Below are 71,416 nucleotides of genomic sequence, written 5' to 3'. Positions count from 1 at the left end.
GCGGCTCAATAGGCTAATCCTACACCTGTGGCGCCGGCATACCGGGTTCTAGTCCCGGTCGGGGCACCAGATTCTGTCCCGGTTGCCCCTCTTCCAGGCCAGCTCTCTGCTGTGGCCTGGGAGTGCAGTGGAGGATGGCCCAGGTGCTTGGGCCCTGCACCCCATGGGAGACCAGGAGAAGCACCTGGCTCCTGGCTCCTGCCATCGGATCAGCGCGGTTTGCCGGCCACAGCGCGCCGGCCGCGGCGGCCATTGGAGGGTGAACCAACGGCAAAGGAAGACTTTTCTCTCTGTCTCTCTCTCACTGTCCACTCTGCCTGTCAAAAATAAATAAATAAATAAATAAAATAAATTTAAAAAAAAAGTTCATAGAGGGTCAGCACCACGGCTCAATAGGCTAATCCTACACCTGTGGCGCCGGCACACTGGGTTCTAGTCCCGGTGGGGCACCGGATTCTGTCCCGGTTGCCCCTCTTCCAGGCCAGCTCTCTGCTGTGGCCCGGGAGTGCAGTGGAGGATGGCCCAAGTCCTTGGGCCCTGCACCCCATGGGAGACCAGGAGAAGCACTTGGCTCCTGGCTTCGGATCAGCGTGGTGCGCCAGCCGCAGCAGCCATTGGAGGGTGAACCAACGGCAAAGGAAGACCTTTTTCTCTGTCTCTGTCTCTCACTGTCCACTCTGCCTGTCAAAAAAAAAGTTCATGGAAAGTGCATGCTCTGAAAACATCAAACATGGATTTCAAGTTTTCTTGCACCAAAAAAAAAGTTGATCTTTTCATTCTATTTTCCTACAAACTTTTAAAAGTACCCTCACATTAAATTATGAATCTTGGTCCATGTTTTCAGATAATGAAGATATTTTAAATGCATTTTCTTAAGAAACGTACATACTCTTTGAAGTAGACTTTATATGGAATCTTTGGATAAACCTCTAATAGGCTTGATTTACTCATTTTAATGGAATGTTCCTTGCCAGTATTTCAGTGATTCTTATTTCATATTCTCAATCTTACAATATGACCGTTAGTAAGCAGTGGTTGTAAGGGTTTCTGTTGTTTGAAATATCAGCTTAACACTGCAAATGTGACCATGTTCTGTGTCTTGCCAGAATAATTGACGCAATTAGGTCGTCTATCTATAAAAATCTCAGTTCATGCAGGGACAACATAAATCCAGCACTGAAACACTCAGCTTATAATGGGCATAATTTAAGCCCTGTAGGATCAGCAGAAGTTGATCATTGCTTCATAGTGTTCTCACTCACTCTGTTGCCGAGGAACAAATAAAAATGGGTGCCGGGCACACCATTTGGTGTATGAGCTTTTCTGCTCCATTGTGAAATTGAATATGATTCCCCATGACCCAACAAAAGCTGAGGCTTTCATCTAAATGAATAAAGCCATGGTTTCACGAAAATCCTTAAACAGAAGTAGACCAGTGTCAGTGGAATGAAGCCTTTGGGTGTGTTTTCCACTGTTGGGATCTGGCAGTTCTTAAAAATCTCACAAGTACTCCGTCCTTTGGAAAAATGTTCAATGAAGATAATTTGATCATTCACATGACAGACACTGAAAATTTCTTCTCATATGATTGAGTGTTGTTTTATAATTCTTTCTGTTCTTAGAAGCTTAAAGAAGCAAGACTGATTTAGTATTGACAAAGACGTTTTCTCTTATTTGTAGAAATTCTTATTTAGAGAAAAAGTTTAATAATTGAATGTTATTTGATATACAGTTACAGATATTGCTTCACTGAGTGAATACATGACAATGCCCTTCTTTCCTTTATTATCATTGTCATGATGCCTACATTTTGTGATACTAATATCCCTATTCTCAAGAAAAATAATATGTATGTGCATATATATAATATGTACATATGAAGTGAATATGGCAAAATGTTAAAAATTGTTAAATCGTATTAAAAAAGAAAAAATAGGAAGCTATTTAGTAATATAAAAGTAAAATACTGGGGCTGGTGCTGTGGCATAGTGAGCTAGGCCTCCACTTGCAGTATTGGCATCCTATGTGGGCACCAGTTCCAGTCCCAGCTGTTCTGCCTCTGGTCCAGCTCTCTGCTATGGCCTGAGAAAGCAGTGGAAGATGCCCCAAGCCCTTGGGCCCCTGCACCCGCATGGGAGACCGGGAAGAAGCTCCTGGCTCCTGGCTTTAGATGGGCTCAGCTCTGGCTGTTGCAGCCATTTGGGGTGTGAACCAGTAGATGGAAGACTTCTCTCTGCCTCTGCCTCTCTGTAACTCTGCCTTTCAAATAAATAAATCTTTAAAATAAATAAAATGCTGCCTGTTTGGTGACTGAGAAACGCTAGGCAGAGAGGTTTACAACAGCTCTAGTCACTTTACATACTGGAAGGTGAACTCAGTTCGTGGTTAGTAGTGTTGCCAAGCAAAGGAGTTGCTGTAGAACCCTCAAACTCAGTCAGCTCCCCCAACACACAGAAAGCCAATCACTGACATCGGGGTAGCGGAAGACAGGAGGAATTTAAGGCAATGTGCAGAGCAAGGACCGGGCAGTTATTGCTTAATTCCCAGGCTCCCCAAGGAGTTAGGGGTAAAGATTCTTATAAACTGAAATTGGGGCTTAGAGGAGCGTGATCAGCGTGTGTCCAACTTCCTAGTTGGTCAGTGGTGCTCATGACCTTCGTTTGATTGGTCAGTGGTGCCCTGCTCTCTAGGGAATTTATGGTAGCCAGGTGGGCTTCAGTTGGTCTGGGGGTTATGTGAAGGTGGCAGTTACATTCTGTCTGGACCTGGAATTCTCCTAAACAAACCCCTCCAGACTATCATGGTTCTTACCTATTGGTGAAGCAGGTGATTCCTTGAGTCTGTTAATTAGAACCATGGATCACTCCCTCAAGCCTGTACATTCCTTTTGATAAAGGACACCTTGGGCTAAGATAGACAAGAGGCTGGGTCCCGTTTTTACATTATAGTGGTTCAATTTCAGTAGTACCTCTAGCTTAATGTAGTCCTGCTAGCTTTTCTTGGCAAACAAGAAGGTGGACCCACCAGTGCTGCCCACAGTTCTTTGGGGGCGGGGGTGGATATTTAACAACATGCTTGTTGTTTTAGAAATACAGTAGCCGTTCCTTCTTTACATGGGCCTTTTGCTTTAAAGCCCTCTTACAGGTAAAATTAATGGCAGTCTTCCCCCATGCCAGTACCTCTTTTCCCAGTTAGATCTTATACCGTGTAGAGATGTCTTAAGGGCATCAGGCTGGATTGCATTATCCAGGGGAATGAAATGATGCATCTTTCATGCAAAGGATAATTTTGAACCCTGTGGTTCCCTAGGAAATGTGACTGTTTGAGAACCCAAACACAGTTCCTGTTTTGGAGGCAATGGGTACATTCAGTCTCCAACCCAGTACCAGGTTGTGTTTCAAAGCTTAACTTGGTTATTTGGAACTTGGGTGGCATTTTCCTATAGATTTAGCATATTTATAAATGGTGGGCAAATTCTTAGCCTTGCCTGCAGAAATCGGTTTAAATCACAGACTAGTTTGTTAAGCTGGTAGTGGTGATGGTCTAACACTGGGTCTTGGAGGTGGGAGTCATGTGAAATGGAAGAAGCGATACCCCCCACCCTCCATGTGCCTGTCTGCAGCTCTGTGGAACTCAGAGGCCTCTCTGTTGCCCAAGGCCGTCAAGTTCTTCATCTTACTTTCAATTTGAAAACTTAATCCCTTGGTTGATCTGATTTAATTTTTTAAACATTAATAAACAAATCATTGAAATTAATCCCCCTTAATGTGTTAGTGGATAATTAAAGTTGTTACTAGACTACCACATTTCTTTTCAAAAAAATAGTTATTTATTTAAAGATTTTATTTATTTATTTGAGAGGTAGAGTTACAGACAGTGAGGAGAAGAGACAGAGAGAAAGGTCTTCCTTCCGTTGGTTAACTCCCCAAATGGCTGCAACAGCTGGAGCTGCACCGATCCGAAGCCAGGAGCCAAGAGCTTCTTCAGGTCTCCTACATGGGTACTGGGGCCCAAGGACTTGGGCCATCTTCTAGTGCTTTCCCAGGCCATAGCAGAGAGCTGAATTGGAAGAGGAGCAACTGGCACTAGAACCGGCACCCATATGGGATGCTGGCACCACAGACAAAGGATTAACCCACTGTGCCATGGCGCCGGCCCTATTTATTTGAAAATCAGAGTTACACACAGAGAGGAGAGGCAGAGTGAGAGAAAAAGAGAGAGAGAGAGAGAGAGAGAGAGAGGTCTTCCATCCACTGGTTCACTCCACAGATGGCCACAACGGATAGAGTTGTGCTAATCTGAAGCCAGGAGCTTCCTCAGGGTCTCCCACACACATGCAGGGGCCCAAGGACTTGGACCATCTTCCAATGCTTCCCTAGGCCATAGCAGAGAGCTGGATCAGAAGTGGAGCAGCCAGGATTCAGACAGGCGCCCATATGGGATACCGGCACTACAGGCAGCAGCCTCACCTGCTATGCCACAGCGCTGGCCCCACAGACTACCACATTTCTTAGGCTACATGTTACTGAGTGCTAGGTCTGTTATGGGCTTTATTTGTATTATTTGACTCATGTTTCTTAACCATTTTGGAGGTATAATGTTTTTAAATATGTTTTTTATTTTTAATTGACTCATAGTAATTATGTTTATGGGGTAGAGCGTGACATTTCAGTACATGTATATAATGTGTAATAGAGCAAGATAATTGGCCTACCCATCACCTCAAACATTCATTATTTCCTTGTGTCAGGAATATTCAAGACTCCTCTTTACTAGATATTTGAAACATATAGTTAATTACTGTCATCCATAGTTGTCTTACTGTGCTCTAGAACATTAGAATTTATTTCTCCGGTCCAACTGTACTTCTGTAGAGGTAATATATTAACATTTTTAAAGACTTGGTTCTTTGTTGATAAACATAGATTCTCTCTCACATTCTTCTATTTGGTCAGCAAAACAAAATTCAAGGAAAAGTTCAATGAAGGCAGCTGAAGTCAGGCAGAGCCCAGAGAGAAGGGTGGCCCTGGTGTTTGAAATCAAGAAATCCTGTCTGCTTCTGTTTCTTCCTGTTGGGTCTAAAACAATGCCTCTCATCTCAGGAAGCGAGAGAGAGTGAATTCCTCTGGGAAGTCCTGAAAAATATTTATAATCCTTTCATTCATCTTCTCATTTGGGAATCGCAGCTAAAAGGGTCTTAGGTTTTTGCAAATGTGCTTGTCTTCTGGTGTTTGGATCTGTAGCACTTGGGACCTCGCAGTTTGGTGCTTAGTTATTCTGATTGCTGTCTTAGAAGGAAATTGGAAGTTATAGAAGACAATGGGGGGTTTTTTATGTCTCTTGAACCCAAAAGACTTTGTGAGAACTCTCTGGTGAGCAGACACAGTTCCCATACAGCAAAGTGCTGATGTCTGGAGAATATTTTAAAAATGAAAAATTACTTTGATGGGCTGAGAAAAGAAATCACAAAACTATAACTGTTTGGGAGATTTCTTTAAACCTTACTAAATCACTTAATTTCAGATTTCTTTTGCTGTGAAAGGAAGGGATTTCAGTTAATTATCTGTAAGTTCTTACCCCTAAAAGGCTGAATTTCCTCCATTCTTTCCTTTGATCTATCTCTTGAAATTAAAACTATTTTTGGATCCTGAATTGGGAATTTTTCATTTCTTTGTAGTTTTTCTCAGATCTTTTTTTGCAGGTTTCACTGCCTATGTTAGCAATTATTTGGATTTGCAAATTGGCTACTTTGAAGGACAGCAGACTGAAATCAATGCCATTCTGTTTTTCTTAGGTTCGGCTTTACATTTGTGAAAATGAAGTTTTGAGTAGGAGTAACGCTAGCTTCGTTCTTCCTCTTCTTCCGCAGACAGGATGAAGCAAATGTGTAATGGAGCACATTTCAGCAGGTAAATGGACAAGCAGTGACCACCGACCAGGGTTAGGATGCCATTCATGTTTCTCCTATGACCTTGACCTAATTGTTGAATACAGTTGAATATACTCCTCATGCCCCTTCTGCACAGGGTCATCAATAACCTTCTGTTGTGTCAGACATCCTGTTGTGCTCTACTTATTTTTCCATAACACAGTGACTTTGAGATTCGTCTTTCAGGAAGAATTTTGGGATTGCTGATGCCATTAGACTCTGAGCTGAGGTTGAATTTTGCAAGCCTTGCTCACCACACCAGTTTTTCTCTTAGTACAGAATAATCTAGCAAAGCGATGAACTCTGTTCTGGGTATACCATCTGTGAACTGAAAAGACTGTAAAAACGATGCTATGAATCTTGGCAGTCAAGTGAGTTTTATGATCCAGTCAGTAATCAGATTTCACAGAAGTCTTTCTTTGGGAATGCAGTTTTGAAAATATGTTTTAAAATTGAAAGAAATTTGTAAGATAAGGTTCTCTTTTTTGGTGAAGTCATCATGACTGAGATTTATTGAGAAGTAAGTAGTATAAGGGCTCAAGAAAACGTTCCAAAATAGTACAAATTTCAATCAACTCTAGGCAATAATGTTTCAGCATAGGATTTAAATGGTTAGTAGGTGGTAAAATAACTGAGCCCAGGAAAAAGTGGGCTTGTGACCATTCTAGACAATTCTGTGCCTGAGGTGTTCTCAGAAGACAACAAGTCATCCCTGGAGCATCAGGGGACTTTTCTCTTTCTTTCCTTCCCAAGATGACATTTCTTTTTTTTTTTATTTTATTTTTAAATTTATCTTTCATTTCATTTAAAAGTCGAGAGACATATGGGATGTGGGCTTCTCAGGCAGCATCTTAATGGCTGTGCCAAACTCCCACCCCAAGATGCCGTTTCTTGACTAATTACTACCTACCCTGGGCATCAGTGGCTGCTAGAAAATAGAAACCCCTTCCAGGTTGTCAGAAAACCCACATGTGTGCTTTATGGGACCAACTGCCCTCTTTTTAGAAAAGTTATTTTATTGGAAAGACAGAGAGACATGAAGAAAGAAAGTGAGAGCGAGAGCAAACTCTCCCATCCACTGGTTCACTTCCCAAATGCCCACAATAGCCAGTGCTGGGCCAGACCGAAGCCAGAAGCCCAGAACTCAAGCTGTGTCTTCCCCATGGAAGGCAGGGACCCAGCTACTGGAGCCATCACCTTTTGCCTCCCAAGGGTGCTCATTAGCAGGAAGCTGGAATGGAGAGTGGAGCTAAGGCTTGAACTTGGGCATTCTAATATGGGATGCAGGCACCCCAAGCAACAGCTTAACTGCTGAGCCAAATACTACCTTTTCCCTGCACCCAATATATCACTTATTATAATCAATATTTTAATAAATGTTTTAAGTTTCAAATTTTTTCTTATATTAATAATGTACGGGAGTAACATCAGCAAGACGGGAGGCCAGGAAGCTACCGGCTCTCATTCCTCCAGAAAAACATAACACAGAGCCTGGAGAGTGGATAAGATAGCTTTATAGGAGCTCTGGGAAAATGCCAAAGGTCTACTGCAAACAAGTAAATGCAATTAACAAAAAGCCCCGTATTTTAAAAGATTTATTTTTATTTAGTTGAAAGGCAGAGTGACACACAGAGAGAAGAGACAGATGACAGAAATCTTTCATCTTACTCCCCAAATGGCCAAATGGCAGCTGGGTGGGCTGAAGCCAGAAGCGTCTCCCACATGGGTGGCAGGAGTTCAAGAACCTGGGTCATCTTCTGCTGCTTTCCCAGGCACATTAGCAGGGAGCAGGACTGGAAGTGGAGCAGCTGGGACTCCTGAACCAATGCTTGGACATGGGATCCGGCATCACAGGCATCACCGGCCTGCAAGAGGTGTCTTCTGTCCCAGGGCTTGTTGATGCTGTAGATATAGCGCCTTTGCTTATCTCACTCCAGCAGTGAAACCCTGGTTCATGCCGATCACCATGCATTTACTTGTTTACTTCCAGGAGACACCTGTATCAGTATCCATGTGGTTAACCCATACCCCTTATGAAACAGCCTCATCAGCTAGAGCACAGGCTTACCTGGTTTCTCTTGTCTTTAGGTGTGCAGACTTCACACATTTCCACGATTACATGGGTCAACACTATTGAGCTGAAGTGCAGTCAATACTTAGTCATGACTGGAGTTTGGATTTAGGTTGTACATAAACATGCTAGCCCTGGCCAGTCTCCATTCCAGCTGTAGGCCTTAACAGCCTCTTTTCCTGGCCTGTCAGGTCAGCTGGGTCCGATGAAGGCCCTTGGAGAGACAAGGGGGAAAGTGTGAGCCATATGCAGACTTCTGGCCTCTGGAGCTCAAAGGCTATGGGAGTGTGCAGGCCCGTGGCGGGAGAACTCTGCCAGGTGACGGTCATGGTTTAGCACTGGGTATACAAACTAAACTGGCCCAATGGAAGTGAATCTCAGAGTTTGTTTGGTATGGTAGGAGCTTGGAATTGATACGCTCATGAGGAAATCAACTTGAAGGGAATACTGAAACGTTGCTGAGGGCAGACCTGAGTGGTCACCGTGTTGGGCCCTGATAACACAGTAAGTATTTAGATTACACCACACCTTCATTTATCTTTGGACTTTTCCAATTATAATGTCCAAAAAAAAAACCCATTAATTTTATTCTGAATAAACTATTTTTACAACACTTTAAGATTTATCCAAAAACTACAAAGATAGAACAGTTTCCATATACCCCACACCTGTTTTCCCCATTAGTAACATCTCACCTTAATCGTGTATGCTTTTCAGTTATTTAACCAACAGAAATATATTAGCACTAAAATATACTTTATGGCCGGCGCCATGGCTCAATAGGCTAATCCTCCACCTTGCGGCGCCGGCACACCGGGTTCTAGTCCCGGTTGGGGCGCCGGATTCTGTCCCGGTTGCCCCTCTTCCAGGCCAGCTCTCTGCTATGGCCAGGGAGTGCAGTGGAGGATGGCCCAGGTGCTTGGGCCCTGCACCCCATGGGAGACCAGGAAAAGCACCTGGCTCCTGGCTCCTGCCAGGATCAGCGCGGTGCGCCGGCTGCAGCGGCGGCCATTGGAGGGTGAACCAGCGGCAAAGGAAGACCTTTCTCTCTGTCTCTCTCTCTCACTGTCCACTCTGCCTGTCAAAAAAAAAAAAAAAAAAAAAAAAAAAAATATATATATATATACTTTATGCAGATTTCCTTAGTTTTTACTACTGTTTTATTTCTTGTGATCCCAGCCTTCTATGTCAAGTTGCCATGTGTCTTTAGGTGCCTCTTAACTGACAGCTTTTATTTATTTATTTATTTGAAAGGCAGAGTTACAGAGAGGTAGAGGCAGAGAGAAAGGGGAGGGGGTCATCTATCTGCTGGTTCACTCCCCAGATGGCTGCAACAGCTGAAACTGGGCTGATCCAAAGCGAGGAGTCAAGAGCTTCTTCTAGGTCTCCCACACAGATGCAGGGGCCCAAGGAGTTGGGCCATTTTTCACTGCTTTCCCAGGCTATAGCAGAGAGATGGATTGGAAGTGGAGCAGCCAGGACACAAACCATTTCCCGTGAGGCCACCACCTGCAGTGCCGGCATCCCATATGGGCACCGGTTCAAGTCCTGGATGCTCCACTTCTGATCCAGCTCTCTGCTGTGACCTGGGAAAACAGTGGAAGTTGGCCCAAGTCCTTGGGCCCATGTGCCCACGTGGGAGACCTGGAGAAATCTCCTGGTTTTCGGCTTCGGATTGGCTGTTGCCACCATCTGGGGAGTGAACCAGCAGATGGAAGACTCTCTCTCTCTTTCTCTCTCTCTGCCTCTGCTCTCTGTTACTCTGCCTTTCAAATAAATAAATCAATCTTTAAAAAACATACACAGTATCATGTCTCCATAGTTGAAGGACCTTTCAGAAATGTTTCACACTCTGTTCTATCACCTTATGCTTCATCTGTTCAGTCCTCTCTCCTCTGTCAAACTCTGGGCAACTGCTATTCTCTCTCTCTCTATTTTTTTTTAATATTTATTTATTTGAAAGGCAGAGTTACATACAGAAGGATAGGCAGAGAGAGAGAGAGAGAGAGAGAGGTCTTCCATCCTCTGGTCCACTCCCCAGCTGGCTATAACAGCTGGAGCTGGGGCAATCTGAAGCCAGGATCCGGGAGCTTCTTCCAGGTCTCTCACGTGGGTGTCGGGGCCCAAGGACTTGGACCATCTTCCACTGCTTTCCCAGGCCATAGCAGAGAGATGGATCGGAAGTGGAGCAGCCGGGACTTGAACTAGTGCCCATATGGGATGCTGGCACTGCAGGCAACGCCTTTACCCGCTGCGCCACAGCACCTGCCCCAACTGCTATTCTTTTACTTTTTTTTAATTTTGCCATTTCCCAAGTGTCATATAACTGCAATTATACAATAGGTAGCCTTTTCAGGCTAGTCTCTTTTACTCAACAATATGCATTTAAGATCCATTCATGCCTATCATGGCTAAGAGCTATTTCTTCCAGTTGCTGATGAGTATTCCATTGTATGGATGTCCTGCAGTTTGTTTATCCATTCACTCATTGAGGGACATGTTCACAAATTTAGAATTATGAATAAAGCTGCTACAGACGTTCCTGTGCAGGCTTTTGTGGGGCCGCTGTTTAAACTACTTGAATAGACGAGTGTAATTGCTAGGTCATATGGTAAGACTATGTTTAGCTTCGTGAGAAACCGCCCAACTGTTTTCCAAAATGTCAGTACCATTTCCCATTCCCAACAGCTGTGAAAGTCAGTTCCTGTTGTTCTCCAGCCTTGCTGGTAATTGGATTTGTCAGTTTGGGACTTTTAAAATCCATTTTAATAGGTGTGCAGTGGTTGTTTTTTGGTTTTGTTTGTTTGTTTGTTTTCAGTTCCCAAGCCATGGATGATGTTGAGCGCAATTGCATAGGCTTGTTAGCCATCTGTGTGTCTTCTTTGGTGAGCTATTTCTTCAGCTCTTTTGCCCCTTTTTAAATTGAGTGGGGTTTTTGTTGTTGGATATTTATGTTTTCTTTGTATATTTTCTTTGTATATGTATATCTTACCTAATATATATTTGCAAATATTTTCTCCCATTCTGTGACTTGCCTTTCTGCTCTCTTGACTTCTTCTCAGAGCACAAGTTTTAAATTATATTAAAATTAGTTCTTTGTTGCACCTGTGGTTTGCAGATACGTTCTTTCAGTCTCCTTCCACCTTTTTTCATGGGCTTTCACAGATCAAAGGGTTTAATTTTGATGAAGTCCAACTTATTAGTGTTTTTCTTTTAGGAAGTTCATTCTGTGTTGGTCATTATTATGTTTCCATGGTTTCAAAACTCGTATGTTTAGATGATGCCCAATTCTTCTGTAGCTCTGGCTGACAACTCCGTTGAGTCCTTTTCCTCTCTCACACTTGTATGCCAGTCAGTTCGACAAGATTGCTTCACACACACACGTACAACCAAGCCATTTTTCACCCCTGCCACCCTGTCTGAGACACCAGACTCTTGCCTGGACTACCGCAATAGCTTACACACTTGTCTCCCCCCTCCCCTGCTCACTCCTACATTCTCCTCATCTAGAAGTCATCATGATCCAGTTAAGACTCAAATCAGACCATTTCCCACTTTTTCCTTTGCTCAAAACCACCCCCCCCAATCCATTTACACCTCAACACACAGCCAAATCCAAAACGTTTGAGGCCCTCACAACATGGGCCCTTACTTTACACTCTGTCCTGACTCCTATGTCCCCATTTGCTGGTGCAGTCCCCGAGGCATTAGCTTAATAACCATTCTCTGAGCGGCCATTCCCTCCGTGGAGGTATCTGCGTGGCTTTCCCCACTACTTCCCTCCAGCCTTTGATCACGCACCATTTTCTACTGCTCTCACCCTGGCTAACCTGGATCTGCTTCCTCTCCTCAATCTCAATTCTTCATTCACTGCTTTTGTCTTCTTAAAGATTTTTACATTAAACATACTAAGTAATTTATTTATCATATTTGTTGCTGATTTTCTCTGCCCCTATCCCACCAGGAGAGTGGATGCTCCACCAGGGTTGGAAATTTGTCTAGTCTTTTTTTAATCTATCCATTCATTGTCTGACCTTTTTCCTCTTGATTCTGTACATGTAACGGTTCTTGACATAGGACAGGTACTCCATAGATATGTTAAGTGAATAACTCTGAATGAACTTCCTCTTACACAGCCATCTTATACTCTTCCTGATTGAGCTTTACATTTTTTCCCCAAAGATTTAAAAAATTCATGTATCTGTGCCAGCAGGCCAGGATGGGCGTGGTTTTGTTGCAGTTCCTCCCTGCAGCTCTCCTCATTTACCCTCTCACTAGCTCGTGGTCGTAGGCTTTGCCTGCATCTCTGCAGTGCCCTTTGCCCATGATGGGGGCCCCTTCAACACTTCCTTCTCACAGCAACCAAGGCAGCCTTTCTGATGCCATCACTCTCCATTATTTCCAAGAGGATGTGCAAATGCCGCACCCTGTATCAATTGAGGATTTACTTATTCCCTACCCACACCCACACCCACACCTGGCTACCTTGGAGGCATTCATTGACTCAAGGTCTCACCTTCCCTGCCCGTCACATGCTGTTTCCTGGGCCCTAAAAGTAGTCCTCTGCCACCTGGCTGCTCCCTCACTCATTTCTGGGCTAAAGCCAAGTGATAGGGCTTGGACCACAAAAGCCAATCTGCTCCCAAAGCCCACAGGGATAGCAGCTGAACCCCTCACGTGAGGATGCCTGGGACTGTGCTTCCGAATGTTCCTAGGCTGGGTCCGGGCAGTCCCTGGAGAACCTCACCTGGGGCGGGGAGGGGGAGCAGGAACAGAAGCAGACACTCCCCCACCCCGCCCAGCAGCACTGACAACCCAGAGCTGGGGGAGAGGGGGCAGCTCCTGCCATTTCCTCTCTGTCCCCCGGAAGCCGCTGTATCCTTTCACTCCGGCTCTACCTCTGAAGGACCTGGAAACAGCTCTGTGGCACCATCAGGCCACCAGGGGTCTCGTCCATAGTTATGGGAAGCCCAGGGTGCTGGCCCCGCAGGGGAGAGTGAGCTCCTATAAGAGAGATGCAGTGTGTTGTTGGTGGGACGGCCTTCTGGGAGCTAGGAATACTCTCTTCAGAGGCCTAAACTTGGGTTCAGAGGGAAAGAGGCCCACACTGACCGCCACATTCCCGAATAAGCCGGTTCTGGCCAGCTGCAGCTGGTTCTAGAGAGGCCTTCCTGAGGGGCGTGAATAAAACTGGTTTGAAAACATCTGGCGGTGGAGCCAGGTGCTTGAGGCCAAGTTCTGCATGCACACAGCGGACGCCCGGGCTGCCCACCCTTCCCGGCCGCCAGAGCAGGAGGTGCGGTAGGGAAGTAGTGTTCCGCCCTGTCTCCCCGGCTGGGTGGCTAGTGAGTGTGTGGTAGAGGCAGAGCTGGGTAGGGGACCTGACCTGACCACTGCCCCGGGCCCCATCTTTGGTTCTCCTGCCGCTCCTATGTGCTGGGTACTCATCAGGCTTTGCAGTTCTTCTCTTGCTCTCTCTCAGGTCCCTCTATGGCCTGATCAAGAGGCTTGGGACAACTGACTGTCCCAGGCAGCATCAAGGTGACCACCGGCTCCTGTGCTCAGGGTGGGTTTGCCTGGTGTAGCAACTGAGCCACAGGACGCCCTAGAGTTTTGAGCAGAAAGGAACATTCCAGGACGTTAAGGTGAAGATCTTGGAAGGAACAGAGCGTCTGTGGGGTGTAATTATGAGATCCTGGCAGCGCGGCCTGAGAGCTGTCGTGGGGCAGGGACAGCCAGGTGCACCCAGCCAGCAGGGTACGCAGAGGGAAGGCAGCTGGGCGGGGGTGGCAGGACTCGGGCAGAAGCTGGCCCGGGGCGCGGCTCATGGGGAGCAGCTCCGTGAAGCAGGACAGCGAGGAAGGGAGCACGAGGGAAGCTGAGTTCTGCGCTCCCTACTCGGCCAGAGGCATTGCTCACTCCTTTCAGTCTGCGGCTACAGAGGCCCAGGTGGAACCTGCGAGCCAAGAAAGGCACGGGGATCAAAGTGTAGGGGGGGAGCGCACACATGCAAAGACTGCGGGGAAACAGCAGCACCAATGGCCGGGCCCAGCTGCCCCTGAGCCCTCTGACTTCCAGGGCCTGCTGCTGCTGCTGCTGCTGCTGCTGACCAAGCGGAGCGGGCGTCCTGGGAAGCGCAGCGGTTCCTCCTCTGTTTGGGTTCTGGAGTCCTGTGGAAGTCCTTTGTGCGAGCCAGCAGTGGCAGCTTTGGTGTCAGCGAGTGTGCGGCCATCTGTCCTCCGTTGCCTGGGGATCCTGAAGCGGAGAGCCGCTCAGAGCAGACAAAGGGGGCTGGGCAGTGAGCCATGTGACCCAGCAGCCCCCTGGCGAGCTGTTCACTCAAGAGGAACAAGTTATGGTCGTGGGAAACCTGCGCAGGAGCGGTTCCACCTGCTTTACTCCTGTCTCTTAGGATGACTCTGCAGGTCTAGTTTTTGTTTTTGCTTTTGATTGAGTGTGTGTTTGTTTTATTAGGGATACTTTAGGGATAACACCAAAGTCCAATTACAATGAATACTGTGTCACTTCCACTAAAATACAGACACCTTAGACCCGTACAGGTCCTTTCCCCTTCCCTTTTTTGTGTTCCCCTCTTGTGCCCTTCATGTACAGGTGTTAAGTGCCAAGTCCCTCCACAGTGGTGTAATTTTTGCTTCCAAAGTCTTGCTATTTAAAGAATTTAAGAGGAGAGGCCTGCATTGTGGCATAGTGCGTAAAGCCACAGTCTGTGATGCAGGCATCCCTTATGGGCACCGGTTCATGTCCTAGCTGCTCCACCTCTGATCCAGCTCCCTGCTAACTGCCTGGGAAAGCAGAGGAAGATGACCCAAGTGGTTGGGCCCTGCACCACCTGGGAGACCCGGAAGAAGCTGCCAGGTGTCCGGCGCGTAACAAATCTTCCCAGGCAGACGAATCAATTAATTCACAGGCTTTTATTGGGGTTCTGCTCCCGGGAAAGGTTCCCCGGTCCCAATGGACCAACAGAGTGGGGGCCGGGGAAGTCGCGCGTCAGAGATTAGAAGGGCTCCTTTTATAGATTCAGGGCATGGGGTTAAAGGTAGAGGCAGGTCTGATCCTCACTGGTTGACCTTTAGGCACCCGCAGGGACCTTGACAAGGACTTTTCTTCCCCAGAAGTACAGGTAGGGACTTCCCATTCCCGGAAGTATAGGCCTTCCCTCCTTGCGGATCCCAAAGCTACCAGAAGCTCCTGACTTGGGGGCAGCCCAGCTCCTACCATTGTAGCCATCTAGGGAGTGAACCAGCAGATTTGAGACTTTTCTCTCTGTCTCTCCCTCTCTCTAACTCTGCCTCTCAAATAAATAAATCTTAAAAAAAAAAAAAAAAAAGGAAAGGAACATTGGGGCAGTATTGCTAACACCACTGCAGCCCATAGGTCAGCTTCGCCCCTCTCACGGGGCCCGCTGATGGGATCTGGCACTGGCCTGGCGGGGGGCAGTGGGGTCTGCTCCACTGCCTCCATCTCCTCTTCTAGGACTTACGTGGACCTTCATTTGGGGACGCTCTGGAAAATAAGACAGGCTCCCGTGGAAGAAGTCACAACATTCTGCAGCATCTGCCCCATCATTTTTTTTTTTTAAGATTTATTTATTTACTTGAAAGTCAGAGTCACACAGAGGGAGAAGGAGAGGCAGAGAGAGAGAGAGAGAGCGCTCTTCCATCGCTGGTTCACTCCCCAGATGGCCGCAATGACTGGAGCTGTGCCGATCCGAAGCTAGAAGCCAGGAGCTTCTTCCCTGTCTCCCACTCGGGTGCAGGGGCCCAATGACTCGGGCCATCTTCTTCTGCTTTCCCAGGCCACAGCAGAGAGCTGGATCAGAAGTGGAGCAGCCAGGGCTCGAACCGGTGCCCATCTGGCTTTACCCATTATGCCACAGCACCTGCCCCCGCTGTTAGGAAGAGTTGTAGATTGGTGCCTCCTCACACAGGGCACCAAAATGTTAGGAAAAGAGTCGCAGAATAGAGAGGAGGCAGTGCATGAATTTACAGCCAGACCGAATTTATTCAGAGAAAATAAATCCGCAGCGGTGGGTGACCAACTGCCTGTGTGTACAAGATGGAGCACGTGGCAGAAGGCCCCAACCCCCAGGTGCCGGGCCTTTTTAAGGAGGGCTAGGGCTGGGGGCGGGGGTAGGGGGTGCAAGGTGTCCCAGGCCAATGAATCAATTAATTCACAAGCTTTTATTGGGATTCCGCTCCCAGGCAAGGTTCCTGGTCCCAACAGAGCAGGGGGCAGCAGGGAGGGGAATTCCAGGAACTGGGCGCGATGGGGGGATGGGGGTTGGGGGGGGGGCCCTTGGGAACCTGGAAAATAATGCAGGGTGGGGTATGAAGACAATAGGGTGTGAGACCCAATTGAGTTTCAAGGGCAAGGAATACAGACAAAGTTTATCTCCTTTGGGCAGTGAGGGAGAATGGCCGAGGCTTATGTCCTTGTTCCATCACCCGCCCTATCATTGAGTTTCCTCCTGACAGGGCTGCTGGATCACTGAGATTGGGTGCTTGGGTTCAGTAGGGTTTGTCCCTCTACAACTCACGCAGCTGTTCAAACCCTCCCCTCTGCTTCTGGAATCCCAGAGCTACCTGTGTTCCTTTTTAACTTCTTTTGAACTCTGCCTTGTCCCGACCTTTGCCCATCACTGTCTGCATTGGCTTTACCCTTCCAACTTGCTGCTGGGTGTCTTGCATGCCAGGCGCTTATCATTGTCCTTAGCTGGGTCCAGTCTGCTTTCACAGAATCCATCTACTCCTGTGCTTTGCGTGTTGACAAGTATGAAGTACACTCGGTTCTGGTTTGAAATCATAAAAGTCTCCGTCTCCTGTGCCATACCCTCACAGGTCCCTTTACCCCGCAGCGTCACCTAGCCCCAGAGAGTTTCACACTCTGCTCAGGTGAGAAGAGCGTGGCTTTGTAGCAGGTGCTTTGAATTAGGCTGCGTTTACCCACCAGAAAATGCTGTCAGCAAGACGTGAACCTCATGCCCCAGGTGGAGGACAAGCAGTGTCCTTACAGTGGGAGTCGGTTCTCTCCTCTTACTGAAGCGTCTAGATGAGCCCAGGCAGCCACCAAAGGCTTGCCAAGTGGACAGGGCACTACCAGGCAGGCAGATAAGGCCGAGCGAGCTGAGTCTTGATGACAAACCCCACACTGCCATCCCCATTCACTCAGCATCCAAGACCTGAGCTCTCCCTAGGGCAGGACCGGTGTCGGGAAGGAACCACAGGGCCTGTGGAGTCATTAAGGGCAGGGAGAAAAGGCCTTCCAGCGAAGAACGCAGGCCCTGGGGATGTCGGAATCACAAGTCCGGAGCAGGAAGAGGGTGACCCCACGTGCTCTGCTGGGGGATGGCTCATGACGCTGCCCTTCCCCGTGGAAATCAGGGCTCTGTACTGGGAAAAGCCTCACCTCTTCCCTGGTCGCATCTTAAGTAGAATCCGCCCCGACGCGGCTGCAGCTCGTAGAGCGTGGGACACGCCCGGCTGTTTCCACCACGAGGCACCCACCCGTGCTCTTTTCCTCCGGGGCTACTTCACGCCAAGGCGGCTGCGTGGACCGGGTTACTGGCCCTCCGGCGAGTAAAGGTAAGTGTCTCCCGCACCCGCTTCTTTGGAATCAGAGGACGTTGCGCGTGAGCCCTTTTGGGCTTTGGGTGCTGTGGGCAGCCACAGGCAGTCGCCCCTTTGTTTACACTTAAACATATGAATGGAGACTTCCGGTCACAGACAGGCTAGGGAAATTCCAGGAAGAGACAGGAAGAACCTTATCTCACTGCTAAGCCTCTCACAAGAGATAATATAGATAATCAGTCACACCTGAAACCTGCATTTATCACCTAAGTGTTTTGTACCCTTGTAATCAATAATTAAGAACCTTATCGGGAACTCTTTGTAACCTTAAAAGCTTTTTTGATATGTAAATCTTTTGTGCTCCTTCTTGTAAACAACTGGTCATGTTTAAATACTACTGGATTTGTTGAATAAACGAACCTTGATCAGGACTTGTCTTGGCTCCATTCTTTGCGTCCTTGTCCCTGCATTCCCACTCTCTGTTTCAGGAAACCCGGTTCATTGTGCTGCAGGCCGACACAGGGTGCTGTGTGCTGTGCACGGGATCTGCCAAAGGCTTTCCCCCGGTAAGATTCGCTGCCTGTGAGACCTGAGCTTGGGGGGGGGGGTGTCTGCGGGGGAGAGGGCAATCCTAGCAGGCGCCCCTGGCACACAGGCTGCCCGGCTGGGCACAGCAGAGTGGGTGCGGGGATGCCCCCAAACGCCAGCGCGTGGCCTGCAGGTGACCCAGGTCTTAGGGGAAGGGTGCTTGTTAAAGGACGAGAGAGAGGCTAGGGTTTGCTGTAGGATGCTAGGAACAGATGAGTGACCAGTTGGAGGAACTGAAAATCAGGCATGCGATTTTTAAAAATAAAGATTGATTCATTTGAAAGGCAGATTTAGAAAGGGATCCAGAGATCTTCCACCTGCTGGATCACATCCCAGCTGGCCTCAGCAAAGCCAGGAGCCCGGAACTCCATGAGTGTCTCCGTGCAGGGCCCAAGCACTTGGACCGTCTTCCTGTTGCTTCCCAGGTGCATTAGGGAGCTGGAATGGAAGCAAAGCAAGCAGCCCTTGAACCAGGGTTGCTGTGGCATGCTGGTGTTGCATGGCTCACTGTGCCACAGCGCCGGCCCCAAGGCCTGCGATTTTTTTATGGATGATGTTGTAGGACCCAATGTGGCCGGAATGACGGGGTATTTTGATCTGCTCGTACCCAGTGATAGTGGTCGTTGGTGTCTGTCTTTTTCTCCGGTGGTAGGGGGCACAATGGAGAGGGCTGTCCAGGCTGTGGCTGACTTAGGAGAACTGGATTTCCTGAGATGAAAGGCATGGGTACAGATGATGAAAACAACCAGGACCGTGAGGGCAACTGGGCAGATAACAGTGTCTGGAAGGCATGTGAGAAACAACACAGCCCCAGTGCTGTGGCATAGCAGGTTCAAGCCCTGGCCTGCAGTGCCGGCATTCTATCGAGGCACTGGTTCAAGTCCTGGCTGCTCCACTTCCAATCCAGCTCTGTGCTATGGCCAGGGAAAGCAGGGGAAGATGGCCCAATTGCTTGGGTCCCTGCACTTATGTGGGAGACCCAGAAGAAACTCCTGGCTTTGGCCTGGCCCAGCTCTGGTTGTGGCCACCGGTCGGGGAGTGAAGCAGTGGATGGACGATCTCTCCCTCTGTCTCTACCTCTCTCTCTGTAACTCTGCCTTTCAAATAAATAAATCTTTAAAAAACACACAACCCAGTCCTGTGCTGCTGGGTTTGTTGAAACAGCTGCTGGTGGACCAAAGACTGACCAAGCCCCAAAAAGAAAACGGCAGAGCGGGTGTGGGCGTTGGTGTAAGGCCGCCACAGAACACACCAACTCCGGAGTACGGGAAAGAGTTTATGGGGGGGGGGGTGCGACAGACTGGAGGGAAGGGGCGAAGAAGGAAAAGAGGGAGAAGGAGACAGAGTTCAGGAGACCGAGAGGAAGAGAGCGAGCGAATGAGAGGAGAGAAGACGAGAGGAGAGCCACGTGTTCAGGAACAAATCCTTTTAAAACTTTGCCAGGGGGTGGGCAGGAGCAGCGAATCCCATTAGGATGGGGGTTGGGCCCTGTGGCCACCTGGCTTCCAGCAATGGCGGTGGGGGCTAGAGCCTAGGAGGGTGTCAGGGTGTAGATCACGCCGTAGATAAGACTGCGCCATTTTCCTAACAGTTGGTGTGGACGCCTTCCAAGCCATCATTGGGGATGTTGAGGGAAGGGGCACCTGGGTGTGTGTGTGTGACAGTGACAGCAATGGCACCTCTCTGGAGGAACAGCCCTTCCCCTGCGGGGTGGGGCCCAATCCCAGAGCCCCTGTGACTGCTTTAGTGGACCCCTGGCCATATATTGAGCCTGCTCTCTACAGGGGGCCACCCTGTAAAGTGGTGAGGCAGCCAAGAGCCTGGGGCAGGAGTTGGACTGGCTCTTGTCTCCCTTGTGCTTGTGGGCCTTGGTGTCCTTGCCTGGAGGGTCTCTTCGTCTTTGTCACTAACTGCTCTTGGTCATGTCTTCAAAACCTGCCTTTCAATTGGTGATCTTCAGGAATGGGCTTATCAGGCAGCTGTGGGCTGGCCCTGGGGCACTAAGCCCGTAGCTGCCTTGCTGAGGTGTTGATGTTGATGTCTAGGATCTCACGACCCACCCCACACCCCCATAGGAAGGGCCTGAGGGCGCTCTGGCACCTTGGCTCCTATTTGAGATCTGGGATGCCAGGACTGAATGGATCCACTAGGTGAATGTTTGAGATCCTGGGACGCTGGGGCTGAACTGATCTCCCTCCCTAGGTCAGAGAGAGGCTTTTTTCCAGCTATGGGTAAGGTCCTCATCCACTCTCCTGGCTTCACCCTTAGATTGTCTCCTTAAAAGTTGGAAAATGCCATGGAGAAACCACTAGCTGAAGATACAAGTTCAGGCAAAAGGCAGCCACGTGTTAACAAGTAAGATGAAGGGAGAGAGAGGTGGGAAGGAAGCTGGCAGATGCGCCTCTCTGAGGCTGCTCCTTCCAGCGCCGCCACAGCAGAGACTTAGAAGTGCAGGTTTATGTCAGAGATCTTGGCTGTCCTCATGGTGCTGGGTTTGGAGACACAAAGAATGCAGGAGTTTGGTGGGGGTGGGGGGTGGGGGTGAGGGTTGTGTGGTCACAGCCGTTTCCACTGAGATCTCAAAAGGGAGCCTGTGAGGCCAGGCAGACGCCGCAGGGCTGGGGCTCTGCTGAGAAGCAGCGTGTGGTGAGCTTGTTGAGTGGAGCTGCAGAGGAAACCCCAAAATAGTGGAGGTGCCGGTGACTCGGCAGCTGAGAAAAGCGCCAGGCAGCGTGCAAGGCAGCCTGGGAAGGCCCTGGCAGGTAGGGCAGCAGAGAAGGCTGGCACTCAGTAGGTTTTGGGAATGGCTCCAATTTCCAGTCTCAGAGCAAGCCTAGTGAGCGCCCTCCTTAGGATGAGGGAGGCACCCGAGGTGACCTTATAGCTTAGCCTTTTTGAGGTGCTTTATGGGAAGCCCTCCCTCACCTCGGCACCCTCTTCTATTCAGTTTCATGTAACAGTGGTATTCATGCAGGAATTCCAGCCACTGCCAATGACCGATGACCAGTGGTGAAGCTCTGGGACTCTTCTTCTCTGCCCAGGCAAGGACTACGGCCTACACAGTGTGAGGCTATTACAGAAGACAGACCTTCCTCCTTTGACCCCCATAAAAACTAAGGAACAAAAATCTCAGAGGGAAACGATGTAGGAAGGAAAGAGTTAACAAAAAGGAGCCGAGGATTACCCACACCTGTGCTGTAGCACCCATGGCTACATGTTTGAACCCAAGAGGCCAACATCCAGGGCAGTCTTGAGAGGAAGTGGGTATTGCAACTTACAAGACTTGAGGTCATCCTTTTATAGGGAAGCATGGTGCCCAGGGCCCAACAACATTCAAAGGGTGTGCCTCCTTCCCAGGGTTTCTCCTTCCCTCCCCTTTCTTGTGGGATATGGCTGGACAGAGGGCTTTCTCTGAGTGTTATCAGACCAAATCCCCCTCCTAGAGCTGAGCCAGGAAGACTGCCCTGGGACGTCTCAGGGTGCAGGGACTCCTCCTGCCACACACAAACACGTGGTTATCAGACATGCGCAGGACTCTGGCTGTGTAAATACCAGGTTGCTTCCCAGGCACGCTTCTAAATCTGCTAGGGTCCTTCCCACATGAACTCCCTGTTTCTTCCTTCACCACCCCCCCTTTTAAAATATTTATTTATTTGAAAAGCAGAGTTACAGAGAGGCAGAAACAGAGGTCTTCCATCAGTTGGTTCACTCCCCAAATGGCTGCAGTAGTTGGAGCTGGGCTGATCCATAGCCAGGAGCCAGAAGCTTCCTCCAGGTCTCCCACATGGGTACAGGGGCCCAAGCACTCAGACCATCCTCCATTGCTTTCCCAGGCCATAGCAGAGAGCTGGATCAGAAGTGGAGCAGTTGGGACTCGAACCGGCACCCGTATGGGATGCTGGCACTGCAGGTGGTGGCTTTACCTGCTACACCACAGTGCCGGCCCCTCTTAAACACATAGACTAATGTCTACCTATCTATCACAACCTTCAGGGTGCAGACAGCAATTTGCTCCTTCTAGCTTCAGTAGCTATTGGTGGCTACAGTAGCTATCAGGTGGCCTTGGCAGGTATAGGGAAAGCCACCCTGGGGTGCCCTCTTAGCCCCTGGGGAGGGGGCCCTCATACCTGACTTGACTGTAAGACTGTAAGTCTTGGGTGCTAGGGATAAAGAAATATACTGCCTTCATGCCAGTAGCACTTATTCCAAAGGGAACTCCCGTCAGCTCCGGCAATTCAGAACTCCACCTTCAGTGTTGCCTGGATCTGGTGACCTGACAGCCTGTGTCCCCCTCCTGGGATGCATCTCAGGGTGTCTGTACTGTCTGGAGACCGCTCCTGCATACATCCTACTACTACCTATTAAATCTCTCTTCCGTTGGCCCAGCCCTTGTCTAGATAACAGTGTCTTACAGTGGGCCAGGCCCCTGGCTCTGGTGAATTGGAAGGCTGCCAGCTGGATGGGCTCAGAATGTCCCCTGTGCTTGACCTCTGGCCTGCCCTGGCGCGCTGCTGGTCCAGGAGACAGGTGTAATAGGCTCTTGTCTCCGGTGAGAAAGGAATTTCAGATGTGAGGCGGAGAACGGTGTTAAACAAGCAAAATGTAATGAGGTCACAGGTCAGGTGGGCAACTTGGCAAAGAAAGTGATGCTTGGGCTATGTTAGACTGGGGTTTACACGGGTGTGGGTCCCACTTCCCACCAGTTTTTTTCTTCCCTCTCCTTCTGCTGGGATATTGTTGGACATAGGGCTCTCTGATGAAGTTCCTCCAAGGTTTTGTTATCCAGAGGTATCAGACTGAATAGGCTTCCTTGGCATTGGGCCAAGAAGATTCTCCGGTGTTTTGGGTCCAGGTGGGGAAAGCTGGGACCACCTGCAAGGTGTTTGGAAGTGGGCCAGAATTTTGATGTGTACATACTGGGCTACTTCCAAGGTTTGCTTCTAAGCTGTTAAGTTCCTGTCTGCATCAACTTATCTTTTCGGCCCCTTTAGCATGCATAGGCTAATGTCTGCCTTCCTACGTGACATTGCCATGACAAACATCATAGATTGGACCCTCCTCTGGCAGTGCACCAGGGCCGCTGGCTGGATGCAATGAAACTAGTACATGTTCTACCCTGTAAGGGAACACATAAGTAAGACCTGCCCTTTTCGGGGGGCTATTTTTTTAATTCTTTTTTTTTTTTTTTTATTTTTTGACAGGCAGAGTGGACAGTGAGAGAGAGACAGAGAAAGGTCTTCCTTTTGCCATTAGTTCACCCTCCAATGGCCGCTGTGGCTGGCGCACTGCGCTGATCCAAAGGTAGGAGCCAGGTGCTTCTCCTGGTCTCCCATGGGGTGCAGGGCCCAAGGACTTGAGCCATCCTCCACTGCACTGCCTGGCCACAGCAGAGAGCTGGCCTGGAAGAGGGGCAACCGGGACAGAATCCGGCGCCCCGACTGGGACTAGTACCCGGAGTGCTGGCGCCGCAGGCGGAGGATTAGCCTAGTGAGCCACGGCGCTGGCCTCAGACCCTATTCTGTCTGGGATGCACTGGCAGTCGATACTCAGTCACATGTGTTTAGAGCATCTCAGTGATGTGGCCTTGTGTTGTCTGTGCTGTCTGGATGCAGCGTGCCTCACAGTTGCGCACCCCAGGGAATCTGCAGGTTAATGGATTGCAGAGGTTGTGGGTAGGAAGGTACCATGGGGGTGGAGTGCAGGGCTGGCTCATTCTGCTGCCCTTTCCCTATGGAAGAGTCGTCTATGCCCGGGAGTGACCTCTGGAACAGGCCTTCCCATCCCTCTCCTCCAAAGGGCCATCTGTAGGATCTGCTGGGGAGGGCCAGCTGTTGCTTGTAGAGCACCAAGAAACACGCCAGCTGTTTGACCGTGAACCCAGTGTGCTTGCTGACTCGTGTGTTACTTGAGGCCATGTGTGATGGCTGGGCAGTGTGGATCCAACCCGCCACGGGTCACTCTGGCGAGTGAAGGTTAATGCCTCTCCCATGCAGACACCTGATGGCTTTTCTTTGGAATTAATGACTGTTAGGCAAGAACCCTCTTGGGCTTTGGCTCCCGCAATGTGACATTTGCCCACTTTCCACAAGAGAGGCTGCCCTTCTTGCCCCCCTTGAAATGAGAGGATTTCATTCTTTTTATGGTCAAATAGTATCCCAGTGTGTGTGTGTGTGTGTGTGTGTGTGTGTGTGTGTGTATCCATTTATTTATCATGAACACTCAGTTGATTCTGTATCTCAGTGATTGCAAACAGTGCTGCAATAGACATGGTGCAGCAGGTATCCCTTTGATGCAATGATTTCATGTATTTGGATATGTACCCAGTAGTGGGAGTGCTGGGTACTGTGGTGGTACTATTGCTGGTTTTTGGAGAAATCTCTGCTGTTTTGCATAGTGGCTATGCTAGTTTACATTCCTGTGAACAGTATTTGAGTTCTCCTTTCTCCACATCCACACCAGCATTTGTTTTATTTTTGATAATAGCCATTATCAGGGGTGAAGTAATACCTCACTGTGGTTTTGGTTTGCATTTCCCTGTTGGCTAGAGATATTGAGTGTTTTTCCATCTATGTGTTGGACATTTGTTTTCTTTTGAGGACTGTCTACTCGATCCTTTGCCCATTTCTTGTTTGTTTTTTGTTGTTGTTAAGTTTTTGAGTTACTTTATTCTGGATATTAATCATTTGTCAGATAAATAGCTTGCAAATATGATCTCCCATTTTGTCAGATGGCTCTTCACTCTATCGTTTCCTTTGCTATACAGAGCTTCTGAGTTTGATATAATCCCATTTGTCTAGTTTTGCTTTTGTTGCCTGTGCTACTGGGGTCTTATCCAAAAACAACATTGCCTGTACCAATGTCTTAAAGTGTTTTTCCCTAGCAGTTTCATAGTTTCAAGTCTTACCTTTAGGTTTTTGATCCATCTTGAGTTGATTAATGTATACTGTGAAGGGTAAGGGTCTAATTTTGTTCTTCTACACTAAATGTCCAGTTTTGCCAGCACTTTATTGAAAAGACATTTTCTCCAATGTATGTTATTGGCACCTTTGTTAAAAAAAAATCAGTTGACTATATGTATCTGGATTAATTTCAGGTTCTCTCTTCTGTCCCATTGATCTATGTGTTAATTTTTAGATCAGTAAAATGCTGTTTTAATTACTAGAGCTTGTAGTATGCTTTAAAATTAGGTATTGTGATACCTCAAGCTTGATTTACCGCCCCCCCTACCTCTTTCAGGATAATTTTGGCTACTCTAGGTCTTACAGGGTTTTTTTTTTTTCCTAATTCTGTAAAGAATTTCATTAATATTGTGATAGGGATTGTATTGACTCTGTGGATTGCTTTAGGTAGTAATAATAATATATATGTAATATATATATTAAAGATTTTATTTGAGAGGTAGAGTTACAGACAGTGAGAGGGAGAGACAGAAAGAAAGGTCTTCCATTTGCTGGTTCACTCCCCAAATTCTGGCAATGCCCAGAACTGGGCTGATCCAAAGCAAGGAGCCTCTTCCAGGTCCCTCACGTGGGTGCCGGGGCCCAACCACTTGGGCCATCTTCTACTGCCCTCCCAGGCTATCAACAGAGAACTGGATCAGAAGAGGAGCGACCGGAACTAGAACTGGCACCCATATGGGATGCTGGCACTGCAGGCCAGAGCTTTAACCTGCTGTACCCCAGTAAGAACATATTAATGATATTAATTCTTCCAATCCATGAACATGTAATATCTTTGTATTTTTGTGTCCTTGATATCTTTAATAATTTTATAATTTTCATTGTAGAGAACTTCCACTTATTTGGTAAATTTAAAAATTACTGAATATTTTTGTAGCTATTGTAAATGGGATTTCCTTCTTGATTTCTTTCAGCAAGATCATGATTAGTATATAAAAATGCAACTTTTTTTTTTGTAGAGTTTTGTATCCTGCCACTTGACTGAATGGTTGATCAATTCTAACAGCTTGTTGGGGGAATGTGTAGGTTTTTCCATGTCATGGCATCTACAAAAAGATATTTTGATTTCCTTCTTTCCAAATTTGATGCCCTTTATTTTTCTCTTCCTTTGTGGCTCTTGAAATATTTCAGTATTATATTGAATAAAAGTGGTGAAGATTTTATTCCAGATCTGAGAGGAAAAGCTTAGTTTTTTCCCATTCAGTATGAATGTGGGTTTGTGTCGCTCCCCCTCTTCGTGGAGGAGCGACACTAAACCCTGCCTAGGCTTCATATCCGAGTCACGGCACCATTATGTCGCTCCCCCTCTTCGTGGAGGAACGACACAGGACCCTGCGCTGTTCTTTTGTCTGCTCGGCCCTCCCCGGGTTTGCTGCTGGTTCTTCCCGGGTTGGCTACCGTCCCTCCACCTCCGTGGAAGGGCGGGCCCCCTGCCACTTTCCCCACTTCCGCAGGGGAGCGGCACACCGCCGGCCGGCTCTCTCGGGGGCTGCACAGGTGTTCCCTCAGATGTTCCTTCAGATAGATGTTCCTGGTGCATGTTGTCTCTCTCCTCCTTTATAGTCCTCTTCCACCAATCCCAACTCTGCTACCCACACGCCGAGTACGCTGCTCTCCTCCAATCAGGAGCAGGTCCTACAGTTTATTGGTTGAACTGGAGGCAGCTGTGTAGAAGCTGTTTCCTCCTCTCCCAGCGCCATATTGTGGGAGAGCAGATGCATAGAATAAGTCTTAATTTCAGTAACTTAGTCTAGTCCGAGTTGCTCCCAGTTGCTCCCCACAGGTTTGCATTTACATATGCTTTATAATGCTGAGGTATGTTCCTTCTGTACCTAATGTGCGGACAGTTTTTATCATGAAGGGGTGGATATGATTATCAAATGCTTTATCTGCATCTACTGAAATGGTCATTATTACACATAGAAAGAGAGTCACAGAGAGAAGTCTTCCATCTGCTGGTTCATTCCCCAAATGGCCACAACAGCTTGAGGTGAGTCAATCTAAAGCCAGGAGCCAGGAGCTTCTTCCAGGTCTCCCATGAGGATGCAGGGGCCCAAGGACTTGGGCCATCTTCTACTGCTTTCCCAGGCCACAGCAGAGAGCTGGATCAGAAATGGAGCAGCCAGGACTTGAACTGGCACCCATATGGGATGCTGGCACTGCAGGCGGCAGCTTTACCCACTACACCACAGCGCCAGCCCACTAATATTGGAGAATTTCTACATCCTCATCAGAGATGTTGGCCTGTAGTTTTCTTTTCATGTTGTGCCTTTGCTTTTGGTATCCGAGTGAGGCTGGAGTCAGGATGAGTTTGGTAGAGTGCATCCTTTTCAGTATTTTGGAATAGTTTGAAAAACATTAGAACTAGTTCCTCTTTAGATGTATGTAGAATTTGGGAGTAAAGCCATCAGGCCCCAGACCTTTTTTTTTCAATTTAATTTTTTTTTTTTTTTGACAGAGTGGACAGTGAGAGAGAGAGACAGAGAGAAAGGTCTTCCTTTGCCGTTGGTTCACCCTCCAATGGCCGCCACGGCTGGCGCACTGCGGCCGGCGCACCGCGCTGATCCGAAGCCAGGAGCCAGGTGCTTCTCCTGGTCTCCCATGGGGTGCAGGGCCCAAGGACTTGGGCCATCCTCCACTGCACTCCCTGGCCACAGCAGAGAGCTGGCCTGGAAGAGGGGCAACCGGGACAGAATCCGGCGCCCCGACCGGGACTAGAACCCGGTGTGCTGGCGCCACAAGGCGAAGGATTAGCCTAGTGAGCTGTGGCGCCAGCCTAATGCGTTATTTTTGAGATAACATTTTAAAAAAAGATTTGATTTATTTGAAAGAATTACGGAGAGAAGTAGAGCCAGAGCCAGAGAGCTCTTCCATCCACTGGTTGACTCCCCAAATGTCCGCAATGGCCAGAGCTGTGTTGATCTGAAGCCAGGAGCTTCTTCTAGGTCTATGCAGGTGCAGGGGCCCAAGGACTTGGGCAATCTTCTACTGCTTTCCCAGGCCACAGCAGAGAGCTGGATCGGAAGTAGAGCAGCCGGGACTCAAACTGGCAACCATATGGGATGCTAGTGCTGCAGGCTGGGGCTTTAACCTTCTGAGCCACAGTATGGGCCCCTGAGATAACATTTTTAATTTACATTGTAGGCAAAGGCTTAATGGCTCTACTAAATAAAGAGTTCAACAAATAAAAAGTTAAAAAAATCATAATCCAGCACAATAGTCATATGAAAAGATGCTCAGCTTCACTCAAAGTGAATTTTCCAATAGTCACAAAATCACTAAGATTTTAGTAGTATATACTTCCTATCAATTTCTTCGGTTTAAAACATCATTGGACAAAACACTGTATTTACTGCAAAACTGATACTCATGAACATTTCCCTTTTTTCTTCAGGCTTTTAAAAGATTTTAGCTCCCATATATAAGAGAACTTGTGGTATTTGTGTGTCTGACTTACTTTACTCAATATGAAGTCTTCCAATTTCAATCATTTCACTGCAAATGGTAAAATTTCATGTTTTTATAACCAAATAATATTCCATTATATATATACACACACACACCCACACACATTTTCTTGGTCCATTTGTCTAATGATGGACAACTTGGTTGATTCCATATCTTGGATATAGCTTGGCAGTAAGCAGTGTTGCTGTAAACATGGTGGATAGGGTCAGTGCTGTGGCACAGCCGGTTAATGCCCTGGCCTGAGGCGCTGGCATCGCATATGGGTACCAGTTCTAGTCCTGGCTGCTCCTCTTCCAATCCAACTCTCTTCTATGGCCTGGGAAAGCAGTAGAAGATGGCCCAAGTGCTTGGACCCCTGTACCCACGTGGGAGACCCAGAAGAAGCTCCTGGCTCCTGGCTTCGGATTGGCGCAGCTCCAGCTGTTGTGGCCATCTGGGGAGTGAACCAGCGGATGGAAGACCTCTCTCTCTGCCTCTACCTCTCTCTGTAACTCTGTCTTTCAAATAAATAAAATCTAAAAACAAAAACAAAAACAAAAAATACCAACATGGTGGAACAGGGATGTCTTGGATATGAGCTTATGTCTTTTGGCTATATACTCAGTCATGGAATTGCTGGATCATGGCAGGTCTATTTCCAGATTTTAAAGAAATCTCCAGGGGCCGCCACTTGCAGTGCCAGCGTTCCCCCTAGACTCAAGGAGTTGTTTGCTTCTCTGATAGATAAGAACGTCCATGGCCAGGATTGTCCTGGGGGGCTTTGTGTAGGAGAATTCCAGGTCCAGGCAGAATGCAACTGCCTCCTGCACCATAACCCCCAGTCCAACTGAAGCCCACCTGGCCACCATAAATTCCCTAGAGAGCAGGGCACCACTGACCAATCAAACGAAGGTCAGGAGCACCACTGACCAGCCAGGAACTTGGACACAAGCCGATCACGCACCTCTCAGCCCCAGTTTCTTTCTTTTTTTTTTTTTTTTTTTTTAAGATTTATTTATTTACTTGAAAGTCAGAATTACACAGAGAGGGGGGAGAGAGAAGAGATGGGGGAGAGGAGGAGGAGACAGTTAAGCAACAGCTGCCCGGCTCCTTGCTCTGTGCTTTGCAATAAATTCCTACTTTCTTCCGCCATCTCGATGTCCGTGATTGGCTTTCTGTGTGTCTGGTGAGTGGACCTGGTGTGGGGCCGGAGAGGGGTGGGGGAGGGGTTATACAGCAACTCCTCCAACTAGTTTGGGATGTTACTGGGCAACACGTGCATTTTAGAATTGTGTTTTTCTAGTTCTGCAAAAAATGTCATTGGTATTTTGACAGGGATTGCATTGAGTCTCTAGATCGCTTTAGGTAGTATAGACATCTTAATCATATTATAATCCATGACCATGGAATCTATTTTTTTCTGTGTCCTTGATGACTTCTCTCATCTGTATTTTATATTTTTCACTGTAGAGATCTTTAACTTCGTGGGTAAACTTATTACTAAATATTTTATTTTATTTAATTAATTAATTTATTTTTTTGACAGGCAGAGTGGACAGTGAGAGAGAGAGACAGAGAGAAAGGTCTTCCTTTGCCGTTGGTTCACCCTCCAATGGCCGCCGCGGCCGGCGCACTGCGGCTGGCGCACCGTGCTGATCCGATGGCAGGAGCCAGGAGCCAGGTGCTTTTCCTGGTCTCCCATGGGGTGCAGGGCCCAAGCACCTGGGCCATCCTCCACTGCACTCCCTGGCCACAGCAGAGGGCTGGCCTGGAAGAGGGGCAACCGGGACAGAATCCGGCGCCCCGACCGGGACTAGAACCCGGTGTGCCGGCGCCGCAAGGCAGAGGATTAGCCTAGTGAGCCGCGGCGCCGGCCTAAGTATTTTATTTTTGTGGCTATTGTGAGTGGATTTGTCGAGTTCTCTTTCAGCAAGATCATGACTGATGTATGTAATTGCTGGTTTTTTATGTTGATTTTTGTATAGGACTTAATTGGTTTCACAGTCCTAGGAGCATTTTGGTGGAGTGTGTAGGTTTTCCCATGTACAACATCATGTCTTTGGCAAATATGCATATTTTGACTTCCTACTTCCCAAATTCAAGGCCCTTTATCTGTTGCTCCTCCCCCATTGCTCTTGCTAATACTCTCAGTACACTATATTGAATAAGAGTGGAAAGGTGGACATCCCTGACTTATTCCAGGTCTGAGGGGGAATGCTTTCAGCTTTTCTCAACTCAGTATAATATTGGCTGTTGGTTAGTCATATATAGGTTTTATAATTTTGAGGTGTGTTCCTTCTATACCTAATTGGTGGATAGTTTTTGTCGTGAAGGGATGTTGAATATTATAAAATATCTGAGTCTGTTGATGTTTTGTTCTTTGTTGATATGATACAATGTTTATTGACTTGTGAATGTTGAACCACCTGTGTCTCTGGGATAAATCCCACTTGATCACGATTTGACTTTCTTGATGGTAGTGTTGGATTTGGTTTGCTAATATTTGAGAATTTTTGCATCTATGTTCATCAAGGTACTGGCTTCTAGTTTTCTTTTTGTGTTGTGTCTTTGGTTTTGTTATCAGAGTGATGGTGGCATTGTAAAAAGAGTTTTGTCAGTGTTCTATCCTGCTTAATATTTTGGAATGGTTTGAAAAGCATTGGAGTTGTCAAATGAAAAATAAAAGCATTGGAGTTAATTCTTTTTTAAATGTTTTGTAGAATTCAGTAGAAAAGCCATCTGGTCCTGGACTTTTCTATGATGGGAAACTTTTAATTACTACTTCAGTCTTGTTCCTTGTTATGGGTCTGTTTAGGTTTTGTGTACCTTATTTTAATCATGGTAGGTTATATGTACCCATGAATTTATCCATTTCTTTGAGGTTTTCTAATTTGTTAGAATATGGTTGTTCATAGTTGTTGCTTATGATCCTTTCTCTTTCGGTGTATAGATTGTAATGTCTCCTTTTTCAGTTCTAATTCTGAGTTTTTTCTTTAATCTAAGTCTGGTGAAGGATTTGTTTTTTTTTTTTTTTTTCCAAAAAACCTTTGTTATATTTTAGTCTAAATTGATTTATTCCTGTTCTGATTTTTATTACTTGCCTCATAATAATTGTGGGCTTGATTTCTTGTTTTTTTCTAAGTCCTTGAGATACATAATTAGATTGCTTGATCTTTTAAATATAAACTTATTGCTATAAACTTCCTTTTAATACTGCATATACTATATCTCATAGCTTGCCTTTTTTTTTAAGATGTATTTATTTTGAAGGCAGAATTACACAGAGGGAGAGGCAGAGAGAAGTCTTCTATCTGCTGGTTCACTCCCCAAATGGCCACAACGGCTGGGGATAGGCCAGACCAAAGCCAGGAGACAGGAGCTCCATTTGGGTCTCCCATGTTGGGGCGGGGGCCCAAGCATCTGGGCCATCCTCTGCTGCCTTCCCAGGTGAATTAGCTTGGAAGTGGAGCAGCCGGGACTCGAACCAGTGTCCACATGGGATACCAGTGCCTTAGCAACTTAAGCCACCCGCTATGCCACAGTGCCGGCCACCATCCCACAGTTTTTTGTAATGTTGTGTTTTCATTTTCATTTCAAGAAAATTTTTATTTAATTTTTCAGTGCTCTATTTGACATTCAGGAGCTTGTTCAATTTCCATGTATTTATAAATTATCTATTGTTGATATTCTCTGTAATCCGAGAAGACACATGGTATGATTTAAACAATTTTTAATTTACTGAGATTTTACTTGTGCCCTAATATATGTTCTATGCTAAAAATTGTTCCATGAGCTGATAAGAATGTGTATTCTTTACCTGGTGGGTAAAATGTTCTTTGAAGTCTGTTAGGCCCATCTGCTTGATAGTATGGTTCAAGTCTGATGGATCTTTATTGATTTACCGTCCTGAAGATCTGGCTATGATGACAGTGGGGTGCTGAGGTTCCTCTGTATTAATGCATTGAAGTCCGTCTCTCCCTTTAGGTCTAATTATTGCTTTATATATCCTGGTGGTTTTGTGTTGTTTTTAAAGATCTGTCTATTTGAGAGGCAGTGCCAGTATCTCATATGGGCGCTTCAAGTCCCAGCTGCTCCACTTCCAATCCAGCTCTCTGCTAAGGTCTAGGAAAGCAAAAGATGGCCCAAGTCCTTGGGGCCCTGCACCCACATGGGAGACCCTGAAGAAGTTCTGGCTTCGGGATGGCACAGCTCTGGCCTTTGGGGCCATTTGGGGAGTGAACTCTAGTAGATGGAAGATTCTCTCTCTCTCCCTATCTGTAGCTCTGCCTTTCAAATAAATAAATCTTTAAAATTAAAATTCTTATTTCTTTGAAAGGGAGAGTTATAGATGGAGATGGGGAGAGACAGTCTTGCATCCGCTGGTTCACTCCCCAAATGGTTGCATCAGCCAGAGCTGGGCCAATCTGAAGCCAGGAGCCAGGAGTTTCTTCCAGGTCTCCCACATGGGTGCAGGGGCGCAAACACTTGGGCCATCAGCAAGGAGCTGGATCAGAGCAGCAGCCAGGAAACAAACCAGCACCCATGAGATGCTGGTGCCTGCTGCAGGCGGAGGCTTAACCTACTATGCCACAATGCCGGCCCCGGTGCTGGGTCTTACAGCACCAAAAACCCTCATCCCAGCACTAGGGGATGTGAATGGGATGTTGCCCAGTTGTATAGGGTGACTACAAGATACACTGGGGATTCCGCCCTGGTGGGTCTGGCGTGTTGGAGTGCATGCAAGTTCTTCACTAGGTCCCGTGTGTAGATCTGGTGACTCGGAGCTATGCCGTACTAATGGTCAGTCCTGGAACCGCAGGACACAGCGGGGTTTACTCAGGTCTCACGGGGTGAGTGTTGTGTTGGAGTTTGTGGGCTGGCAGCCTGTAGCCTGAAGCAGACGGGTGTGGATAGGGCTATCCAGATACTGCAGATGCACGCGAGCTCCACCAGGGATGGTAGCATGGGCGACAGGCTCAGATCTGCAGGGCAGAGAGGGAACAGCCCCCAGTTCCCACAGGGCTCCCAAGGCTGACGTGGGGCTTGTACTTGGGCACCCAGGACTGTGTGCTAAGAGATGAGGAGGGACCTTCCTCAGGTCTGGTCCTCTGTTTTTCATGGGCTGGTGTTGAGCACCGAGAAGCTGATGGCAAACCCCTCAATCACGCAGAGTGAGCGAGCATGGCCCGGGCTTGTGCCCAGAACCCCCACAGCTGGAGTGCAGGTGCCTGCACATCTCTGGCTCTGCTCAGGTTTTGGGCAGCAGCAGGGCTGCTTCTGTCCCTCAAGTCCGAATCGAGTGGGCAGCAGTTCTCCACAGTAGCTGAGTCTGGCACTTTGGGAGTGAGGGAGGCAACGTGGGATCCCGTTTTGCAGCCAAGTATTCCCGTGGACCCCAGGCAGTGAGGCCTGTGGACTTCCCCATGGTTAGGGCTGCCAGTTCGTGTTGGAGGCTGGGGACCACGGTGCTCTCTGCTTGCCCCTTTGCCCAGCAAGCTGGCACCCCCCTGGCTGGGATCTGATATAGACGGCAGCTGGCTTTCAGAACCTCTCCGGTGTTTGCTCCTCCCGTCATTTCTTTACTGGAAATGTGGTCCTGCCTTTGTTCTGGTTTTCTGTGGCTGAGGGTACTGAGGCTTCTCTCTGCTCAGCCATCTTGGTCGCCACCTGCCCAGGAGCCTGCCTCCTTGTCAAGGGATATGGTCCCAGAATCGGTGAATTTTCCATTGACATCACACTTCAGGACTCCAAGATCTTCATCCCCCGTTCCTCAGTGGTTTCCAGCCGTGCCCTGCCATCCTTGGATGCACTGGGATCCACAGAAGTGTGTGCCATAGGCCTGGGAACAGCGATGGTCCAGGAAGCAGCAGGCTGAGTAGAGACCCAGAGGTCTGGTGACTTGGGTTCTAGGTGGGACAAGAATGCTCTGGAACCTCTTCCTAGCTCAGTCACCCCCAGACTTCAGGCCCACCCCACTTACATGCATGGGCCACTGGCCTGAGCCCATGTCACAAGGAGCACTACAGTTGCTAAGTAACGTGGCCCCTAGTGTTGGATGGTAAGGGGCCCTCCCAGCCACGTCGCGGCCTTTGTTTTCCTATAGCCAGACACGGCTTTGCACTTCTGGGGCCGCAGGAAAAGGTCGCTGCTCCCCCAAGTCCGTGCAAGTCGGGCTGAAGGAAATCTCGAAGTAGCCCCTCATCACCTAGGCCTCGGTGGTGGGGGGCCCGTGACCGTCGCTGAAGGAGCCTGCCCTGCGCCGCGTGCAGAGCACAGCTTGCCCCTCCCACACAGTGCGTGTCCTCAAGGCGGAAGGATGGTCTGCTCCCCCTGGAGGGCTCTGTGCTCGGCGAGGGTCTTGCTAGCTGCCTCTGTGTGTGTGTGTGTGTGTGTGTGTGTGTGTGTGTGTGTACACGCATGCGCACACTGCACGGAGCTTGTGCCTCGGCTTCTCCTGGAAGTACACATTCCTTCCGGGACCTGGTGGTCCCTGTGTATCAGTGTTTGGCTGCAACACTCTGTGTGGTTTCTTTTTGTGTCTTCAATGTATGCGAGCTGTGTGGCGGTCTGGGACCCTAAGGTACAGGAAGCCGGCACCCTGAGACAGCTTTCCAAACACTCCAAGAACCCAGAGAAACTTGGCTTGCAGACTCACCTGCAAGCTAGGTCGGAGGAAATGCTGTGAATCGGGTGGGTTCCGCTGGTTCTGTGGACTACCGGTTCCTCCGGAGTCCTGGTGCTGTCTGCTGCTTGGAAAGCCCTCTTTGCGCTCTCTTCTTCTTGCCCCCACTTCTTGGGTCTTTCACTGGCCTGTGGCAAACGCCCTCTTCTAGGAACAGTTCTGCTTTTCCTTTCCCTTTGTGCTCCTTAAAACCACGTCGAAGGCTTAGGGCAAGTCTAAGAATCCCTAATCAATCCTGCGGGACGCCGTCCTCTCTGCATGTGTTACGCTTCTTCTACACGGTGCCTCGTGCTGGTGTTTGCAAGCCTTCTCCTCCTGGTCTCACGTCTGTCTTACATTCCAGGTGTTCAGTATCTAACACTCGGTGGAGCCCTTTCCTTCAGACACTGGTGAAATACCTGTGCTTCTGGCTGCACTTTAGCCACAAGTTTTCCGTTCCCTGCCGTGTTCCTTTCCTGTCTACCTGGCTCTGCTTTCATAGTTGTGTTCAGAGAAAATCAAAGGCATCACAGGTGCTTTCCGTTAGGCCCCGTTTTTCTGACAAAAACTCAATTATAAATGTTGGCAACAAGAGTTCTTGGAGATAATGGTTCTGCCACCAAGAGGACTCGGGTGTCCTCCTGTCACACTAGACTCGTAGCAGTATCCTAAGACCCTTGTCACTGCTTCATAATTCATTCCTTTTAGGCTTCAATGTTTCTCTATTTTGATAAAGTACAGAAACTGCTAGGACAAAGATCTAAGAATACTTTTAGCAAATATGCTTAAATATAAATTGACTTTTATTCTATGCATTTAAAAACAATCCTAGACGTGTTGCAGGCTTCACCAAAGTGTCAAAAGTTCATGGCACAAATACAGTGAGATACCACAATATTTGTGAAAGATTCCACAGTGAACAAGTTGTGCTTAGCCTTGTACTTATGTGTCTTTCTTGAGGGCTAGAAAAACATGACCTGGCAAAAGTTAAAACTTACATTTACTACTTACAGTATAAATGAGAATATGCTATTTGAGTGACACATATGCTACGGGTTTGAGGGGCGAATAAGCTATGGTTTAAGTGGTGTGTTCCTAGGCACGGTATTTGGAATGTCAGACAACATCTATGGTTTCCGTTTTCTGCGGGAATGAATGTCATGGCCCATAAAATCTGCTCCAGGAGCGGGTCCTCAGGGAAGTATCATGAGGAAGTCATTGCTTTGTAGGGTCTCCTTCATCCACAGGCCAACTGACCTCGCCCCCCTTCCTCCACGTATCCACGGTTGTACAGGATATCCAGGCTGGAGACCAGTTAAAGTTTATCCGCATTAGGGCAGAATGTCCTAGGGTGATATAGGTTGTTCTATTGGTTTCTAGTTTACATCTGAACTTGTTCTCTTACTCTTTTTGAAGATTCTCCAGTGACTGTCTATCAAGTGAGTGGTTTTACTTTCCCAATCCCAACCTCAGAGGGCCATTTCAGTAATGTATGGGCTGTGATAATTTTTACATTATATTGAATTTTAAGTTTGCAATATGATGCTTTTTGTTATATGTAGACTATTTTAAATCTTTAATATGTTTCTCCCAACCAAATGATTGTTATTCTTTTTTTTTTTTTTTTTTAGGATGTATTAGGATGTATTTATTTATTTGAAAGAGTTACAGAGAGAGGAGAGGCAGAAAAAGAGAGTCAGTCTTCCATCTGCTGGTTCACTCCCCAAATGACCGCAACTGCCGGAGCTGTGTTGATTAGAAGCCAGGAGCTTCTGGGTTTCTCCTGTGGGTGCGGGGGCCCAAAGGACTTGGGCCATCTCATGAGGTAAACGTGATAACCACTATACTACGGAAACCAACCAGACTTGGGCCATCTTGTACCACTTTCCCAAAGCCATAGCAGAGAGCTGGGTCAGAAGTGGAGCGGCCAGGGCTTGAACTGGCGTCCATATGGGATGCCGGCACTGCAGGCAGTGGCTTTACCTGCTATATCACAGCACCGGCCCCTTTTGTTACATTCTTTAATAATTTGTAATATTTCCTTGATCTAGGAATATGGCTCCAAGAAACAATGACAGGGCAGGTTAAGCTACTGTCTGTAGCGCTGGCATCCACATGGGCACTGGTTCAAGTCCTGGCTGTTCTACTTCCGATCCAGCTCCATGCTAATGCACCTGGGAAAGCAGCATTATATGGCCCAAAATGCTTGGGTTCCTGCCACCCATCTAGGAGACCAGGAATAAGCTCCTGGTTTCAGCCTGGCCCAGCCCTGGCCACTTGGGCAGTGAACCAGCAAAAGGGAGATTTTCTGTCTTGCCCTCTATTTAACTCTGCCTTTCAAATGAAGAAATCTTAAAAAAAAAAGCCATGGGACAACTAGAATGAGTGTTCCAGGAGAAAATTTTTATTACTTTTGTTATTAGGCAGTCTCGTTATCTAAACCTTTTTAGATGGGAATATTAGTTTAACTTCTCCAGGTGCTTTAAACAAAGCAGGAGAAACAGGAAACAGAAGCTGACCGCAGGAGCTAACACAACCCAGCCCTTTGTGGAGCGCTCACTGCACAGACCTGTTGAAGCCCGGGCTGTGAGGCAGGGAGGGGACTCGGTTGGAAGTGCTGTGGCAGTGATTACTTAACTTATATGCCTCAATGACCTCAGAGTGGGTGGCCCAGCTTGCTGCAAGCTCTCCATGCACTTGCGGGTGTTCAGGAGCAAACAAGAGCTAAGGAACCTCCTTGTGAAAGGTAACATCTTGGGAGACTCATGAAGTTCAACGGCGCTAGGGTCCTAAGGGAAGAGCAGGACATAATTAGTTGTTGAATTCCCAGGGAAGGCTCCTGTACTGTACAATGGCCATGGGCTCCGTTTTGAAGTAAGGAGTTGTTACAAACTTAGCAATACTGACCATATAGTGGTATTCACTGCTGCCACCTGCATCTATAGAAGTGATGGTCTCTATAAGAGAAATGCTACTGAAAGTGTGCTTTATTGGGGGACTACAATAATTATGGTTAACAGTTAAACTTCAAAGGCTAAAGATCAGTTCTGAAAATGCCATTTTGTAACCAACAATATGACATGAATATTTGAAGAATCGCGATTCTGTTGCATCGGGGGAGAAGCACTGAGGACTTAGACACTTGTCTTCAACTAGCATCAGCTGGAGCACGGGGGAGGGCAGCCCTGCGAGCTCTCCCCACGCCCGGGAGGGTTTCTCTCGCACTCAGACTGCTCAGCAGCTCTGGGCGTGTTTGTGTGCGGTTTTCCCCATCAACTTATCTAGTGTGCTGTGGTTCTAAGTAATTACTTGTTTATTTCCAGTTCTGTAAGTCTGTAGGGTTTTGTTTTCACAGTGGAATGAATGTAGACATGTATGAAACGCCTTTTGTCATTTGTAGACGTTCTCCTCCACACTGTGCTGCATGCCGGGTGGGAACACACAGATGGGTCACTTCCCGCCTCATTACCATATTTGTGTTCTCATGCCAATACTGAATTGTCTTATGGAGTTTTCTGCATTATTTATACATGTATCTAGTGTGGTTTTTGTCTGACTATAGATTTTGATAACAATATGCTGTTTTCTAGTAAGAATTTATAGATTTCCTTGGCCTAAAAGTATTCACCTGTTACTTTTTTCCGAGTGTGTTAGTGAGAATGAGGGTATAGGGTTTTAGAAACTTTAATTTCTGTAGACTGCTTTTTCTCTTATCTGTTCTTTATTTGGATAATTTATATTTATACTAAGTAATCCTTCATTCCTAACTAATATATTTATGTAAGAAAAGGAAAAGATGTGAAACACTGGAAGAGGTAAAGAAATTATTTTCTACATGTAATATATATAGTAATCCAAAAGATTCCCTTAAAGATAACAAAAAATTAGACACTACAGTAAACTGGGCACAAAATATACCCAGAAGTAGACCCTCCCATATGCAAGCAATCAGAAACTATAATGGGGAAAAACACTCTTTAAAGAAAGAACAAACAGATAACATACAGGAATTATCCAATGAGTAAATGTAAAATCTATAATAAAAAAGACAGCACAGAGGAGTAAAATATTCAAGTACATGCGAATATTTCCACTGTAGCCAGGCAAGCAAATTTCTATATAGAATGATGTTTACTCGTTTCTAATTTTAGTCATTTCTGGTTTTAATTTTAAAGTAAAAAATATTCCAGCAGGAATTTACAATCACAAAGGCATCTGAAAAGTTAAGGTGGAACAGTAGATAAGCAAAAATAAGGGTAACGAGGGGGGTGAACCTAGACTTACCAGGTATCAAAACATCTTATAAAGCTGTGACAACAAAATAAATTTGATTATGGTACAAGAAGAGATTGGCAGATCAACAGGATAAAATAAGAAGCAAAAAAACAAATCCAAATACCTACTGGAACTTAGCTTATTGTAAAGTTTACATTTAAGAGAGATAGGACAAAGATGGATTATTGAGTATATGGTACTGAGACAACTGGGTGACCATCTGATAACACTGTATCCCTGCCTAACTCAGTGTAAGACCTCCAAATTCTGGCTAAGCAAATACTTAAATTTTAAAACATAACCATAAGAGAAGCAAACATAGGGATTTGAAAAATATATTGGGGTAGAAAAGATGATTCGTAAACATAACACCAAAACCAGAAGTCAAACAAGTCCAAATTGATAAGTTCACAAACAAATTTCTAAATGGAAAAAAGTAACAAAGTCTTGGGAAGAAAAAGTTAATGTCTCATATTTGGAGGTCTTAAAAGGCAATTAGAAAAAACCACTCAACAGAAAATGGCATTAAAACACATTTCACAGAAAATTTAAATAGTATTTACAAATAAGAAAATGCATAGTAGGGAAAAATGCAAACTACATTATAAAAATGCAAATCAAAAGTATCGTAACACTTCCCACTTAACAGACCAGCAAAAATTAGAGTTTACAAAACTGTTTTAGCATAAGTATAAGGGTAATTCAAAAAGTTTGTGGAAAAATGGAATTAAAGTTTATTTTGGTGCAAAAAAATTTTCTTTGAAATTCTTGCATAGTTTTTTTCATAATACACATTTTCCACGAACTTTCCGAAAACCCCTTATATAGAGAAATGGGCATTCTACTACATTGTAGGGAGGAATGTAAATTAGTAGAACTAAACAAAGGCAATTTGGCCTTACTAAAAATGCACATAGGCACTGACCCAGCAAACTCACGGCAGATACACCTTTGATACGTTATTTTCATACAGACACTAGGTAATATATACAAGGATAGTCGTCTCATTTTTATTTCAAAGGATAAAAAACAGGTACCTCAATAAGGGCACTGATTCCATTAACTGTGGTATATGACTCCAAGATAACACTATGCAGGCAGAGTACACATGAGGAAGCTGTCTGTACATCCTTTATACACCTCACTTTCTATACCGAGACGCCCTCATGGGAATCACATTTTTCAAGAATTTGTAGAATTTAATAAAAATTACAATATCTGCCAACTGTGACTTTTAAAAGGTTATATAACATTTTAATTCCAACTTAGTTTTTGCTAGTATTCTCCACTTTTACATCTTAAAAATTCCTTTTCTACCATCTTCAAATGGATAATTGCTTCATGGATTTCAGCTTGCTGAAATTATTTCCTACTAGACACTATAGCTGTATTCTAGAAGTTACCAAAAGTGCAAATTTCCCACTATTTTTAATTTTCATCAACCGATGGTTATTCAGAGGTGTTATTTAAAAACATGGTAACTGTATTGCTTATCCTGAATCTTTTTGTTGGGAGTAAATTTCCTTGGCCAGCATCTCAATGGCACATCTTTTTTTCCATCCTTTAATCTCAATCCTTTTGTGGAATTATAAGTGATTTATAAATAGGATAATATTTTAAGGAAAAAATTCCTTTCAACTATAATAACCAGTCCATACAGGTTTTTCTTAGTTACTAAGAAGGTTATCTATTTAATTTCCTTTTAACTTGCCTATTTTATATCCATTATCTGCCCTTACTTGCATTCTAATTTTACTTGATGATTTTTCCCTTCCATCTTGGGATGCTATCTTTGTCCACTTTATTTTTTTTGCAAAGGTCACTTAACCTTGTAGAAAGAACTGAAACTTTTTACAATTTTCTTTCCTCTCAAAATTTCCTTAAAAAATGCAACCTCCTGTTTTTTAAGGTAATTGAAAATTTCTTCAGTTCCTTTGAAGGAGACAATGACTTTAATTCAACTCTCTATAGGTTCATGAATCAGGAACATTTACATATTCTTATAAAATAAAGTTTAGATATTTCAAATTGAAATATTATGAAACAATATTTCACAATATTAAAAACGTACTGCCTGAAAATATCCCACCTTCCCATTTGCATTGTTGCATTTGTCTCATTTCTCCTATTTATTTTGCTCATAATCTATATATCTGCTTGTTTGCAACAGCTTTTACATAAAGTCCACTGTTTAGTCATTTCATTAGTTTCTGTTACTCATTTAAATTCACTGAATAAGCAGATTTACGTAATACAGCTCCAGTGTTCTGGGTTTATTGCTTTTCTGCTTGAATATTTATCCTAATCATCTAGATATATCTTGGGTTTTAGAACACTCATCATCTTTCGTATCTAAACAGCCTAACTGTACTCCTCACTTGGTCCAGAGTTGTTTATCAAGTAGTGTTCTTAACTACAAAGTTTCTTTAAAACTTCTTTCATTCATATCTAATTGTCTTGAGTTATTGTAAGAAAATGTACATTGCTTTTTGAAATCTAGACTTACTACTTCTCATATCACCTTTATTCTTAAAAATTCATTTAATAAATCTGTAGTGTCTTCTCAAAGTGAATTCTGTGACTTCAACTTACATAAGTTTAAATGAGTATTGCCTCATACTTGCTACATTCTAATTTTTGCTTCAGAATAAATGATCATAGCTTTGATATTAGATAAGTTGGGATGGTAGATTTCCTTATATTATTCACAGGATTAAATCTTACATGAATGTTCCAAAAACACTAATAAAGAAATAATGATGATAGCTACCATTTACCAAATAGTTTCTATTTGCCATTAAGCTGAAAGTCAGTAACCTGACAGTTTAAAGTACTTGGCAATAACATACAGGTGGCAAATGGTTAAGCCACAAAGATGTTGCAAAAGACTCATGTTATAGGTAAGTTCTCTACATTCAGAAAGTCAACATGGTTATTCTCTAGTTGTAATTAGTACGACTGTTTCAGTGGTAACAGGATAGTTAGTGTTTTTATCTCTTTCCTGTATAGATTCTGATAATTTTAAGTTATAAAGCAGAAGAAATTTATAGTCACTGGATTTCTAAGTTTTCTGTCCTATACTAGCTAATTAAAATCAAGGGTTTCCTACATTAATCATATCATAAATTCTATAATATTCATTATGGTATAAGTGTAGGTCTTATACATACCTCACTTTCATAAGGCTTCTCACCAGCACAAATTCTTTATTTAAAAGGATAGCTGAGGGACAGATAAAAGTGTTTCCGTCATTTCTTAATTTGTAGAGTTCCTTTCCAATATGAATTTGGTAATGTGGAGTCGGGACTTTTAAATAAGTAAAGGACAATACTCGAATAGGAGCACAGAGAATTCCTCACCTCAATATGTGTATTCGCTGATGCTTTTTCACTTGTGAAACAGAAGTAAAGGCCTTCCCACAATCCTTACATTTATAGGGTCTCTCACCAGTATGGATTCTCTGATGTTGAGTGAGGTGTGCCCTCTGCCTAAAAGCTTTCCTACATGCCTGACATTCAAAGGGTTTCTCACCTGTGTGAATTCTCTGGTGTTGAATAAGAGTTGAACAATCAATAAAGGACTTCTTACATTCTTTACACTCATATGGTTTCTCACCAGTGTGAATTCTCTGATGTCTATTGACATAGGAAACACAGGCGAAAGCCTTCCCACATTCCTTGCACTCATAGGGCTTCTCACCAGTGTGGATTCTCTGATGCTGAGTAAGGTGTCCTCTCTGCCTAAAGGCCTTCCTACATTCCTGACATTCGTAAGGCTTCTCATCAGTGTGAGTTCTCTGGTGCTGAATATAGGTTGAATAACAGAGAAAAGCCTTCTCACAATCCTTACATTCATAGGGTTTCTCACCTTTGTGAATTCTCTGATGTTTGTTCAAGTTGGAAAGCCAAGTAAAGGCCTTCCCACACTCATTACATTCATAGGGCTTCTCACCAGTGTGAACTCTTTGATGTCTAGTTAAATTTGCACTCTGCCTAAAAGTCTTCCTACATTCCAGACATTCATAGGGTTTCTCATTAGTATGAATTCTCTTGTGTTGAATCAATGTTGAGAAACAGATAAAAGCTTTCCCACATTCATCACATTCATATGGTTTGTCACCAAGGTGAATTCCACTATGTTGAGCAAGGTAGCTATGACTTCCAAAGGTATCGCCACATAGCTGATAATCACTAGCATAATTTGATATGAGTTGATACTGAGTAAGCTGAAAGTCATAAGCAAAGTCTCTATTACATTCCTGAAACTCCTCATATTTCACTCCAGGAACACTTTGCTCATGTTTCATATTATCTGCATAAAACATAAAGTTATTCCCACACCTTTCAGTAAGTTTGTCATTGTTATAAATTCTTACGTATTGAGTAAGGTTTTCACATAGTTTACATTCATAGAGTTTCTCTCCAGTTTGAAGTATTTGACTTAGACCAAAAGGCGCAGGCTGGACAAATTCAGTTGATGTTTCTTCAGTGTCTTCGAAAGGTTCTATCACATGCTCCAAGATTTCTTCTTTAATTTCCGGTTGTGTCTCAGGGAGTCCTTCATATTCCCAACCATTTCCAAAGCCAGATTCCTCAAGGCAAGAACTTTCCATTACTTTCCACTTTAATGGTGCCTTTTCAAAAATGTCATTGTTTAGAGATAACTCCTCAGTCTCATACCTAGAGGGCAATTCTAAAAAGACAAAAAACATTTTCCTCTTTTAGGAGAAATGAAACTTATTAGAAACAGTCAAACAAAGGCACAGCTTAACTTTCAAATATTAGCATTCATGTTGGGAAAAACCATGGTTGGAATGACTACATTAATATCATGAGACAGGCTTCAAGGTTCTATTATCAATGATAACTGTAAAAAGGTCAACTCATGAGGAAGATGTAGTAATCAGAAATGTGTAGATATATAACAGAATCTGAAAATACATTATGCAAAAGTTGACAGAAATAAAGCAAGAAATAAAATTCTACAATCACAGTTTACAACCGTCTCTCAACTGGCAGAACAGCCAGCCTCTCCCCTAGAAACAGTAAACGGGGATATAAATAACACTGCCTATCACTTTGAGTTAAAGTGTACACATGCATTCAAAACAGATCACATACTGGGTCATCAAACCAAATATGTTAGCAAGGATAGAAGTTACATAGTTCTTTGATCAAGAGGGAACTAAATTTGAAATTATTAAAATATGTAGAAACCCTAATATTTGAAAATAATCCATAAAGGAAATTAGAAGATATTTAGAAATGAAAACAATATTGTTTTTAAAATGTGTTGGGGAGCTAAGACAGTACTGAGAGGGAAGTCTGTAGCTTTAAATGCTTATATTAGGAAAAAAGGCACAAAATCAAAGAAAACTTGCAGTCAGAAAAACACATATTACAGAGTAAAAATCAGGAAACTGACAAATAGAACCCATTAACAGAATCAAAAGCTAGTTTGCTGAAAAAATCTTTAAGCTTGATAAATCCCTTGGTCAAACTGACCAAGAGCATAAGAGGATACAAATATCAAGAATAAAAGTTACAAACCCTACATTAATAAAAATGACAAATATGAACCATTTTATGCTCATGAAAATATATAAGATTTCCAAATATACACTTAATAGTGTAAGTATAATATTAAGTATACACTTAATAGATATACAAGTTTTTCATGTTATCTATTACAGAAACTGAATTCATGGTAAAGACACTGCTGAACAGACAGACATGGCTTGAATAGCTTTATTGGTAAATTCTACCAAGTGGTCAAGGAAGAAATAATACTAATTCTACACAAAGTCTTCTGGAATATCGAAATAGCTATGAACTCACTGAAGAAGACCAACATTATACTGCTAAAACAAATTAGAAGACTATAGATTTCCCTCATGAATATTCGTGCAAAAAAATCCTTAGTTACTAGCAAATAGAACCCAATTGAATATAATACATAATGAAACAAGACTCAGTGGAGTTTATTTTATGAATACAAATAACATTTGGATGTCAATGTCATTCAACACATTAATATTTTAAAATGGAAATATGACCACTTGGATAAAGGCAAAAAATATTTTGACAAAATTCTACAGTTATTGTAAATGTTATCATATTAAGAACAATTTTCAAGTAAAGGGTATCAGTCAAAAATCTGTAAGAACATTCAGTAATGAAATACTGAAGGCTTTTCCTGTTAGAGACATGGGTATAATCAAGATGCTTATTATCCTAATTTGGTGATGGTTACATAAGTACACACATCAAAGTTTATCAGCTTGTATACTTTAATATATGTCAGTCATACCTTAATAGAACTACTAAAATAAGTTCTTTATAAAAAAAAATCTGATATTTGCCCCCGTTTCTCAAAGGTTTTCTTAGACTTTGGGCTTCAAAAAAATATATAAAATAAAGCCTTGGGCCTCTGAGGGAAGCTTCCCATACAATATCTCCAAAGGGGCGACAGTACCACTCTGACTAGTGTGGGCTTCCCTGAAATACATTCTTGTTGCTCTCAGCCCTTACTCACCTGGATACCATTCTGCTTTCTCAGCCATCCAGGGCTCTTTCCCTTGTTCCAACAGGGAAATCACTGATGGCTTAGAAATGGCAAGTCCTGCTCAAAGAAATAGGATATTAAAAATACAGAAACCAAAACCTATTGTGATTTAGAGCTGGTTTAACCTAAAGCAAATTCAGTTTCCTCAGAAGGATGATGGAAACAGAAAATCACCATTTGGCAAACACCAGCGTAAATGATTATTGCATGCAGGAATCATCAATGAAAACTAAAATAAGTGAGGAAAGTATCACAAGAAAGAGAATATTTGTAGAGTTTCAAAGTACTTCACAACAAGCTACTTACTGTTTGCAAAAGTAAAAGTAGTGGCTTTACAATGCAGAACCTAGAGGACGCCACTTTAACAAACAGATCAAAGTTAGCATCACCAGTAACAAGACATGTGGACATCATTTATCTCCTGATATGATGCACTGAAAAAGGGATAACATCATTTCTGTGGTATTCTTGCCAAAAACACATGAGCTTAATCTAATCATAAAATACCAGACACACCAAAATCCAGGGCGATTCTATGCAATAACAGGCCAGCACAGTTCACGAAAGAGAAAGGAAATATCCAAGATTGGAGAGGCCTACACAGACATGACAGTTAAATACAATGTGTGATCCTGGATCAGTACAAAAATGCTACCAGGATAGTTAATGACATTTGAATAAAGTGTAGATAGCTTTATAATGTATCAATGGTCATTTTCTGATTTAGTCATTGTTCTATGCTTACATAAATGTGTAACACTGGGGGAACTGGCTGGAGAGTATATGGGCAGTTATTGTTTAATTCTAACTCTTGAATTTATTTTAAAATTTTAAAAAATGGGCCTCAGAAAAGCTTTTGAGCAGCAGAATGAAGACTGGAATATATTCCCATTAAGCTGACCGAAGGAGCACAAGGAACAAAACAATAAATGAGGTGGAAAGGTCTTGTATTTAAATACATACATGCGCCCTATCTCTAGTTATTTTGGTAAGAAAAACAAGACACTTCAAAACATAATCAGTGAGTCTTCCTATGCAAGTCCTTTATTCTTAAATGCAAAATTCCTAGATTGTAGCTTTCAAAAATAAAAATGCCGGGAGATGAGTTTGCCTAAATTTTAAATGAACCACCATCTCCTAAATTCTACAGGTTGCTCTGCAAACATCTCTCCATCATAATCTATTTCCTTAAGTATCACGAAGAAAAGTCCATTACATAAAGAGCCAACGGAAGCTGTTAAGGTTGGTGAAGAACAGGAAATACGAAAGTGCCTGAGAGAGGCACATTATTTCAGCAAGACAAAGTTCAAACCAGGGTTTTAGAAGAGGGAACAGAAACTTCCATATTTAATGCAGCCCTAGAATTCCAGTGGAGAGAGCGCTTTCTGAACTGCAGGGAACAGGCGCACTTACCCAGTGATACGAAGTTGCCGTAGTTCTCCAGCATCACATCTCGGTACAGGTCTCTCTGAGCAGGACCCAGGCACTCCCACTCCTCCTCGGAGAACTCGATAGCGACGTCGCTGAACATCACCAACTCCTGAGAGGAAAATTCCACGTAACAGTGAGCACAACGTGTTTCAGGTGAGTGACATTATTAAAAAGGACTTTCCTGAAAGGCATTCTGTGGTCAGAACTAGAACCTTGTAACACATCGGTGGGTGGGGTGAGAAGCGGAAATGGATATGCATATGCTGGTGAACAGTCCTGGCTATGGAAGACACAACCTCCTGCTACTGTGGGAAACTCTGAGTAATCTGAGCACATACAGGAGCAGTGAAAGGCAAAGAATGCACACAAAACTGAGCATCTCTATAAACACGCTGTGTCTCTGCAGGGAGAGCCTGGCGTTCAAACCCTCTACATTCCAAAGAGCAGAGGTCTCTGGCTCCTGGGAAGTCATCTCTGAACCCTTGAATATCCTGCTGTGCGCCCTCGGGCTCTATCAGTTTGACCTCTAGGGGGACGGGATTAAGCAGCTAAAGTCAGCAGTGGGGGCACTGCCTGTACCCAAATAAAAACCCTGGAGGTCAAGGTGTGGTTGTCTCCGTGGTTGTTACACATCACGACTGGGAGAACTAAGCACACCCTCTCACAGCTCCACTGGGATGAGACACCTGGAAATTCGCAATGACGTCTCCAGGACTTTGTCCCAAGTTCTTTTCCCTTTACTGATTTTAATCTGTATCAATGTAATAAACCACAATTGTGAGTGTAAGATTTCTGAACACAGCAAGTCCAACCAAAGAATCATTGAGTAGGTGTCTAGGGGACTTGGCATCAGAAGGGGGATTTGCTAGAATGATCATGACTTGCTGAAACAAAGCAAAACTGTTGGGAAAAAAGAAACTTGAGTAGAGGTTGATGAATCACTGATACCTGGTGGCTACTGAGTCACCCGCAGCATGAACAACTGCGCAGCGACCAGTTACTAGAGAGAAAAGTTACCAAGGGAGGGGTCGCTACTGCGGCACAGTGGGTTAGGCTGCCACTGCTATGCTGGCCAGTTTGGGTCCTGGCTACTCCACTTGCAATCCAGGTCCCTGCTAGTAAGCCTGAGAAAGGAGCAGAAGATGGTGCAAGTATCTGGGCCCCTGCTATCCTCGTAGGAGCTCCAAATGGAGGTCCTGGCTTTGGACTAGTCCAACCTCAGCTGTTGCGGCCACGTGGGGGAGTGAACCAGCACATGGAAGATCTTCCTCCACCCTTTCTCTGTCATTGCTTGTCTTGCCAAAAGTGCTCAGAAATGAAAGCTACAACTTCCAAGGGGCTATCTCACTGGATGCACACAGAAGGAAAACAACATAAAAGACAAAAATGTAAACCCTTGTTGTTACCTACAGTAGCTAACATTAAAGAGGTTCATGGTGTAGATCCTGGCACTGCACCAAGGTCAGATGTGTGTGGCCAGACCAATAGTGTCAGAGCTGTCACCAAAGGCAACAACAACATCTCCATAACCTACAATCGCCAAAAATGTAGTCCGAGTGGGAGAGGAGAGACCAAAATCAAACTGTTGAAACCAGGGGGTGTGGCAGGAAAGAGTGGCCTCACTTTGTAGTCTGATATTATCTGCTTCCCAAAGGATCTTTATGACAACAGATTGTGAGAATGACTGCCCTTGGGAGCAGTCTCTTCAACATGAACTCAGAGAGGGGAGGATGAAGTTTGTGCAGATGCATTCTATTCCTTACCTGAACAACCACAGACGGCTGTATGTGATCCAGTTATGCCAGATGTGACAGCCTGATGACTGAATAGAAGCGGCCTTGAAGTTAATTTACTGAGATGAAAAACTGTCCCCTCCTTTAAGCGCTAAGTGGAACTTCCCAGATGAAGCACAGTTATGCTACATATGCAAGACACACTGCATTGGCTTTCTAATGTGCAGATGCTCAAGTATTTGCCCAGGTCAAGCCGAATACTATGATTAGGGAGCTTTTTTTGGGATGGGCACCTACATAAACTTAGTAATGTAAAATCAAGCAATAGTTCAAGAAGCTGTATCAGACAGACATGTGGCAAAGCTGCTGCTTAGGGTTCTAACAGAGGCCAAGAAAATTAAGAATGACAAGAGAATGAGGAAAGATAAAGACGGTCAAGGGACTCATTCTGCCAGTGTCTAACTCTTCAAATAAGAAATAGAGGAGGAGTCAGCACTGTGGCGCAGTGTGTTAAAGCCCTGGCCTGAAGCGCCAGAATCCTATATGGGTGCCGGTTCTATTCCCAGCTGCTCCTCTTCCGATCCAGCTCTCTACTACAGCCTGGGCAAACAGTGGAAGATGGCCCAAGTCCTTGAGCCCCTGCACTCACATGGGAGACCTGGAAGAAGCTCCTGGCTTTGGATCAGTGCAGCTCTGGCCATTGCAGCCATCTTGGGAAGTGAACCAGCGGATGGGAGACCTCTCTTCTCTGTCTCTACCTCTCTTTGTAACTCTTTCAAATAAATAAATAAATTCTTAAAAAAAAAAAAAATAGAGGAGCTGGCATTGTGGTGCAGCAGGTTTAGCCACTGCCTGCAATGCTGGCATCTCTTATGGCCGTGGGTTTTGGCCCCAGCTGCTCCCAGCTAATGCACCTGGGAAAGCAGCAGGTAATGACCCAAGCCACCTATGTGTGTCAGGCCACGAGGGTAGACAGGCAGGTATGCCTGCGTGTTCCATCTGGCCCAACTTGCTCACTGGGTCTTGGAGCCAGGTTCTCCATGCTGTGTGTACCACAGTACGCTACAATTTGCTAGGATCTCTGGCCCAGAGTTTCTGTGCTCTGCCCAGGCCTAGCATAGGACTCAGGGCCCCAGACTCCAGCCATTCCCACAGAAGCTGCCAGAGTTTGGATGCTGCTGCTCACTTGTTGCTTGGGCCTAAGGTAGCTGCTCCCAACCCAGCAAGCAGCCCACAGAGAGCAGCCCAAAACAGCTTGTCCAGTTGTCATAGCCAAAGTCACCTGCAGATCCAGCCACCCTCAGATAGCATTTGTGGGACCTGCCTCCACCAAGCATTAGTGCAACTCTTCGGATCTGGGCAGCAGCCAGGACTCTCTAAGTCCACCCAGTTCCAGAGCCAGCACTGACCCCACAACTCCAGCTGATTACTGGCTAGGAATGTATGCACCAGGCACACCCATAACACCAGTAAGGCCTGCTCCCAACACCTGAGAAACTCATCACACCAATCCCTCCCTCAGAAGATGGTTAGAGACCTGAGAAACAGGAATCTCAGTGATCACAATGACACGCAAACAGCCTAGAGCCATAGTACAGATACCAACAACTAAAGCAAATGAAGGCATGGGGGACCTATACTACAAAATCTAAAAAGAGCTGAAGTTGAAGCATTCTACCAAACCACTACCCAGAGGCACATCTCCAGGAAAAAAGCCCTCAATCAAGAAAAACCATCCTCTGAAAGTGATAGGGGTCCAGCACTTGCGGCATACAAGGGATGCCTCTACCTGCAGCACTGGCATCCATATGGGTGCCGGTTGCGTCCCTGCTGCTCCACTTCTGATCCAGCTCTCTGCTAATGGCCTGAGAAGGCAGTGGAAGATGGCCCAAATGCTTGGGCCCCTCCACTGATGTGGGAGACCCAGAAGAAGCTCCTGGCTTCAGTTTGACCCAGCTCCAGCTGTTGTGGCCATCTGGGGAGGGAATCAGTGGCTGGAAGACCACTTTCCCTGCCCCTCTCTGTGTCTGCAACTCTGCCTCATAAGTAAATAAATTAATTAAATAAATCTGATAGAAACAAGTGATCCCCCAGATACATAAAAATCATAAAACACAGCAATATGAACAAGTAAGGCAATATTACTCTCCAAAAGGAACATCATAATGCATAAATACTGGACTGAAGAAAGGAAGCTTGAGAGAATGCCTAAGAAAGAATTCAAGAGCGGTTGTAAGGTCAAAGAAATATAAGAGAATACAGTAAAACAATTCAATGAAGTTAGGAAATAAGCTCCAATACAATAATACTGGAGGACTTTGACACCCCTTTCATCAATGGACAGATCAACCAGACCCTCCCCCGACCAAAATCAACAAGCAACAGAGCTAACTCATACTATGGACCTAGTAGATATCTACAGCACATTCTCTCCCAGAGACACAGAATACACATTCTCTTCATCAGTGCATGGAACATCCTCTAGGACAGACCATATATGAGGCCATAAAACAAGTCTCAACAGATTCAAAAAAATTGAAAGCATGAGGCCGGCGCCACGGCTCACTAGGCTAATCCTCCGCCTAGCAGCGCCGGCACACCGGGTTCTAGTCCCGGTCAGGGCGCTGGAGTCTGTCCCGGTTGCCCCTCTTCCAGGCCAGCTCTCTGCTGTGGCCAGGGAGTGCAGTGGAGGATGGCCCAGGTGCTTGGGCCCTGCACCCCATGGGAGACCAGGAAAAGCACCTGGCTCCTGGCTCCTGCCATCGGATCAGCGCGGTGCGCGGCCGCAGCGCGCCGGCCGCGGCGGCCATTGGAGGGTGAACCAACGGCAAAGGAAGACCTTTCTCTCTGTCTCTCTCTCTCACTGTCCACTCTGCCTGTCAAAAAAAAAAAAAAAAAGAAAGAAAGCATGTCATGTATCTTTTCTAAAAATAATGGAATGAAGCTGGAAATCAAAGGAAATTCTAGAAATTATATAAACACATGGAGACTGAAAAACATGCTCCTGAATGAAGAAATCAAAAGGGAAGTAAAAAAATTTCCTGAAACTAATGAAAATACAACATACCAAAACTTCTGGGATACAGACAAAACAATGTTAAGAGGAAAGTTCATAGCAGTAAGTGCCTACATCACAAAGATGGAAAGGTATCGAATAATCTAACAATGCATTTTAAGGACCTAGAAAAACAAGAAAAACCAAACTCAGTATTAGGGAAAAAATAAAAATTAGAAAAAAATACAAAAGATCAGTGAAGAGGCTGGCAGGATACTGGTTCAAGTCCCAGCTGCTCCACTTCCAATCCAGTTCCCTACTAATTAGCCCGGGAAGGTAGCAGAAAATGGCCCAAGTGGTTGGATCCCTGCACCCATGTAGGAGACCGGATGGAGTTTCAGGTTCCTGGCTTTGTTGTGGCCATTGGAGGTGAACCAGTAGATGGAAGATCTTTCTCTGTGTGTTGCTCACTCCCCCTCTCTCTGTAACTCTACCTTTCAAATAAATCAGTAAATTTAAATCAGTGAAATGAAAAAATTAAAAAAAAATAAAATTGATAAATGATTGGCCCAACTAACCAAGAAAAAAGGGGGATGACTCAAATTAATAAAATCAGAGATGAAAAAAGAAGATACTGCAACTGACACATACAAAGAATTATTAGGAACTATTATGGACAATTATATGCCAAAATATTGGAAAAACTTCGCCGGCTTGCGGCTCACTAGGCTAATCCTCCGCCTTGCGGCGCCGGCACACCAGGTTCTAGTCCCGGTCGGGGCGCCGGAGTCTGTCCCGGTTGCCCCTCTTCCAGGCCAGCTCTCTGCTGTGGCCAGGGAGTGCAGTGGAGGATGGCCCAGGTGCTTGGGCCCTGCACCCCATGGGAGACCAGGAGAAGCACCTGGCTCCTGCCATCGGATCAGTGCAGTGCGCTGGCCTCAGCGCGCCAGCCGTGGCGGCCATTGGAGGGTGAACCAATGGCAAAGGAAGACCTTTCTCTCTGTCTCTCTCTCTCTCTCTCTCTCACTGTCCACTCTGCCTGTCAAAAAAAAAAAAAAAAAATTGGGAAAACTATTAAGAAATGGGGAGACTTCTGGACACACATAATTTACCAAAATTGAGGCAGAGATTCTAATTTTTGACAAACCAACTAAAATCTTTTCCTGGAGAAAGGACAGTATCTTCAATAAATGGTGCTGGGAAAATTGGATTTCCATATGCAGAGACCCCTACCTTGTACCCTATACAAAAATCAATTCAAAATGGATCAAGAATCTAAACTTAAGACCTGAAATTACCAAACTACTCAGGGAAACATAGGAGAAACACTGCAAGACCTAGGCAAAGACTTTTTGAATAAGACCCCCAAAAGCATGGGCAATAAAAACAAAAATAAATATAAAAAATGGGATTACAGCAAGCTAAGAAGCTTCTGTACAGCAAAGGAAACAACAAAGAATCAACAGAATGGGAGAAAACATGTATAAACAGTGCCTCTGAAAGAGGATTAATATCCAGAATATATGATGAGTTCAAGTAACTCAACAACAAAACAAACAATCCAGTTAAGAAATGGGCAGCGGGTTAATGTCCTGGCCTGAAGGGCCAGCATCCCATATGGGCGCTGGTTCGAGACCCGGCTGTTCCACTTCCCATCCAGCTCTCTGCTATGGCCTGGGAAAGCACTAGAAGATGGCCCAAGTGCTTGGGTCCTTGCACCCGCGTGGGAGACCTGGAAGAAGCTCCTGGCTTCAGATCGATGCAGCTCTGGCCGTTGCAGCCAATTGGGAAGTAAACCATCGGATAGAAGACCTCTCTCTCTGACTCTCCTTTCTCTGACTTTCAAATAAATAAATAAATCTTCAAAAAAAAAAAAAAGGGCAAATGATATGAATAGAAAAAAAAGATATGAATAGACATTTTTCAAATGAAGAAATATAAATGGCCAACACCTGAAAAATGCTCAGGATCACTAGCTATTAGCAAAATGCAAATAAAAACCACAGTGAGGCATCATCTCACACAAGTAGAATGGCCATTATCCACAAATCAAAAATAACATCTGCTGCTGAGGCTGGAAGAAAAGGTACCCTAATACACTGCTTGTGGGAATGCAAACTGCTATAATCACTACGGAACGCAGTTGAAGAGACTCCTCAGAAAACCGAAAAATGGTTCTACCATATAACCCCGCTATCCCACTCCTGGGAATGTATCTTAAGAAAGTAAATTAGCATATGAAAGAGATGTCTGCACTCCCATGTTTATAGCAGACCAATTCACATGGCAGAGATATGGAATCAATCTAGATGTCCATCAGCTTATGTCAGGATTAGGAAAATACGGTATATACACTTGAAGGGACATTAAAAAGAATAAAATCCCAACATTTGCAACAAAATGGATGGATATGGAGATCAATGTGCTAAATGAAATAAGCCAGACCCAGAAAGACAAGTACGTCTTCTCTTTGTTGTGAAAGTTTAGACTGTGTGTATGAAAAAGCGGACAATGATGAGGTCAAAAGATTCTAACAGGCATTGGCTAGACCAGTGGGCGCCCTGGCTGATCCCCTAATATTCAAGGGCCCTAAACAAATCTGTCCTAGTTTGAAAACTTAAACGGCTGAAAGGCAAGGATGATATCTGATTTCAAATACCTTGGGGTATCTGAACGTCTGACAAATTAATCAGGATGAGTAACCGAGCTAAGAAACTAAAGCTATATGTACGTGTATGGGAAAGGGCCATGAAACTTTTCTGAGACTCCTTGACATTGGAGCCCAATACACCGTGATTCCAAAACATGCTGGTGAAGTCCTAACGAGGGCTACAGTTAGACTGGGATAAAGATGGAAGTCTGGATGAAAACTGAAATGTGGGGATGGGCTGTGGGTGAACTGGTTACATTTGCTCATTGGAATGTATGATTGGGAAGGGCATTGTATCTGTTCAGGAACACTGTCCCTACCCTGCCTAGTACCGTAAAACTGAAGGCATGAACGTTTTCCCGCATGAACGTTTTCCCTTGTCACAGTTAAGTAGAAATGCTAAACAGGAACCTATAAAATGGCTCAAGCCCATATAGGTTGCTAACCTGAAATACTATAGAATATCAAGTATAATTTCTGCAATAAATTATCACAAGCTGTGGTGCTTGTGCCAATAAATTTTCTGTATAATAGCTCTGTATGGCTTGTGAAAAATGACAATAGATTACTATTACTGAGGCTCGAGTGAAGTAGTACCACTCAGACAAGCAGTTCCTAACAGGGTTTCAACAGTGCAAATAACTATGGAAAGCTAAAGGACACCAGTACTGACCGTGCAAATATTTTTTTCTTGATCCTGATCTAGGAAAAGCGCCAAGCAGACTGCCTTCATGTGTGGGGAGTTTCCAATTTATATTTACTATATCACCACAGTGTTATTTGAACTCTCTGGCTTACTGTTATAATTTGGCTAGGACAGCCTGGATTTGATGCAGGTCTTGAGTGTAACAATACACTACACTGATGATACTGTATCAGAAACTGAAGAACAAGTTAGGGCTGCTTCCCTAGGGAAGTCCTCACACAGAGATACGGCACCGGATTGCATCAGACAGCTGTTGGCAGTCCTGGAGGCTATAAATGGACCCGGACAGGAATCAACACTTACCCTTGTCTGAGCTGTGGCATACTTGATGGTAGCTGTAATGCTCAAAATACTGTGAAGGACTTGGAACAGAGGAGAATGGACAATCTAGACTGTGTGTTACATTTCTTCAGACGAAGGGACACACTTAACACCCACAACATCCAGCTCCAAAAGGATGAGTGCACTGTCACTCTCTCTCACCTTCTGCATCTCAAAAATAAACATTTCTTTAGAAGGGAGGGAGTAGGCATTTGGCCTAGAGGTGAAGAAACCAATAAGGAAGGCTGGCTTTGTGGCACAATGGCTAAGTCACTGCTCCTGACAATGGCATCCTCATATTAAAGCGCTGGTTCAAGTCCGGCTGCTCTGCTTCCAATACAGCTCTCTGCTAAATTGCCTGGGAAATCAGAGGAAGATGGCCCAAGTACTTGGGCTCCTGCCACCCATGTGGGAGACCCAGATGGTGTTCTGACTCTTGGCTTCCGCCTGCCAAACAGTGGCCTTTGCGGTGATTTGGGGAGTGAATCAGCGGGTGTAAGATTCTATCACTCTGCCTTTCAAATAAATAAATAAATCTTTAAAAAAGTTGGCCACAATGGCCGGAGCTGCACTGATCCGAAGCCAGGAGCCAGGAGCTTCTTCCGGGTCTCCCATGTGGGTGCAGGGGCCCAAGGACTTGGGCCATCCTCTACTGCTTTCCCAGACCATAGCAGAGAGCTGGATCAGAAGAGGAGCAGCCAGGACTTGAACCGGCGCCCATCTGGGATGCCGGCACTTCAGGCCAGGGTGTTAACCAGCTGCGCCACAGCGCTGGCCCCACTAGCTCGATCTTAAAGAGCATATGAATGAATTTGAAAACTTCCTTGTAAAGGATGCAAGTACATTTGATGAATTCTAATAACATAATTACTGAAGAAATTTCAATAGAAAGGTAACATACTACTTATAATTAAGAATTTATATGGCAAAGTAAAAATACCACTTTTCAGTTATGAGATTGGCAAAATGAGAAAACTAGTTAAATCCCCTATTAGTGTGTGGGGCATAGTCTCAGAACACCCTGCACAAAGGCTAAATTCAGAAGCATATGCAGGTTTGTCTCCTCAGCAATTATACTACTTAGATCTTATCCAAATGGAGACTTAAACATGTAAAAGGAGACATAATTTATTAACTTCTATTAACACTCAAATAATGGAAAACAGGATAGCCATAACAATGTTAGCTTTTCTCCTTATCTGTGATGTGAAAAGCCTCATTCCAATCTTGCACTGAACAAGGATGGTTAGCAAACAATATTCATTATAGTCCATTTTGGGTGGAAAACTCACATCTATGTGAATATACATAGTTTGGAAAAGTGGAAGGATTTGCAGAAAATATTTTCAATGTTGTAGAACTACAGGTCATTTTTACTGTATGCCTTTTCTGGTTTTTGCATTGAAAACACATTATCTTTTAGCACCCCTGATGCTAAATTACAAGTGAACTGCAAATGTAGCCATACTTGAAATTTCAGATGATGGTGTCAGGAGGTCCCTTTGAAAATTCACACAGCAGCAAAGTGGGCTGGTGTTGACCTTCACTAAGCAGCTAGGTTGTCACAAGCACTGCCTACTTCATTCCAGGTCCCCATTCCCCATTCACCACTTCTTTATCTGGCACTATCCCCCGGAAATACAGAAACTACATTTTGCATTAAAATGGCAAGACTCCCTGTAAGATGAAGAACAAGACTCAGTCATCCGGAGGCAATCCAATGATCAAGCCTAGTCCTATGGTCAAACCAAAAAAAAAAAAAAAAAAAGTGTGGGGGGTGGGGGCAAGGCCAGAGTAAAAAAGTCTTCCCTTTTCTATAAATTTAAAATTATTTTAAAACATGATTTACAAGAAATTTCTGAAAATGCCCAGCCATATGAAAGAATTCACAAAGCAGTAAGGATCACATTATAATCAAAAGCATAAAATTAGTATTCATGAATCCGTAGGTAGTATGAAAATTTTTAGAGTGGGGAAGAACAAGTAACTCTCCTATGCAGAATTCCAAATAATTTGTGTAGATATCTCACCTTAAGGAGTTAGTTGTAACATAATTCCACATTCCTTAAGTGTGGGCTGTATATGATTTCTTACTAAAAAGTACAGTAGAGGGGCTGGCACTATGGTGTAGCAGGTTAAGCTGCTGCCTGCAAGGCTGATATCCCATGTGAGCGGCTAAGTCCTCGCTGCTCCACTTCTGATCCAGATCCCTGCTCATGCACCTGGGAAGGCAGTAGAAGATGGCCCAAGGAGTTGAGCCCTTGCCACCCATGGGGGAGACCGGATAAACAAATCTTAAAAGATAAAAAAAAAAGTGTAGTAGAAAAGTGGGGGACATGTAATTTAACAGAAAACTGACAAACACTACCTCAGCCAGAAAATCCAGCTTAAGAAGAGCAGTAATTAATTGCTGTAAGTTCCTTGATTCGTACTGAGAATGGCAGTTAAGTAGTGCAGTCTTCCTTACCAAACCCACAGTCCCTGTCTAACCATGAGGAAAACATCAAATTCCAATTAAGGGGCATTCTACAAAATAGCTGTCAGTCATCAAAAACAAGGAAACTGAGACACTGTGCCATCCTGGATGGGATCCTGGAACAAAAAAGGGGCATTCGAGAAAAATGAAGAAATCTGGGGACAGTGTTCTGGCACGGTAGGTTAAGATACAGCTTGCGATGTCAGCATCCCATATCCAAGTGCTGGTTCCTGTCCTGGCTGCTCCACGTCTGATCCAGCTCCCTAATGTACCTAGGAAAGACAGCCCAGGTGCTTGGGCCCCTACCACTCACACGAGAGATCAGGATGCAGTTCTAGGCTCTTGGCTTCGATCTGGCTCAGCCCTAGCCATAGAGGCCACTGGGGAAGGAACCAGAAATGGAAATCTTTCTCTGTCACTCTGCCTTTGAAATAAGTAAAATGAATTTTTTAAAAAAGGAAGAAATCAGAATAAAATCTGAACTTCAATTAATAATAATGTATCAATATTGAGACAAATGTTCCATACTAATATAAAATGTTAATCACTGGGGAACTGCCTTTGAGGTACTATTATACTATCTTAATTTTTCTGTGTATTTAAAATAAGTTTATTTACAAAAGTGTCTAACAGTCTATATCTAACAGACTTAATAGCTATATATCTTACATGCACTGGAGATAGTTCTAAGTATGCTTTTATGTATCTTTATTAGGATGGATGAATTTTCTTTTTTAGCTAATCCTTTTCAGTATGACAGAACTTCAAAAAGTTTGTGGAAAATGGAGTTAAAAAATAAGTAAATGCTGGTATAGAATGAAATTTAAAAATAAGTACATTCTGGAACTGTGGTGCAGCTGGTTAAGCAGCCAGCCGATTTAGATGCCAGCATCCTATACTGCAGTGTCAGTTCAAAGTCCCAGCTGTTCTGCGTCCAATCCCGCTCCATTCTAATGTGCAAAGGAAAGCAATAGAAGATGGCTCAAGTACTTGGACCCCTGCCACCCACGTAGGAGACCCAGATGGAGTTTCTGGCTCCTGGCTTTGGCCTGGCCCAACTCCAGCTATTGCAGCCATTTGGGGAGTGAATCAGCAGATGGAAGATCTCTTTGTCTCTGTCTCTTCCTGTTACTCTGCTTTTCAAATATATAAATAAACCTTCAAAGAAATTTTTAAACCATAGAGTTGTCTTATAACATGCATTTTCCATAACACTATACCAAAATTTTAATTCCATTTCTCCACGAAGCTTGTGAAGTACACTTGTATGATGCCCTCCACAGAGTTAGTGATTCATCTTGCACTGGTCTCACCTGGCAAAAAACATATTCATACAAAAATTACCAGGCATAAAGTTTACTACACAAAATTCCTTTATTCCCATCTTGAATACATATTCAAGATGGTTTTCTAAAATGGCAGAGATTCCTACATTTGAAATAATGTCTCCTTCCTGTGAAGTCCCAAGGAACACCATCTCACATCTCACCCTATTTCTGTATATACTGCATGAGAGTATTTTTACAAAGTCTATACAAAAGAAAATTTAAAACATAAATATATTTGGTATAAAAAATTTTGGGAGTCGGTGCTGTGGTGTAGAGGGTAAAGCCGCTGCCTGTAGTGCCGGCATCCCATATGGGCACTGGTTCCTGTCCCGGCTGCTCCACTTCCAATCCAGCTCTCTGCTATGGCCTGGGAAAGCAGTGGAAGATGGCTCGAGTCCTTGGGCCCCTAAACCCCTGTGGGAGACCTGGAAGAAGCTCCTGGCTCCTGGCTTCGGATCGGCGCAGCTCTGGCCTTTGTGGCCATCTGGGAAGTGAGCCAGCAAATAGATTTCTCTTTCTCTGTGCCTCTGTTTCTGCCTCTCTGTAACTCTGCCTTTCAAATAAATAAATAAAACTTTAAAAAAAATTTTTTTTGAAGGAGCTAGCACTTTGGTGTAGCAGGTTAAGTCTGCCTGCGGCACCACATCCTATAATGGTGCTGGTTCAAGTCCCAGCTGATCCTCTTCTGATCCAGCTCCCTGCTATGGCCTAGGAAAGCAGTGAAGATAGCCCAAGAGCTTGCACCCATGTGGGAGACCTGGATGAAGCTCCTGGCTTCAGATTAGCCCAGCTCCAGCAGTTGCAGCCATTTAGGGAGTGGATGGAAGACCTCTCTGTTTCTCCCTCTTTGTAACTCCACCTCTCAAATGAATAAACAAATCTTTTAAAAAAATTTTTTTTGAAAACCATGCATATGAAGATTTCTTCAAAAAGTTCATGGAAAATGCTTATTATGAAAACACTACATGGCTTTCAAAAAAAATTTTTTAAAGATTTATTTATTTATTTGAGAGGCAGAGTAACAGAGAGAGAGATTGAGAGATCTTCCATCCACTGGTTCACTCCCCAAATAGCTGCAACGACCGGGTCTGGGCCAAGCTGAAGCCAAGAGCTAGGAGCTTCTTCCAGGTCTCCCATGGGTGCAACGGCCCAAGGACTTGGGCCATCTTCTGCTGCCCTACCAGGCCATTGGCAGGGAGCAGGATTGGAAATGGGAGTAGCTGGGACTCGAACCGGTGCCCATATGAGATGCTGACACTGTAGGCTTAACCTACTATGCCACAGTGCTAGCCCCAGATTTCAAAATTTTTTGCACCACAAAATATAAAGTTATCTTTTAATTCCATTTTCCACAAACTTTTTCAAATAGTCTCATATCTCCCTTACCGAACTCAGAGAAAAACAAATCTGTTTTCTAATTTGAGAAGCAGAGAGACAGAGAGAGCTCCCATCTAATGGTCCATTCCCCCATTCCCTCATTCCCTCAGATGCCAATGACAGTCCAGGCTGGGCAGTCAATCCAAGTCTCCCCCCTGAGTGGCAGAAATCTAATTACATGAGCCGCCATCAACGTCTTCCAGGGCCTACACTAGACAGAAGCTAGAGTCAGGAGCTGGAGGCAGATACTGAACCCAGGCACCCCAATAAGAGATGCAGGCCAAGCGCATTCCCCAAGAGAAAGTTAAGGATGGCAACTAGGGGCCAGTTTTGTGGCACAGCACGTTAAATTACTGCCTGTGATGCAGGCATCCCACATGGGTGCCAATTTGAGTTCCAGCTGCTCCACTTCTGATCCAGCTCCCTGCTGATGTGCCTGGGGAAGCAGCCAAAGATGGTCCAAGTGCTTGGGCCCCTGCACCCACGTGGGAGACCCAGAAGCAGCTCCTGGCTCCTGGCTTTGGTCTGGCCTAGCCTTGGCTGTTGCAGCCATTTGGGGAGTGAACCAGCAGATCGAAGACTTCTGTCTCCCCTCCAGCCCCCTACCTTCTGCCTTTCAAATAAATAAAATAAATCTTATATATATAAAAAAAAGAGACAGCAACTAAATTTTTCTTATCACTGCATATCTCCCAAGTATCAGCAAATAGAATCAATAATATTCCTGGCATTAATAAATAATTAATAAATACTTAGTGATTGACCTAAAAATTCTACACATCCACACTTAAAGACATTATCAGTAAGAGAGACCTGTAAAAACACAAAGACTAGCCAACACAAATATCTAGAGCAGAGAAAAGTTCCCTGACACATTACTACATGATCCCCAGCGATTATAAGCACAAGTTTTAACTAACAAGGCAAGAAATGATACCTAATGAATAAATGATGAATTATTACGTAAGGGAGCAGGTTTTAAAAAGGACCTATACTTTTCAAAGAGGGTTAGGTAATAATGAGAAAGGCAGCTCTGTGAGTAGATGCCTGCGATGTGACTCTTCCCATGTACTGTGAATTTTTACAAAATGGAGAAAGGGAAAGCAGATGGGAAGAGCACAAACAATGAGGGCAAACTGCCTGGGCTGGCATTCCAGATCCGCTGCGCACCAGCCTGATTTTTTTTTTTTTTTTTTTTTTTTTGGTTAAATATTCCACCAGATGGACAGAGAAGAATTTCCTTAATTCTTTGGGGACACTCATTTTATCTAAGGTCGCATCTATGGCTGTCGAATGCATTATAACTTCGATTTTTAGAATATTAGAACTAAAACTCGTAGGCTTTATATGTTCACCTTAAGTCACAATAAATTATATACCTCTTTCACAAGATTTGTAACCAATGACTAAATGACCTGCAGATTTAAAAACTCCTGGATTTGAGCAGCTAGGTCTATTTCTTATTTGCAAATATCCAAAACAATTAATTTTATATTTTCATTTTTTTTTTTTACCCACAGCAAACTCAGTACATGATACGATCGTACAGCTTGTGTAAATGAATATATTTTAAGTGCCGGTGTTCTAAGAGTATTCCATGCATTAATTTGGTCACTGTCACAAACCTAACGGTGAGTGCGATTTTTCCTACAGATGAGATTAAGGTGCAGAGAATGAGTAAATTTCCCAGATACACACAGATATTCAAATCCCCACATGGCTACAGGATGCTTGAATGTAAAAAGGCAAGCATATGACCTTTCACAGTCCGCGTAGAGAATAAAGCAGAGTCATGCGGGTAAATCTCAAACCAGACTTGGTTCCTAATACAAACAGCAAAGCACATTTCAGGGGAAAACAAACAAACAAGAAAGTAGCAGGCAGAAAGGAACTGCCCCTCACCTCGAACGTGGTTTTTGCATCCACAATATCCATGCTTCCTTGCTCCTCAGGTCACTTCTGGAAGACCATAGAACTGCGGAAGGAGAGTGGAGTTAGGAGAAACCAGCTGTGTCTCAGCAGACTCGAGGACCCGATCTCCGTGGGCCCCGTGCGTGCACACAGAAAGTCAGAGGGAGCCGGGCACCTCCTCCTCATCCCTGCGTCAGAAGGCACACGCAAGGTGGGAGCTACCTGGGGCTGCAGCTTCCCAGAGGTCTCAAATACCTAGGAAGGGATTTCAAAGGCTTCGTAGGAAAATAAGAAGTAAAAGCCAGATTTGTTGTAGTGTAAAATTTGCAATTCGTGCATCGATTTTTCACTGTTTCATTTCCATGAACGTTTTGAGGACCCCTCATATTTGGCTGGTGGGGCTTCTAGAAAGTGTCATTTTTGCCACAGAGTCCCCAAAAGGAGCCACTACAAGGAAATTCCTATTCCTGGTGACTCAGGTGCAGTCTCCAGTTCTCATATTCTAGCCCAGGACCAGAGCAGTGGCTCAGGGTTAAGCTATATTAGCTGTCACCTCCATCCTGTAGACCAGTGGTCTCAAGAGCTCCCCCTATGCCACACCATCATCCATATCAAAGGATGGCCCCATTCCACCCTCACCCCACAAAGCCACTCTCTCCAGGCCAATGGAGACGGCCATCTCAGCATGCCACTCGCCGCAGAGAACCCCCGCACTGCCCCAAGCAGCTTCTCTGTGAATTCGCCATCTCACACAAATACAAAGGAAAACCCTGAAACCCTGATCTCCCTGTTAATTCCAGGTCCTAAGGCCCATGAATATCAGATCAATAGGAAACAGAGTCCAGAAATAGGCCCACATATATATCGGGGTACTGCAAAAACCTCATGGAAAATGGAATTAAAAGATAAGATTATGTCAGTGTAACAAAGTTTTTGAAATCCACGCATAGCTTAATAACACAAATTTCCCATGAATTTTTTTTTTGGAAGATCCCTCCTCTGTTGTTTCAACAATGGTTATCCAGATGTCCCATGCTCATCATTGAAACTGCTAATCTTCCTGAGCTGCCATATTCAATATACACCAAATTTCCTTACATTTTTGGATCTCATTCTATAAACTATAGCTTGTCCATTCTGTTCCACTGATCTGTTCATGCGACAGTATTACATTCTTTTAATTGGGATTAGTACACCCTCATTTGACTTATTTTTTCAGAGCTCAATGTTTATTCTCAAATGTTTCTTTTCCAATATGAATTCTAAAATCATTTTACATAATTTTTAAAAAACCCCTGGTATTTTTATTAAAATTTCATCAAATTAATGCAATAACTTAGGGACAACGGCTATCTTTATGAAATGGATTTTCCTTTCCAAGATAATGGCATTTTTTTTCCCATTTGTTGAAATTTACTAGTGATACCGTCATGAAGGTTTTGCACATTTCTTAACTCCACTTCAAGCTAGCTTAGCAGATTTGTTGCTATTGTTAATTCTATTTTCTTTCATTACATCTTTTAGTAGCTAATTTTTCACAATTATACATCTTAATTTTGTAACCAATTTCTTAACAATTTCCTCATTTAAATTTATGTGCAAGGTTAATTTTGTGAAATAGCCAGAGAAAGGACCTTTGAGAAAAGCAAAATGCTTTAATTACATCACAAAGACATTGTGGCATTGTGAGGAAACTGGCTGTGGTCCCCAGGTGCAGCCTTTAACAGGCTCCAAGACTTTTCTGGGCCAACATTTTTTTTCTTCGGAACCTGGAGTTACAGCGCCTCACCCACAATCCTGAACCCCAAATTCTGATCTCTGTACGGGAGCCAACATTGCCTCATAAATTATTCCTTAAGCCTGGGCTTCTCAAATCTCCTGTTTGCGTCTGAAGATCTGACAAAGAAGCAGGAGTCCCATAAAAATAAGTTCGTCTAAACTATTCCTTTGTGTATAGATTTAAAAAGTCACACTGATTTGGAATGCTATACAATAACAAATTCATTTTTTATACAGAAACCCCAATCCCGTTTTACAGTATTTATCACACCAATTATTTAACACTCCGTCCCCCTAGCCCCCGCCGCCCCAAATTTTGGAGTAAATCGAGGTTCAGAACAAGCACCCTATTTTCAACATTTCACGGTCGAAGGCAGGCTCGCAGGCCAAGAATCCCCGCCGCCCCCACTCGGACGATGACCGCGCTCTTTCGCTCTCTCCCACAGGCACATCTTCCACGCGGCGTGTCACTCACTCCGCCACACGGCCGAAATCCCCTCGGAAGACGTCTCCGCGCACCTCGAGCCCGGCCCCGGAATCCCGGTCCTTCCCCCACAGCCACCAGGCCGGCCAGCGCCCAGGACGCGCAGGCCGTAGCTCCCCCCACTCCAAACCGCCGGGAACCCACGGCCAGACCCACCTCTGCACAAAAGCACAAAGTGCGACCCGATGTGTCTGCGCACTTCGAGCACGAAGGAGCACTCCCAGGTCGCAGGTAGCGCCTGGGCAAGCACTGGTTAAGTCAGGTAGGGCGCTGAGATGATTCAGAACAACCTCCCTCCAGGCCGTTTCGCCATGTTTGTGGGCGCCAGGCTGGACTACATTTCCCAGAAGGCTGTGCTGATCTCATCAACTCCCCGCGAGAACCGCTATGTCCGAAGGAATTTGCTTTTGTGACCACGAGAAGGCCCTCTCCGGAGGAAGATAAAAGCGTAGGTGTGATTATGACGCGCGCTCTCGAACGGAGCCCTTTGATTAAACCAGGCTGGGGCCCTCAGAAACTTCCGAAGCGTTTCAGTTCGGGGCCAGGAGGAGGGCCAGCTTCAGGCTTAGATGTGTGGCATAAAAGGGCTCGGTAACGCAGCTCCGGGCCTCCCTCTACTCCCGTGCTGGACTACATTTCCCGGAGGCCTCCGCGGCCGGCGTGCCTCGCGCAGGAACCCCGTGGTCTCCGGACCAGACAACGGGCTCGTGGAGCTCCCGCAGGCACGGTTCCAAGTTCTCGGTGGCCTAGGGCTGCGGAGCAGTGGGATCCGAGGATCGGCGCGCCCTGGGGCTGAGGCCTGTGCACGTGGTAGCGACCAGCTAGGGTTGTGGGAAGAGAGTGCATCTGTGGCTTTTAAATACAACCTGAACTCTCATAATTTGAGCATTTATATGGCCTGGTGGAAGACGAGCTGGGAACTCAAGCCAGTTCTCCCTCGTGAGGGGCAGGAACCCTGTCACTTGAGCCATCCTTGCTGCCTCCCAGGTTCTCCATTAGCTGGAAGTTAAGTCCGGGGCTGGAGGCAGGCAGCTGGGGTTTGTTACAGGACCCCGGCATACAGGTGTGTGTTATCAACACGTCGAAACGTGAGCCCCTGGCAGGAAGGATTTTTAATGCTGTGGTGGACTGAAGGAAAGACAATGAAAGATGTTAAGCAGGAGAGCGATCCACGTGACTAAGCCATCACTGGGTTTTCTTTTCCACTGCCTGGTGCTCATCCAGAAAACAAAGTTCTCATAATCTTTTCGAAGGAGCTAGTTGTGCAAGGTCGGGCGAGACACCCACCAAAAGCACCCCTTTAGCCTCCTACAGGATCCGGGAAACCACAGCAGGAGCTAGCACCTTGAATACTTACACATTAAAGGTGTGGATCCCGGGCCTTTGAGACAGTTCTGGGTGGTAGATTTTACATCTCAGGGGCAAAGAAAGGATTTCAAGTTGTAAGCCTTCAAAAATAACTGCGCCAAGCTTAGCCAAGCTTATCTGCAGGTTTCGGCTGGAACAAACAGTACCTTCTCAGCAGTTTCTTTTACAGGCATTTTAAAGGGGGCTAGGGTCATACTAGGGACACAGCCTCGAGCTAAGAAGCCTTGCTAGAGTTTGGTCAAGTGTATCTTTTAAACCTTTACTTATTTATTTGAAAGTCAGAGAGAGGGAGAGACAGGGAGAGATCTTCCATCTGCTGGTTCACTTCCCAAATGGCCGAATTGGTGGGGCTGAGCTAGAAGCCAGGAGCTTCTGGGTCTCCCCACACGGGTGCAGGGGCCCTAGTACTCGGGCCATGCTCTGCTGCTTTCTCCAGGCCAATAGCAGGGAGCTGGATTGGAAGCAGAGCAGCCAGGACTCGAACCGGTGCCCATATGGGATGCTGGCATCACAGGTGGTGGCTTTACTGGCTACACCACAATGCCCGGGTCAAGTCTTATTGCAGGCTTTTAGATAGTCACTTGGGCCAAGAGTTTTTGCAGTTCTTTTTTGATAATTATATGAAATAATTAGCCAAGGAATTTCTCTTGATAAGGAAAAGTATTTGTGACATTAGCTGATATGTTTTACAAAGGAACAGTTTCTAACAAGGTGTTCTTTGTTGCCTGGGACTGTCCTGGCATTGTAAGATTATAAACCAGTATGTCTGGCCCTTAGACAATAAATTCTATTGGCATGTTTCCATCACTGTAACAACCAAAACTTGATACCACGCATCTCCAAAGCTCCCTAGCGGGGGACATAATTACCCAAGGAGAATCTGTTACTCAGTGATAAACATGACTTTATGCAAACAGAACTACTTCTAGAGGTGGTGAAAGAGGAATCACTAACGCGATCTGAGTGAGCTATCTACCTGCATATCACAGCATCTCTCTTCTGGAACTGCTGACCTCATGCATACTTCTGCTGCTAAAGTCCTCCTTGTTCCTTCCTTGTCTTTCGTCCCCCTTCTTCAGAATATCTCAGCATTCGTTATTCCTGCAGTTGCTCCCCTGGTAAGGAACTGGACTTGATTTCTAGAATACTTTAAGCTTGATCTTTTATTTTCCGCAAAAACCGACCTTTCCATCGCTAAGCCGGACATAATCTCCGTTTGGGGCAGGGCGAGGCAGCATCAGCTGCTCTGGGCCCCTAAAGAGAGACAGCCCCTGGTTCTTCAAGCTGTTCTGTGTGGCCCTCAGGTGCAAAGTTCAATCTTCTAAAATAAATATATTTTCACTTACAATTAACATGTAGTAGTTGTATCTATTATAGGGTACGTTGTGACATTTCAGTACATGTATACAGTGTGCACCAATCAGAGTAATTTTACATATTGTGTTAGGAATACTCAGAGCCCTCTCTACTAGCTGTTTTGAAATATTCAATTGTTTTCAGCCAGTTATCCTACTGTGTATTGAATATCAGACGTTATCCCTCCTATCCAACAATACTGGTGTACTTGTTAGTCATCCTCTCTCCGTTGTCCCCACACCTCCACCCTTCCCACGCTCTGCCTTCTCTGAGGTCAGCTTTTTGACATTCACATGTGAGAACATGCAGTATTTGTCTTTCTGTGCCTGGCTCATTTCAGTTAACAGTGTCCTCTGGCTCCATCCATGTAATTGCAAGTGACAGAATTTCAGTCTTTTTAAAAGTTTTTCACTTATTTTCATTTTACTTGAAAGACACAGAGAGAGGAGAGAGAACAAAAAGACAGAAAGAGATCTTCATTCACTGGTTCACTCCACAAATGTCCACACAATAGCCAGGCCAAAGTCAGAAGCCAGAACTCAGTCCAGGTCTCCCAAGTGTCTACAGGGACTCAAGTGCTTGAGCCGTCTTCTGCTGCCTCCCATATTAGCAGAAAGCTGGATCAGAAGTGGAGTGGCCACAGACTACAAAAGCAGATGCAGGCATTGCAAGTGGCAACTGAAGCTGTTATGCCAAATGCCTGCCCCACAATTTCATATTCCATTCTTTCAATGGATACATGGTATTTCATTCTGCGTATCTACACATCATCACACATGTCACACCGCATCTTTATAGAGATCCACGTGTCAGCGGACATCTGGGTTGATTGTGTATGTTGGTACTGTGAGTACTGCTGCAGTACACATGCGAGTGCAGATGGCTCTTTGACACTGACTTCATTTCCATTGGATATATACCCGGTGGTGTGGTTGCCGGGTCATGTGATAGTTCTAGTTCTTGTTTTTTCAGGAACTTCCATGCTGTTTTCTATAATGTCTGAACTAATTTACATTTCTGCCAATAGTATGCTAGCAGTAGCATGTTATTTTTTGTTGGAAGTTTGCTTCTTTTAACTTCGAAAGACTGTCAAGTAATCTTATCTGATAATTTTTAGTTCACACACTTTCGAAAGGGAAACAGCCCTAGAGGGGCTAAATTGGTTCTTGTGGTAGATCAAGAAAATAATAGATGGTATGTGGTTTGTGGTCCACCAAAGGACCACAGGACATAAACAGAGCTACAATATAGTGACATATCTGTAGTATAAAAGTTGCATGAAAAAAAAAAAAGAAAAAAATTGCACGGAGGCGAGGGCGAGAATTAGTAGGAGATATCTACAATGGCCTCTGGCGGAATAATGAAAAATCTTGTAGAAAAATGAGTTGATAACATTTTAGAAATTCTTTAGGACTTCTGTGAACACAATTACATCTTTAACTAATGACACGTTTTCTTCTTCGCAGTTACTGCAGCTTTTGGTTCTTGCCCTGCTGCATTGGTTAGGACTTCAGAACAACGCCGGTCTCATTCCTGGACACCAAGGGAAAGCTTTCAGCAGCTCACCATTAAGAAAGTGTCTTCTCCCCGGCACTGTGGCTCACTAGACTAATCCTCCGCCTAGCGGCACCGGCACACCGGGTTCTAGTCCCGGTCGGGGCGCCGGATTCTGTCCCGGTTGCCCCTCTTCCAGGCCAGCTCTCTGCTGTGGCCCAGGAAGGCAGTGGAGGATGGCCCAGGTGCTTGGGCCCTGCACCCCATGGGAGACCAGGAGAAGCACCTGGCTCCTGCCTTCGAATCAGCGCGGTGCGCCGGCCGCAGCAGCCATTGGAGGGTGAACCAACGGCAAAAGGAAGACCTTTCTCTCTGTCTCTCTCTCTCACTGTCCACTCTGCCTGTCAAAAAAAAAAAAAAAAAAAAAAAAGCGTCTTCTCTAGGAATCTTACAGATACCTTGATGCAACCACAGAAGTTCCCATTTTTCTTTATTTGCTAACTGGATACATCTTATGAAATGTCTTTTCTCCATCTACTTAGATGCTAAGTAAAATGACTCTACTGCATTATTGGCTTAACCCAATCTTATTCATAACATATTGCTGTATACATTACAGGATCTAATATCCTGTTATTTTGTATTTTTGCATATGGGTTCATCAGTGTGCCCTGTAACTTCTTTCTCTTGAATTTTCTTGTTACCTTTCATTATCTATTTTTGCCTCAACTCATAAAATAAATTGGATATGTTTTAGTCTTTACCAGTTCTTTGAAGATCTTTTATAATACAAGTATTGAGTTTTGTTTCCTTAAACATTTGGTAGAATACAACAAAGAAGCCACCTGAACCTGAATTGTCTCACGGGAAAGGTTTGCAACAATGGATTACATTTCCTTGAGCCAAATGACTCTTCAGGTTGTCTATTACTCCACATGGCGGAGTTGGTGTATTATATAAAAGTAGGTTTTGTCTGTTTCACCTAAATGTTCAATTGTAGTGCTATAAATTATATAGAACATGCTTTTTTTTAACATAATAAGTATACCACTTTTATTTACTGATGTTTGTTTAACCACCTGGCTTATTCTCAAGAAAGCTTGAGATCATCGCTGGCACAAATGATGGATGGGCATACACAAAACAAACAACTCATACACCAAAATAACCTTCCACAACAATACGCACACATACAGGCTCACTGACACGGCACCTGCTCACTGTGTACACAGAACCTGAGTGGGAACGACAGGTAACATTGAGTGCTTACCCTGTGCCAAATGCTGTCACATCTTTATGATTGCCTAGACTTCTCTACATGTCATTTTTAATTTTTTTAAAAAGATTTATTTATTTATTCAAAAGGCAGAGTTATAGAGAGAGGGAGAGAAAGAGAGAGAGAGAGAGAATCTTCCATCTGCTGGTTTACTCTCCAAGTGGCTGCAATGAGCAGGGTTGGACCGGGCTTCAGACAGGCACCAGGAGCTTCTTCCAGGTATTCTATGTTGGCAGCACCTGCCCAAGAACTTGGGCCACCTTCTGCCGCCTTCCCAGGTACATTAGCAGGGAGCTGGATCAGGAAGTGGAGCAGCCGAGACACCAGCTAGCACCCACACTGGATGCTGGCATTGCAGGCAGCAGCTAAACTTGCTATACCACAATGCCAGCTATGTCTTTGTTTTCAAATTCACAAATAATTGTATATATTTGTGGGATATAATGTGATGTTTTGATCTAAGCATACAGTATATAAAGAGCGGAACTAACATACCCATCATTGCACCATGTTAAAAATCTACTTTTAGGGGCCAGCGCCCTGGCTCACTTGGTTAATCCTCCGCCTGCAGTGCCGGTATCCCATGTGGGTGCAGGGTTCTAGTCCTGGTTGCTCCTCTTCCAGTCCAGCTCTCTGCTGTGGCCCAGGAG

The 71,416-nt window shown here is 44.9% G+C and overlaps 1 protein-coding gene and 2 long non-coding RNA genes across 9 annotated transcripts in view; 2 read left to right on the top strand and 1 right to left on the bottom strand.

The window, feature by feature from the left end:
- LOC138846477 (uncharacterized) overlaps nucleotides 1-7,780 on the top strand; it is a 20,540-nt gene extending 12,760 nt beyond the window's left edge. The window contains exon 3 of the long non-coding RNA XR_011383993.1: nucleotides 5,795-7,780. This is a non-coding gene — a long non-coding RNA (uncharacterized lncRNA). The remainder of the gene's footprint in view (nucleotides 1-5,794) is intronic.
- A 31,600-nt stretch (nucleotides 7,781-39,380) lies between these two features.
- LOC100348058 (zinc finger protein 383) lies at nucleotides 39,381-65,569 on the bottom strand. 7 transcript variants are annotated; one of them, XM_070062318.1, is made up of 6 exons: nucleotides 65,429-65,569; nucleotides 63,001-63,073; nucleotides 59,614-59,706; nucleotides 47,495-47,621; nucleotides 46,052-46,138; nucleotides 39,381-44,209 (listed from the first exon to the last, which is right to left on the bottom strand). In XM_070062318.1, the coding sequence occupies exons 2-6, from the start codon at nucleotides 63,031-63,033 to the stop codon at nucleotides 42,873-42,875; spliced, it is 1,677 nt and encodes a 558-aa protein (XP_069918419.1). In that variant the 5' UTR covers nucleotides 63,034-63,073; nucleotides 65,429-65,569; the 3' UTR covers nucleotides 39,381-42,872. The 7 variants fall into 7 exon arrangements, with proteins under 7 accessions (XP_069918419.1, XP_069918421.1, XP_051703079.2 ...); XM_070062320.1 differs by lacking the exon at nucleotides 59,614-59,706 and adding an exon at nucleotides 55,900-56,082; XM_051847119.2 differs by lacking the exon at nucleotides 59,614-59,706 and adding an exon at nucleotides 46,388-46,440.
- Nucleotides 62,283-70,251, top strand: LOC127491346 (uncharacterized). Its single transcript, XR_007919992.2, has 3 exons — nucleotides 62,283-63,220; nucleotides 65,235-67,758; nucleotides 69,463-70,251. It is a non-coding gene; the product is annotated as an uncharacterized lncRNA (long non-coding RNA).
- Nucleotides 70,252-71,416: the final 1,165 nt, after the last annotated feature.

This window comes from Oryctolagus cuniculus, chromosome 18 (assembly GCF_964237555.1).
Source record: "Oryctolagus cuniculus chromosome 18, mOryCun1.1, whole genome shotgun sequence".
Classification (NCBI taxonomy): domain Eukaryota; kingdom Metazoa; phylum Chordata; class Mammalia; order Lagomorpha; family Leporidae; genus Oryctolagus; species Oryctolagus cuniculus.
Note: the sequence above shows the minus strand (reverse complement) of the source record. Positions and strands in the feature narration are given on the sequence as shown.

Bases quoted from the DNA above. Each gene is read 5' to 3' on its own strand.
- LOC100348058 (XM_070062318.1), bottom strand. From the start codon at position 63,033: ATGGATATTGTGGATGCAAAAACCACGTTCGAG. The intron at 59,707-63,000 runs GTGAGGGGCAGT...GTTTTTTGCCAG, and splicing joins ATGCAAAAACCACGTTCGAG to GTGAGACCAGTGCAAGATGA. The intron at 47,622-59,613 runs GTATAGTGTTAT...TTTTCCTCTCAG, and splicing joins GAAATGGAATTAAAATTTTG to GAGTTGGTGATGTTCAGCGA.